The following is a 72089-nucleotide window of genomic DNA, read 5'->3' as shown; positions in this document are numbered from 1 at the left end:
AAGAAGCAAGAGAAACTTTTTAGCAAGGGGATCCATATGTCTCTTCTGTGCATATCTGATCATCCATATATGCAGAAATGCATGTTAGTGCAGTATTTGGGTTAAGAGGCTGGGTGGCAGCTTTGTACCTACACCCACAGGAGCAACCAAGCAAGAATTGTTTGTTGAAATCTGTCTGAAAAGAGAGAGGTTGAGGTTTGGAGAGTGTTTTTGCAGGGTTTCTGTTGTTGTTGTTTTGTTTGTTTTTTGGGTTGTTTTTTTTTTCCCCTGGAGTGGGAGGCTGTGCAATTTGGGTGTCTGAAAACCTGCCAAGTTAGAGAAAGCCGGCTGATGCTGTAGACTCACTCTGCCTCAAGAAGGCTGTAACCTAGCAATGTAAGTTAGAAACTTTACTTTTATAGACTTTTTGTCATTCTCTTCCTTAAGATTTTTTAAATAAGTCAGTGGAAAAAATTTTTTTGAACAGAATTACATTACAGTAACTTTAAGGTACAAAAAAGAATAGTACCTTGAACATTGTTATCAGCTTTATTTATGGAGCAGTGATAGTGTAAATCTGAATCACTAGCTAATGCACCCCAGAATACTGCCTTAGACTACAGTTCTACAATGCAGGGACACTACCACCATCATTGCAGAATCCTAGATTCAATGTTGCTTTTTTTATTATTATTACACTAGTTCACCTCATGTTAATTTGTACCATATTCACCTTCTGACAGGGCCACCATGTTAATGTATAATTCCCATATATGACACCTCTGGAAGGCAGAATTTCTGAGACATGAGTATTTTCAGAGGATAGTATTATTTTATTATTTAAGGAGCACATAAGTGTGTTTGACAGTGTCATATTTGTCTGAGTGAGGCTGTAAGTTCTTTGAGGCCAGCACCTGGTCTGTCATATGTGATTTACATCACTAGTTCTCAACTAGTTTCTAGACTACTGTACCCCTTATTTGTCATGCATACCCCCAAGTTTCACGTCACTTAAAAATTCACAAAATCAGACATAAAAATACAAAAGTGTCTGTTGGGATTTTGTGGTTCCCAATGAGTCAGATGCTGGGCAGAAATCAAGGGACTTTGATTCGATGTGATGCGATTCAATTCAATGTGATTTGATTCAATTCAACAAGGCTTTATTCAATATGTACAAAGAGAGACCCCTAGTACAAAAAATCAGGCAGAGTCCCTTCAGCAAGGAGTCCTTCCCCTTGCTATTTTATAGCATGTGGCACTTACATAACAAGTTACATAACATGAATCTCTAACCAGTAAGAGTTAAACTTTCCATATATGGATTTGTTTATCACATGCCCATAGTTCTCCATTCCACATGCTGAACTCCCCCTCCCGGCCTTCTCTAGAATGTACCTAGGGTGGTGAGCCACAGCATGCTTCCCTATGCATAAGCACCCTGCAAACCACATTTTATCCAAAATGAACATAAGCATACCCTTCATGTCACAGCACATGATTACTTTCTCATTTTTACCATATAATTATAAAATAAATCAACTGAAATATAAATATTGTAATTATATTTCAGTGTATAGAGCAGTATTAACAAGTCATTGTATGAAATTTTAGTTTGTACTGACTCCACTAGTGCATTTTATGTAGCCTGTTGTAAAACTAGGCAAATATCTAGATGAGTTGAAAGAACATAAGAACATAAAAACGGCCATACTGGGTCACATCAATGGTCCATCTAGCCCAGTATCCTGTCTACTGACAGTGGCCAATGCCAGGTGCCCCAGAGGGAGTGAACCTAACAGGTAATGATCAAGTGATCTCTTTCCTGCCATCCTTCCCCACCCTCTGACAAACAGAGGCTAGGGACACCATTCCTTACCCATCCTGGCTAATAGCCATTAATGGACTTAACCTTCATGAATTTATTCAGTTCTCTTTTAAACGCTGTTATAGTCCTAGCCTTCACAACCTCCTCAGGCAAGGAGTTCCACAGGTTGACTGTGCGCTGTGTGAAGAAGAACTTCCTTTTGTTTGTTTTAAACCTGCTGCCCATTAATTTCATTTGGTGACCCCTAGTTCTTGTATTATGGGAATAAGTAAATAACTTTTCCTTATCTACGTTCTCCACATCACTCATGATTTTATATACCTCTATCATATCCCCTCATAGTTTCCTCTTTCCAAAGCTGAAAAGTCCTAGCCTCTTTAATCTCTCCTCATATGGGACCCGTTCCAAACCCCTAATCACTTTAGTTGCCCTTCTCTGAACCTTTTCTAGTGCCAGTATATCTTTTTTGAGATGAGGAGACCACAACTGTACACAGTATTCAAAATGTGGGCGTACCATGGATTTATATAAGGCAATAATATATTCTTTATCCCCTTTTTAATGATTCCTAACATCCTGTTTGCTTTTTTGACCACCTCTGCACACTGTGTGGACCTTTTCAGAGAACTATCATGATGACTCCCAGAGCTTTTTCCTGATTTGTTGTAGCTAAATTAGCCCCCATCATATTGTATGTATAGTTGGGGTTATTTTTTCCAATGTGCATTACTTTACATTTATCCACATTAAATTTCATTTGCCATTTTGTTGCCCAATCACTTAGTTTTGTGAGAAGATCTTTTTGAAGTTCTTCACAGTCTGCTTTGGTCTTAACTATCTTGAGCAGTTTAGTATCATCTGTAAACTTTGTCACCTCACTTTTTACTCCAGATCATTTATGAATAAATTGAATAGGATTGGTCCTAGGACTGACCCTTGGGGAACACCACTAGTTACCCCTCTCCATTCGGAGAATTTACCATTTATTCCTACCCTTTGTTCCCTGTCTTTTAACCAGTTCTCAATCCATGAAAGGACCTTCCCTCTTATCCCATGACAACTTAATTTATGTAAGAGCGTTTGATGAGGGACCTTGTCAAAGGCTTTCTAGAAATTTAAGTACACTATGTCCACTGGATCCCCATTGTCCACATGTTTGTTGACCCCTTCAAAGAACTCTAATAGATTAGTAAGACACGATTTCCATTTACAGAAACCATGTTGACTTTTGCCCAACAATTTATGTTCTTCTATGTGTCTGACAATTTTATTCTTTACTATTGTTTCAACTAATTTGCCCGGTACTGACGTTAGACTTACTGGTCTGTAATTGCTGGGATCACCTCTAGAGCCCTTTTTAAATATTGGCGTTACATTAGCTATCTTCCAGTCACTGAGTACAGAAGCTGATTTAAAGGACAGGTTACAAACAGTTAATAATTCTGCAATTTCACATTTGAGTTATTTCAGAACTCTTAGGTGAATGCCATCTGGTCCCGGTGACTTGTTAATGTTGAGTTTATCAATTAATTCCAAAACCTCCTCTAATGACACTTCAATCTGTTACAGTTCCTCAGAGTTGTCACCTACAAAAGCCAGCTCTTGTTTGGGAATCTCCCTAACATCCTCAGCCGTGAAGACTGAAGCAAAGAATCCATTTAGTTTCTCCACAATGACTTCATCATCTTTAAGTGCTCCTTTTGTATCTCAATCATCCAGGGGCCCCACTGGTTGTTTAGCAGGCTTCCTGCTTTTGATGTACTTAAAAACATTTTGTTATTACCTTTTGAAGAATGCTAGCCATTCTTCAAACTCCCCTTTGGCTTTTCTTATTACATTTTTACACTTAATTTGGCAGTGTTTATGCTCCTTTCTATTTACCTCACTAAGATTTGACTTCCACTTTTTAAAAGATGCCTTTTTATCTCTCACTGCTTCTTTTACATGATTGTTAAGCCACAGTGGCTCTTTTTTAGTTCTTTTACTGTGTTTTTTAATTTGGAGTATACATATACCCCTTGGAAGACCTCTGCATATCCCCAGGGGGACATGTACCTCTGGTTGAGAACCACTGATCTACCTAACTGTGCAGTTGGGAGTTTATACAAAAATCAACCATCGTAATGTGAAGTGCCACTTTTGGGGTGCGCTAATTGGAGAGAAAATGGAAGAATAAAATAAGAGTAGAATCACTGAGGCTTAACTTTTCAGAAGACTGAGAAAGAAACCTGGTTCATTTTGATATTGCAACAAGAACAATTAATCTACTAAACCACCAGTTAATCTACACGGAAACAACAAGAACAATGCAACTAAGTGACATATTGTGCCAGTTTTGCAAATTATATTCAGACTAATAGCAGGGAGCAAATTCTTTTATTTTTCTTTCGAAAATGTACTGGTATGCCAAAGAACAGAGGATAAATGAATCAAAGATCAAAGACTATCTCAGGGATTATCAAGGGATGGAACTGTTTTAGTGTATTGTTTAATTTTTCAAGAGTGAAAAAGAATTATATCCAGTTCTTTTCCAAATCAATTCCACTGGCAAATCATTTTAGAAACTGCAAGATGAGAAATAAATAAAGCCCGTGTTCAACATTTTTGAAGCTGTTGTAACAGACCACATGTGAAGTCTTTTGTTATTCTCTTCCAATGGGCTAGGGAATTGCTAGGCCTGGGCGGGCTGTGGGGGTGTGGGAATTCTGAGTACTTACTTAAAAGAGGAATTTGTATGAAATATTTTGCCCTCTCAGCTACCCAAGATTCAACTCTCCAAGTTCATTGCACAGCTTTGTGATGTATATGACACCTGTGAAAAGATTAATTTGGGAAAGACAGTTTTCATCGAAGCTGCTAGTAACAGTATGATGTCCTCAGGGTAAATCATCCAGTGAGAGTTTGTTTTGAAAATGTAATGGGTCGAACTTGCTCTTTCATTGGTTATTTCATGACATGCTAACCTTCCAGATAGTTTGGGGATTACTGGCTCTGTGGAAAGATTTTCTGTAGTTCAGCTCTTAACAGTCTCAGTTGTTCTATCTAATTTGCCTCTAGACTTTTATTTAGCATTATCCAGATGCTATATGTTTATAATATTGAACTGTCCAGAAAACTGGAGTTTACTTAGGAAACTCTGTTTTATGGGCCTGCACTACAAAAGTTTCTGTTCCTGACCTTAAACAGAAGGTCACACAAGAGGTGTTTTTGCCTGAGCCACAGAAAATACACTAACTAGCATAGGTACTCATCATGTTCCAGCTATAGCAGTACAAAACAACTGCCTCTCATTTCCGCTCTTCTGATGCGACTGGGAAAAATCAGAGAAGCTGACAGGCTGGGCATGTTCTCCTCGAGGCATCTCCTGAATCTGATAAAAGTTATCAACTCTGTCCTTTTTGATTACCACTAGCTAAAGCTCATTTGAGAGCATTTATTTGTTTACTGGAATAGTGAGAGACCAGGTAAAAATATCATGATAAACACATTTCCTGGTATATTGGTCTTTTAAATCACTCACATCCTTCTGAAATGCAGGCTATCTACAGTAGTGTGTTACATTTTGTTTGCCAACTCATGAGACATAATGAGGGCTTTACAGTGTCCTTAGTCTCTTCTCCTCCTAAATGTGTTGTGTGTAAAGTGACCATATATCTGCTGATTCACTTGCCCTTTACATATATTTGCAAAACTTTGTGCAGATAGAAATCCCAGGGATCTGATCCTGTAGCTGTTAGTTATTTCTCTCAGGAAAGGACCAATGAACCCAAGGATGATGTATTTTTAAGATAAACATAATGATCTAGCTAGGCTAGTCATTTTGATAAATGTAGTGCTGTTTCTACTGATGGGGAAAGCAACTCCCTGTGCAAAAAGGATGGCAAGGATCGTTCAAGGGACTCATACCTCAGTGGGCAAAAAAAAAACAACTTTGTATCCATTTCCAAGGAAACATAGAGATCACCTGAAAGAGGTTCTAAGATGCTCCTGTTCCAGTGGCACTGAATGTGCTGCCACCACAGAACTCCCAGCCCTAGTTAGTATCACCATACACCATACTTGTATGTACCTAGTTTGCAGGGGTGAAAGTAAAATACAGCTCTTACCAGTACGGGTCTCACTCTGCCCCCCACCCCCAGAAGGGGTGGGGCCTCAGATGGGAGGGGCGGGGCCAGGGGTGGAAGTAAGTTACATTCCTTACCTGTACAGTCCAAACACAAGCAACCCATCTCTCCTACATACTTCATGGATCCCTCCCATTGCATGACATAGATATATAAAATAAAGCTACTATTACTACTACCAGTACTGTCTGTAATAAAACTTTACTATTGGAATAAGCCTGAAAAACTGAAAACTCACTGTCACATTTTTCTCCTTGTCCTTCCTCCTCCTCCTCCTCCAGCCAGGCTGCTTGACGCGGCTAGGCTCCGTGTTCCCCCGACTCCTGCACTCAGCAGGGGCTGCAGGGATTCCCCTCTAGCTTATAGCAGGGAGCTGGGGGACTGGCTGAGGGAGAAGCCTCCCCAGGTAGCCTGCTGCCTGCATAGGAACAGTTTAAACTTAGCTGGTCACCCTGTGGTCTGAACGGCGGGATTCGGGGCTATTTCTGACATCCTTGTTAATTTCACTCATGGTTGTTGTTGTTGGGGTGGAACGGTGAGACCAAGGCAGGGACAGAATACAATAGCCATTTGGCTGCAGAGCTTAAATCCAAAGCTAATAAAAGCCAGTGGAAGGGGAAAACTCACTGTCACATCGGTTTTTCTCCTCCCTCCTCCTCCAGCCAGGCAGCTGACTGGGCTCAGTGCTTCCCCAAAACCCTGCACTCAGCAGGGGCTGAAGCGGCTCCCCTCTAGCTTGTAGCAGGGAGCAGGGGGACTGGCTGAGGGAGAAGCCTTCCCAGGACACCTGCTGCCTGCATAAGAACAGTTTAAACTTTGCTATTCACCCCATGGCCTGAACTGCGGGATTTGGGGGTATTTCTGACATCCTTGTTAATTTCACTCACGGTTGTTGTGGAAAATATACAAGATACTTAGAGAAAGTTTTGTCAATTTCAGCCTCCACACTCTGCAGGACACTGTCACCGACAAAACAAAAAGAGACTTGAGCCCGTATGTCCTAAGGACATTTCAGGTGTTCAATTCAATATATAAAGAGGATGAAATTAAAACTACTATTTTTTTCAAAGGAGGCACAATAATTTCCCTGAATATTCAGTTTCCCCCTCCAGTCCCTCTGTGGTTTTGTTTATTGGGCTATTTGCTTTCGCTGTGAATCTTTAGTTGTTTTACCAAAATTGCTTTGCCCAAAATAAACCCTGATGAGCAGAACACATCTTCTCCCCATGTTCTCCATGTGTGTGTTGTTGTTGTTTTTTTTAACAGTAACATTTCAAAGAGGATCTGCAAGCAGTTTGGACATCATGACCATGATACTCTGCTGGGGAGAGAATGGGATAGATTTGAACTTGGAAATGGTTCCTGATTTTGATTATATTTTTTGTGTATTATATTATTGAAGATCACCTCATCCAGAGGGCAGAAAAGAACTGCCCCAGCTTTGGTCACCCTCCCCGCCCCCCCAACTGTGAGTGAAATTAACAAAGATGCCAGAAATAGCCCCTAATCCTGTGGTTCAGACAGCGGAGTGAATAGCTAAGTTTAAACGGTTCCTTCTCCCTCAGCCAGTCTCCCTGCTCCCTGCTACAAGCTAGAGGGGAGCCCCTGCAGCCCCTGCTGAGTGGGTGAGGGTCAGGGGAATGCAGAGCCTAGCCACTTCGGGCAGCCTGGCTGGAGGAGGAAAGGGAGAGAAACAACAAACAAATGTGACAGCGAGTTTTCCCTTTCCAAGCTTTTATTAGCTTTGAGTTTGAACTTTTTGTTATGCAGCCAAAGGGGTGAAAGTAAGCCAGTACTGAATGCGCCACTTATTTGCTGGTACACTGCTGCACCTTTTTTCACCAGTAGTCCGTACCAGCCCATATCAGCTTACTTTCACCTCTGCTAGTTTGTACCTAGTATGGTACAAACACACCACTCAAAGGTAACGAGAACACACTGACCTCTCTTAAAGATGAGATCAGGATGACAGCATGATGGATAGAGATGATTTGACAGAACCAACAAGTACAAGGTAATGGGTGGTAACAACTCATGTCAGAGGGCAGTAACTAGCCACGTCAGAGGAACCAGCTCAGTGAACAATGAAACTTTCCATTCCTCCCTAGGCCAGACAAAGACACTTGTTTGTACTGATGTATAAAATGAAGCCTGAAAGGGAGTGCCTTTGTCTGGCCATGGGAGGAATGGAAAGTCTCACCGTTCACTGAGCTGGTCCATTGTTATGGGCATACATGTATTAGTGGTCCGGTAGAGTCTGCGGGATACTAGTACCGTGATTCGTTGATACTAAACCTGGACGAGTGCCTTTTTACCTTAACAGATCTTGTGGTCATTGGGCAGTTCGCTCAAGGTCTGCTGTGCCAGCTACCTACGCAGAGCTGGGACAGCATACAGAGAGAACACATGCAGCCGAACATCTATCAACACATGGTAGCTGCCAAACAAACTGCCATTGATTCCAGTGGAAATTAGGCCTTAACCTACTCAGTGAAGTGGGTTGAAAATATTTTGATGGAACTCCCTTGTGTTAAAGTTTAATAAAAGTTGCGGCCTGCGGCTTAATTACATGCAGGTGTCTGTCCTAATTTTGACACTGTGTCCACATCAATGGATAACTGTATTGTTGGGCACTGAGCAAAAGAGGAACAGTGACACTGAGGATGGGTAATCAACAGATACAGTGACTCTGATACAGAGACTGGAAACTTGTTAAGATTGCTTGGTTCGTCCTGACATCATAATGATAACACAGATGAAAGCTCAAGTTGTCATCCCAAGAAGTGAGCAATTCACTTATATTTTGATGTACCATGCACAGAAGGTCAATCTTTGCTAAGGGCTCAATAACATCTTTTAGAGACCAAACATTGTGCCTCAAAGATACTATATGCTGAGTGCATATTGGTGTTATTTTTATATGAATGTCTTAATTACTGGAGTAGCACAACTGAAACTGTCAAGTATTTCTTAAAAGATGCCCAGACAGCAAACCCACTCATTCTTTTCTGTCAAATGGCAGCAGATGGCTGACTTTCCTTCAAGTGTCTTCTGGGGCCATCTTATCCTTTATCATAATTGATCAAATGTTGCTGCCCTGCTTCAGTGAAAGGAGCTTAGGGTAGCAGTGTATTTGGTTTGGTGTAATTCTTATGATTCCATTTTCTGTATACTGTACCTTTGGTTCTCTGTAAAAAAGACTTATTCCTTTTTTAAATTTAAAAATATTAGTACAAAATGAACAATAAAACCTTATTGAATCCTTTTCCCCTAGCTCTGTCAAATCTTCCTCATCTTGATATTTTAAGCATTTGTTTAGACCCCTATTTGAAGTAGCCTACATATTACTATTTATCATAAAAGGGCAAATATTATTGTCCTGCTGCAGTGAAAGGCAGGTTTGGTTTGGTGTATATAGCTATGTAATTCTTATGATTCCCATGATAGATATTGCAATCACGTACAGTATGTTTGAGGACTATTGTATTAACTTTATGAAAGTTATATATATTGTGCTAGGCTAGAGGTTGTATTTGGCTTCATGGAGTATGGTTACCGCAGCTCTTCCAGAAACTAAAATCATTGAAGTGGGAGATGTGGGTAATGACTGTAGTCCCTCAGAATGTAAACAGTTCCAGAGAAGTTCCAGCTCCAGGGGTGGTTTGCATATAGTGGTTAAGGCTGGGTTCAAGAAATGCAGGAGACACTGGGGTATAAAGGGCCAGTTTGAACTGACAGAAGCCTTCTTTCTGATTGAACGAATGAACATGACTGTGTTGCTGCATACTATGGTGGAGAGATATCTTGTGCTGCCTCACGTTTTGTCTTTCTTGTTTTGTTATTTCTTTAATATGGGTCTGAAAATTATTGGGACTGAGATTATAGATTTGAGCTTTGATTATGGAAAAACACTTTTAAAAAAGAATTGTAGCAGTAAGTATTGGATGAGGGGGAAAACAACCTAAAAAACCCACTATAGAGCAAAACTGAAGAAGCAATGAAAATGTCCTCTGGTTAAAAAGGAGGGGGAAGAGAGGAGAGAAAATGGCTATATATCCAAATATAGAGGTATTCCAGTTTCATATATTAAATAACCATATATTAATGGACCATATACTCACAGAACTGAAATTTGTTGTTATGTACATGTTATTTAAGATCAGTGGCACGAAAAGACCAGTTTTCCTAACAGTGATCAGAAAAGTGATATTTGCCGTGATAAACATCATGGACAAAATCTTGGTCTCATTGAAGTCACTGGGAGTTTTGCCATTTACTTCAAAGTTATCAGGATTTCACCCCTTATATTTTCCACCAGCATTAGATGAGATAAGTGTATAAGGGGGGAAATTAAGAACCAGAAAAGGAGACAATATTTCTAAATTTCTAGACAGTTTTTTCAAAGCACTGTACTAATCATTGTTTTCATAACCTATTGTGAGATGGTTTTGTGGTGGGAATTAGAAACAGGAAGGTGGAAGATGGTGAAGACTGTTCAGGCAAAGGAAGAATCTGGCAATATAGTTTTCGGCGTCAATCCTGCAACTAAAGTCAATGATCCTTCTTCCTGGGGCAGGGTTCCATCTGCATGGAGTTAGTGGAAGGATCATAGAATCATAGACTATCAGGGCTGGAAGGGACCTCAAGAGTCATCTAGTCCAATACCCTGCTCAAAGCAGAACCAATCCCCAACAAAATCATCCCAGCCAGGGCTTTGTCAAGACGGACCTTAAAAACCTCTAAGGAAGGAGATTCCACCACCTCCCTAGTTAACCCATTCCAGTGCTTCACCACCCTCCTAGTGAAAAAGTTTTTCCTAATATCCAATCTAAACCTCCCACACTGTAGCTTGAGACCAATACTCCTTGTTCTGTCATCTGATACCACTGAGAACAGTCTAGATCCATCCTCTTTGGAACCCCCTTTCAGCTAGTTGAAAGGAGCTATCAAATCCTCCCTCATTCTTCTCTTCTGCAGACTAAACACTCCCAGTTTCCTCAGTTTCTCCTCATAAGTCATGTGCTTCAGCTCCCTAATAATTTTTGTTGCCCTCCGCTGGACTCTTTCCAATTTTTCCACATCCTTCTTGTAGTGTGGGGCCCAAAACTGGACACAGTACTCCAGATGAGGCCTCACCAATGTTGAATAGAGGGGAATGATCATGTCCCTCTATCTGCTGGCAATGCCCTTACTTATACAGCCCAAAATGCCATTAGCCTTCTTGGCAACAAGGGCACACTGTTGACTCATATCCAGCTTCTCATCCACTGTAACCCCTAGGTCCTTTTCTGCAGAACTGTGCCTAGCCATTCAGTCCCTAGTGGGTAGCAGTACATGGGATTCTTCCATCCTAAGTTCAGGATTCTGCATTTGTCCTTGTTGAATCTCATCAGATTTCTTTCGGCCCAGTCCTCTAATTTGTCTAGGTCCCTCCCTAGGACCCTCTAGGTCCCTATCCCTAACCTCCAGCATATCTACCACTCCTCCCAGTTTAGTGACATCTGCAAACTTGCTGAGGTGCAGTCCATGCCATCTTCCAGATCATTGATGAAGATATTGAACAAAACCGGTCCCAGGACTGACCCTTGGGGAACTCTGCTTGACACCAGCTGCCAACTAGACATAGAGCCATTGATCGCTACCCACTGAGCCCGACGATTTGGCCAGCTTTCTGTCCACCTTATAATCTATTGATTCATCCCATACTTCTTTAGCTTGCCGGCGGGAATACTGTGGGACACCATATCAAAAGCTTTATTAAAGTCAAGGAATAACACATCCACTTCTTTCCTCTCATCCACAGAGCCAGTTATCGCCTCATAGAAGGCAATTAGGTTAGTCAGGCATGACTTGCCCTTGGTAAATCAATGCTGACTGTTCCTGATCACTTTTCTCTTCTCTGAGTGCTTCAGAATTGATTCCTTGGGGACCTGATCCATGATTTTTCAAGGGAATGAGGTAAGGCTGACTCTCCTGTAGTTCCCTGGAGGATCATGACCTTTCTCCTATATGTTCAAAATGATTCAGGATGCTTCAATCTTCAGGAAACCAATGTGAGATATCCTTAAAGAGGATTTTCAGAAAGTGCTGAGCAGCCATCTTCTGAAAGCAGGCACCTTCAACATATGTTAGGTTGGGCACCCAAACACTGAGGCATTCAAAAGCATTAACCAGTTCTGAAAATATAGGTCTTCTAAGGTAAGTCCACAAACAGCATCTTTGCCAACCTGCCAGATGTGAGAATTGAGACCTAGTTCCCAGGTGATGGTGAGTAGAGGATACACAAAAGCAGGTTTCAGGAAGGCATATTATTGTTAGAAAATTAAAGAGATAGAATTTCCCTGCACCACTCCCACCCATCTCCCAAAAGAGGGGAAAAGTTGTAATTGATAAATAAAAGGAATTATTTAGTGAAAAATTCCCTCATATTATCAGTCTAGTTGGTTGTAAAGACTTAGAAGAAGATTAATTGTTATATTCACATTTTAATTTTTAACATAATTAAATTTTATGTTATTTTCATTGTAATTGAAAAGGTGTAACAGGAGTGATTGATGCAGTTAGAAATGTGAAAGTAATGAGGTACCTAAAATAGTGAACCCAGGGGTAATTAAAGGAAAAGTAATCTCCTACAGACTAGCATGAAGTATTTGCTAATCAGATGACAATGCTGAGTGTGTCATTTGAAGAAGTAATTTTTTTTATTGCAGACATTCTGCAGTTTTGGGCCATATTGGGTCATGTTTGTTGCAATAAATTAAATTGGGAAGTGTCATTTTAGGGTCTATTCACTTATAACAAAACACAGTCTGACGTTATAACATTGCATAAATTCAAAGGATTGTATTTAATTTTATTGTATATATAGATACTTATATTTAATAGGAAGTACCAAAGTACCCACAGTTGCCATAGAGTATAGCCATTGCATGGGGCATAATATTTGAAAAAAATATTTTATCTAGTTGCTAGTCAAATCACTTTCACCTACTTTGGAGATTACTATTCACCTGAGTAGTGTAGTCAGCAGTGTGACATGTGACCAGGGATTTCTTTGTTTGTTTAGCTTTCTTTCCTACTTGGACTGTTCAGTCAGTGGAAGAGTGGTTGAATCTGGTCCTGCGATAGGGAAGAGTCACTGGGGACTTATCTTCTCTAGAAAATTACATGGGTCTGGTAAGAATTACTCATAGTCATCTGACAAGATATTGAACTGCAAAGTCATGACTGGCATCCTGGCTCCTCAAGATTGTGTTCTGATCCCATGTAATTTCCTGGTGAACACAAGCCCTGGATATCTGTGCAGTGAAGAGATAACTCTGGAAGAGTTGTAGAAAGAGGGAGTCTATAAGCCCTTAACCCAAAGAACAAGACCCTCAACCTAATGCCCTTGTCCTAACGGTCAAGGTCCAGGATTTTGTTTGTATTTTCACTGTCTGCATGCAACACCAAAAATCAATGAATTTGGCTCACAGTGTTCTTTGGAATACACATTGCTACAGCCAAATACATCGTACCAGCCAAATTTTGTCCACAAATACATGCACACTGCTCTGGACACTTCAAACAAGGTTGCTCTCAGGTCATAATACAACACTCAGTTCACAACATATTCTTTACTTCACAAGGAACTGAACTGAGACAATGAAACACATTCCACTTGGGACCTTTTATACCATTCTAATATGAATATTTTTTATATCTGAATTCTTCAAGGCTTAAATGAGTTGATTCATCTAAAGCTTGAAGAGTATGTTTGCCAAGTGCTCCTCTACAGTACTTCACATTAAAGTTCTCTTTAATTTGCTCATGACAGGCTGCTGAAGGATATGTTAAATTATTATTTTTTCCTTTCAGTTGTGTTAGTAGTGATTTCATATACTTCCAGTCATATCAGTTTTTATTGAGCATGCAAGAGAATTGCGGGAAACCAAGCAAGCTGTATAATTGGTGGGCATTGCTAGATATGAGAAAAATCTTATCAGTTGAGTAGTTCACCAGTTAGATTAATGTTAAGAAGTTAAATGAAATTTCACTATTTGTATACTATGTGTGGATTCTTAATTTTGTTTTAAGCAAAACCATTTTCACACAGTAATTCAATTTGTTTGACATTAATCAGAACCTGCAAAAGCAAATAACTAAAATAGTGCTCATTAATAGTAAGTAATGTGGATTTTCTCCATAAATGTTTCAGCAGAGAAATCAATCCATAATACTATTACTTGAGCATGAAATAGAAAGCGTCTATTCTCCACTTTCTGAGTGCATGTAAATTGATATTATATTAATGGTATCTACATGTATGCAATAAGGGGAGAACAGATTGCAAACTCCAGCTGTGATCTCCTCAGATCTCACAAACTAAGTAGGGTCAGGCCAGATCTGTATCTACCTAGAATACAAAAGTGGAAGTGACAAGATGCTGCAAGAACAAGTGTTACTGGTTCAGAAGCTGAAATTCTTGCCTGTGAGCAAATTCTGAACCGGTTTCCCAGAAGAGTGATATGGGTCACTGTGCTGCTGGGAATGCCATATTCTGGCTAAGAGGTAAAAACAAAGTCTTGCCTATACTCATTAAAGATCTCTGTGACCCTAGGCAACCCTGTATAGATACTCTACTCACTACTGCCATAATATTTGTACAAAATATGCCTTGTGAGGTATCATATGAATGCTAATAACACAGTGATTATTAATATCTTTGTAAAATGCATGTGCTAACATTATATTTGAAGTTATGAATTCGCTCAGTATACTTTTACTAGAACATGTTCAAGACCAGACATATAGCCTAGGTAACGGTAGTAACGTGTCTGTCCTAGGCAAAGCAATGTAGGTTTACCTCAGTTTACATAGCTTTGTTTGTGGCTAATATCAAGCTAAACTAGGGTGACCAGACATCCTGTTTTTAAAGGGACATTCCCATATTTAAGCCCTCCTGCAAGTGTCCTGACTTTTTCTTAAAAATGAGCAAATTGTCCCATATTTTCTGTCTCTCCCCCATCAGTATTGGCAGGTCCTGCTGCTGGCTGGATTCCTGCTCACCAGCTGCCTGCCCACCAGCAGTGAGTGGCGGGGTCCAGTGACCGACAGTGAAGGTGGATGTGCAGGGCTGGTGGCGGGGCAAAGATGCAGCAGGCGGGGCTGGCCACTCCCCCTGCTGGTCTGTCAGGGCATCCCCTACTGCATGCCAGCTCTCGGCCAGCACTGGACGCGACCTGCAGGGGCTGGTGAGTGCGGGTAGGTGCGAGGCAGTGGCCAGTTACATGTTGCCTCTGCTGCCCACCCATCAGCTCTTTATATGATCTCCCTCTCAGAGTCCTCTCTCTGCTTTGCCCCTTTATTTCCCCACCACCATCCCCTTCTCCTCCATATCTCCCCACCCACCCCCAGCATCCTGCTCCCAGTACGGTGCAGAGAACCAGCCCCTGATTGAAGTGCTCAGCTCATCAACAGCCTGGCCAGCAGGCTCCTTCCTTCCTTCCTTCCCCCACTGCCTCTGGCTGGGCTAGTGTCCTGGGAAGGCCCAAGACCCTATGGCCCGGGGCCAAGGAGGAGCCAAGCCCTGCATGTGCCAACCCCCGCTGCCCCCCCCCCGCCCCCGCACAGCGCTGGAACGGGGAAACCTCTTCGCCATTCAGCTAAGCTCTGGAGTGGCGGGGGGTGGGGGGAAGTGATTTCCAGCCTGTTCATGCCCCGACCCTACAGGCTCCATGGCAGCCCCCTGGGCAGTGGTTAGCACCCTCTTCACCCGCTCCATCCCCTAGGCATACTCCCCTGCTGAGCCACCTCTCGGGCTGGGTTTGCTGAAGCCCCTGCAGTCAGGTTCCATGGGCCCTGGTGCACAATGCATCCTTAGGGCTTAACCCCTTCTTGCCCACACTATAGCCAGGGGACAGGAGATGACTGGGTTATGTCGGTGACCAGCAGCAGCCTGGAGGTGTTTGCTGCCTTTCAACACTGCGCGGGCAGGAAGAGACAAGGTGCTTCCAGCCACAGGGGAGCTGAGGGGTGGGGTGAGAAGAGATGAGTTCTGCAAAGACATGGGCCAAGTCATCCCTTCCCCTCTCCTGCCCCGCAGCTGGAAGCAGCTCTCATCCCGTCCCTCCCACACAATGCTGAAAGGCTGCTGCTGGCCATGTTCTGGTGTGAACCCTGGCAAAAATCTAGGGAGGGGGGCATGTGCCTCTGCATGATACCCCGCACCATGTGTTGCCTCGGGAAGATGAGGTGCAGGTACTAGGAGAGGCAGGTCTGTCCCGAGGGCCCAGCCAAGCAAGGAGGGCAAAGAGCACCAGGCAGGGAGGGGAGAGTTGGACGATCACCTCCCCTGTGTGAGAGAGTTGTATGGGAGTGTGTGTGTCTCACCCCTCCCCGTGTGAACCCTAAAGCCTTAAAGATAAGAAGGTAAATAAAAATAATCCAACTATGCAGGATTTTTTTTAACAGGGGCTCAGTCAACTTGATGTTAATTTGAATGTTTGTACTGCATAGTTTTGACTGATTGCCATTGAACTTGCTTGAATATGAGTAATTTTACCAGGTGTCCCATATTCAGCAAAGGGAAATATGGTCACCCTAAGTTAAAACAGCAGGGGTTATCCTGAGCCTGAACCCAAGATACAGAGAATTAACATGGTTCCTGCACTCTAAAGAGACACATGAGACTATATCCCTAGGAGATCTTCCTTGCTTGTAGGACAAAGACATCCTTTTGGAAATATAATGAACACAGAGAGAGAGAGTCCATCTTTTTCCTTCTCCTTGAGACAAATAAATCAAGTGATTTGATCTCTGTGATAAATGCCTGGCCTGGCCAGCCAGTAAAAAGCTTGAAAGGAGGCTGAGGGTAAAAGAAACCATCTTGACTAAGGCTGTATCTTGATAGATAAAGTTTTAGATTTTTAAATGCATGTTTTCACTTTTATTTGCTTGTAAGAATCTCTGCTTTTCTCTTTTTCACGTGGTATCACTTAATCTATGCTATTTTGTTAATAAATGTGCTTAACTCATTATAAGTCGCACTATGTTAGAAGGGAAGGGTGTATTTACCCCAGTTAAATTAATAAGCTGTGATGTACTGACTCTTTAACGGAGCAGTGAATGCAAAGTGGTGCATTCTGTGAATGCAAAGTGGTAGGGGCTTGTGCATTGCAGAGAAAAATTTCTGAGGAACTCAGGACCTGCAGGTCACTGATTGTTATTTGCTAGGGCAGGTTTGGCCAGGAAACTTGAGGGGTTTGCTGGTGAGGACAACAGACTGGTGTAGCAGGGAGCTGATACACAGTCTAATCTAATCACCAGCAAAACTAACTTTTGCTGAGGCAGAGAGGTAACACAGTGGCTCACAGCTCTGGGTATCCCCAGCAGTGTGTTATAATCCCACAGCACTTTCCACAAAAGTAGTTTTTAACTCTGGCATCCATGTCAATTTCTCACTTGGGTAATCCCGATAGCTGGGCCAAGAGTTCATTTGCTTTTTGAGAACAGTCATGCAAGCAAACCTTTGCCAATACATCAGTTCAGAAAAAGCAAATAAAATGCTCAAAAATATCTGTTTAAAAGTCACCCATATGGGTGAATAGCTAGTTGCTATTTCCCAGCTTTTCATTTACATCTCCTCATAGTTACACCGGGATATTATTTTCTTTGCTACCTTCCCTAAAGTGCTGTGTAATGTTGCTCCACACTATTTCACACCAGATGGTTCTGTATTTCACTGGTAGATAGTGATTATCCTTTTGTTAAGGGCCCTATTGCATGCACAATGGGAAGTAACAAGGAGAATAAACAAGAATATTTCCCCACCTTTATGCACCTGCATAGTACTGGACACAATGGGCACTTGCTTCCTCAAAGTAATAGTTCAATCCCCCCTATGCATGAAGGTAATTTAACTCAAGCCTCCTTTCAAAAGGTGTAGAATTTATTAGGCATCTCCTGAACTCCCAGTTTCATTGAGCTTGCTTCAGCCACAGTGACTCCAGAAGCTCCTTCCAGGGCAATGCACCTCCACACTGCCCCCTGCTGAGGTCTATGGTTTAAAGTCATAATTTCTCCCTGAGCTTGTAAATTAATTGGATTCTTTTTGGACAAGAGGCACTACATAGAAGTTATGATTATTAACTATCTCTCCATGAGTGAAGGCAACTCCTATTCGAATGTCATGGGTGGCTCGTGAGGAACATATACTCCCCTTAGAATCTGAAAATCCAGTTAAAAAAATGAGTTGCCGTAAGGAAGGTCAGGCTATTCCAATGGATGGATTACCCACTGTAAAGCAAAGAATGTATTTTGTCATTTATTTAATTTTACTCTCTCTGATCATCTTTATCCAGAGGAAGGCTAGTGGAATCCTCTGTATCTTTATAAAGTTAGTCAGGTGTACCCATAACTCTAGATGACTAGGGCTAGATTTACAAAGGGGACTTAGTCATTGAAATCATGGTAGTTAGGCACCTATCTACATCTTTAGGCACCTAAATACCTTTGTAAAGCTGGCCCTTCACTTAGCAGCTTCCCCCTTGTGTCTACATTTCCACAATTATTAAGGATTGTGTGGGTTAATTTGTAAATGCTGTAAAGTGTTTTGAAAATGTATACACTGTATTCTTTGGTGAACTACAGCAGCAATGGTTTCAATGGGACTGCATGCAAATTTGGCGAAATTCATTTACAATTCTTATTCTTCTACCCTGGGCCTTCCATTTTTCTCTCTACTCCAACCTCCAACCTCCAAATGTTCTATTTTGTGCTGACTATATATCCAGCCAAGGAAGGCAGATTACAACACCCTCCAGAGTTCATGAATCTAACTCTTCTACCATCCGGAGGAATAACTATACAGAAACAATGTACTAGCTTGCTTACTCCATGGGTTGAAAATCCTGGCTTTGTAGTTCCCGTAGTTTCTATCTGCCTGGCAGCAAGGGATTGATCCTGACTCTCTTACCGGTAATTGCACAGTAAAATGCTAACATTGGGTTGCTAAGAAAGGCCTGTTAATTTAATTTTGGATAATGCTTTTGCTACTCCTGCTGTGTCAGCTCTGTCAGCTGAAAGTCATGCTTCTTATCAGTCCCAGGAGTAGTGGCAAGGAAAAGCCAAATAATTAACTCAAGTTTGAGAGAAAATATTATATAGGAGCAAAGGGAAGAGGAAAAGAAAAGCAAGAATGGAAAAAAATGAGGAAGGGAAATATGCAAACAGAAGGGAAAGAAGTAAAGAAAGGAACAGCCCAGCATTGAACAGTTATGTTGCTACATCCACATGCTAGACACAAGTAAGAATAAAAGAGTGTGCAACAAAATGGAAAATAGTACATTTACATGTCTGAAATATTAGTTTAACCCCCAAAAATAGAGGATTGCCTTTGCAGTGAAAAGTGCACTAGTGAAGCCTTGAATTTCACTGAATTACCATTGTTTGGAAATAATAATCTAAGCTCCCTTCCTCTCTCATCCCATCTCAAGATAAATTAGTCATTCTAGATTGAATTGTCTGATAAAACAGAATTCTTACACAAAGCAGATGTTTTCTTAAGTTCTTTTTAGTCACTGAGCAGAAAAATAAATAAATCAGATTTCTTGGGTCACTGTGTGAAACAATGTAATCAAGATAATGAACAGGAACTGCTATAAGTCTAAGAATCAAGATATTCTGTAATAAACCCACTATCCAGTCTCTGTGACTTTCAAAGAGAACAAACAGCACTGCTGCACTTTAGATTCAGATTTGAAGAGGAGACTGAATATGGAGTTTTTCCAAGGGATCAGAACTTTTTGTTAATTAAATAGACATATAAAATTAAGTTCCATCATTTTACATTATAATACTTAAGATATTAAGCCTCTTGATCCTCTAAATTATAGCTTACCCCGATCCTTTATTTATTCCCCCTCCAAATCCATGCCCTGCTCTATCTTCTTCCACATGGTTTACATTTATCTGCATTGTTTGTTGTACAAAGGGAAGAAAATGATATACATCTGAATAGGTTGTGCAGACAATGTCAGGTAATGGAAAAGGGACCAGATTTTTAAAAGAGGTCACATCCAATTTAGGTGCCTAATACATGACATTTTTTTGTAAGTGCTCAGCAGCCAGCATGCTGAGTTCTTTTGGAAATCTGACTGTTTATTTTTGTCCCAGCTTCAGTTAGCAAACACCTGTCAGTCTGAATTACTAGCAAACTAGTGATACTGAGACAAGTTGTATTGAATTTACCACATCTCACATTCTCTAAGGTCACAGTGTTACTTAGTTAGACTTGTTTGTACCACTTCATGCCCATGACATAACATGACATATTAAAGATTGGGATGTCATGACATAAAGCACTGAAAATGTGGGGGAAAAAAGCTTTATATTTATTTCATTGTCTTTTTGCCTATGTACAGGAAAATTAAGGTTGCAAAGCAGTTAATTATTTGAAAAAAAAATAGTCTAAGATAACCAGTAATAAGCATTTAAAAATGCAAGATAGATCAGGTGAAATGGAAAAAATGTTTATCTTTTAGTTGTGCATTTAAAGATAGATCAGGCACAATCTACACAAAGTGAACTGGTTAAAGCAATCCCAAACAATCTGCTGCAAGGAGCTTATTCTAACTGCTGTAAAGGTTGAAGTGGATTGTTCTGTAGCCTTACAGGGCATGAGCAGGTTAATTGCTTTAACCTGTCACTCATTTAAAGCATTCTAAAGGATTAGGATGGTTTAAAAAGAATTTTATTCTACTTGTGGCATTTCAGTGGAGGGAGGATGGCATGGAAGCCATATCAAGTCAAATGCAAGATGGAGGGTTGACAAAGAAAATGAACTACATATAACAGATGTTAGTCAGATCATATAATGCAGTACTGGCAGACACTCTGATACTATAGTGATGAGCAAAGTACAAGAGCCTGTATAGAACAGAACAGAATATAGTAGAATAGAATGTTTTTATTGAGATCAGTGAAATCCTTCAGCCAAAGAGCTTAAAACAAAGGCTTTGCAAACAGAGTAAGTCTTGAGAAAAGACCTTACAAGTAGAGTGATGTAAAATACTACCACTAATAGTAAATTTGAAAAAACAACAACAACAATAAAAATTCAAGGCACTGAAGCTATTTGTTAATTCAGGGTGAATACAACTAATAGCTTCAGCTGAAAAAAATGGGAAAAGATAAGTCTAAATGTTCCATTTTTATCATTTTAAAACTAAAACTTTTTATTTTGAAATGGTTTTATCATCTCAGAATTTAGCGGGGTTTTTTTGTTTTGTTTTGGGGTTTTTTTTGTTTTGTTTTTTTAGTGAAAACCATCAGAAAGAGAAACAAAACCTGAAGAAAAAATTGTTTCAGGACACATGAAATGTTTTGGATGACTTGAAACAAACAGTTTTTGGTTTTGGTGAGAAAACCTGAAAAAAAATGATTTCTGTTCAATTTGAATTCTCCTATCCTTCTAAGGACATTTTTTCTTTGGCTCCTAAACCTAAAAAATCAATTATTCACTCAGCTTTTCTTACAAGCTCCACTGATGAGCTCTGTCTTGCAAACTCTGCTAGCCAGATGGTACCAGATTTTTCTTTTCCTTTTTAAAATCTTTTTCCTTTCCTTTTTTTTCTCAAAGGACCAAGAAATTAACTTATAAAAATGCTTTAATCAACTAGGTATTAATATTTCACCATTTAATTCACAACATTTCAGGAAATGCAAAAGTTAAAATTCAAACAGCAATTGTTAAGTGGGTCAATTCATACATATCAGCTCAAGTGATTAGCTGGTGTAAATCAGCATTGCCCTACTGAAGTCATTTGCTGTGCTGCTGCCAACATTGTAAAACACTGTAGTGTTAAGCTGGGTGTTCACTTTTTTGCTTTAATAAAAATAAATAAAATCTGGAAAAGTTCACAGTATGTTGGCTTCACCAACTACTTCAAACAATGCAGTATTATGCTCTTAAATTGTCAGGTGGAATTCATCAGTTCTAATGCAGGTCTAAACCTGAAATTGTCTCTTGATTCATTGACAGAACAATTTTGGGTAAAAAAATTCAAACCAAATGTTACAAGAATTAGACATTGCAATAGTGACCAATCTATTTTGAGGTTGTCCACAGACTCCAGAATTAGAGATATTTTTGAGAAAGAATGTGGGTATGCAAAAACTATTTGATCTACAATGCATTGGCAGAATTGAAACTATATTTCTACTTTGGGCAAAAAAAAAGGGTTTGATCTGCTGAAGTGCTGATGCCCACAACTTTCAGACATTCACAGAATCAGGTCCACAGATTATATGAAGAATGTTTTCATAAAGTTGTATAGGATATGTCATAATCATGCTTGAACTTCTTCTGAAGTCCTATTTGTAGACCAAGCATAGCTCATGCAACAGAATGTAAAAGGAAAGTAGTGGGTAAAGAGGGTAAAAGGAAGTAGTGGAGCAGTAAAAGTCACAGTGACACACTTTGTATTAGAATAATGAAAAGAGCTGTATGTTATTCTCACATGGATAGCTTGGTACTTTTGCAAACAGACCAGGCGTTAGCTTGCTTTGAGAACGGTGCCAATCTACATTTATATCTGTGAGGATAATAAATGTGTGATAAAAAGTCTATAAAAAATTGACATTCATTGTACACTGCTCTGGCAAAAGATTTGTTCTCTGCCTCAACTGACAACTCACCAGGTTGCATAGAGAAGACAACCTCAGTGATGCTGCAAACAATCAAGGTCCTTGCTTAATTTAGATGGGTTTTCACTACCTTAATTTCTAAAAAATAAACCTGGACAAGTTCCAAGCATATTGATTGGCCACTCTAACTAATCCTGAAGGAGAACACTGCACAGGAAGGTAATAAGGAGAATTAGTGCTACTCTCTCACGTACATTTTGAGTGTGTTGTCTCTGGGGAAAACCTTCTAACCCTCTGCTGCTGAAGAAGAATGAACAAATATCTATTTTTTCTGATATCTTTTAGCAGGTGAAAACAAAATCTAATACCAAGTGGCTGATACCTACAGCTGTGCACTTGCCAATCAGTCTACAATATAATGCTATCTTCTTTACTTAGGATGGACTTGGGTATATAGCTATTAATGAAAATGTCTCTCTTTATAGATGTCATTTTATCTTTCCCCTTGAGGCTCCCTTTTTAAAATAATTTAATTTTAGTTGTGCTGAAATATGAAGTTTGTAAGACAATGTTTGGTTTAGCCTAGTCAGATAAGAATGGACTTGGTTATTTTATTTTAATGTTTAGGCCAAGTTACTTGCCAAAAACAGGAAATGGTTAGGTACCCAGAGCTATCAAGAGGTATCAAGAATCTGTTTAATCTCCTCAGCATGGCACTTAATTTATAATTTAATAAAGGACTGAGCACAAGAGAACATGACCTCTAATAAGAACATACACATTTTAAAGAAAGGAGAAACAAATTAAAAAAATAAAAATCACACATATTAAACAGTGGAGCTGAGTAAATGCTGCAAAATGGTTTTCTGCAAATATTAGCTCAAATTTTTAAATGCATTTGCTTCAAGCATGCTCAGAACCCTTTTATGCTAGTTTTCCATTAATAGTCTGGCAATTCTATGCTGGCAGGAATGTTCACTTAAACAGCAAACTTTAAACCAACATTGGAAGATATTAGTGGAGAGCAAATCGGAAATTCATAAATGTGAGTATTTGCACTAAAAAACTATATCTAAGAGTTCAGTTCACCATCTCTGAAGACTCACAAGGGGCCATGCTCCAGTCAGGAAGCCCCATTTAGTGATGGCAAGTTTTCAATGCTGACCAGCATGGGGAACCTGGGACAAGTCTCCCATCAGGGCTGTGTGCATGTAGGTGCACTAATCAGCTTCAGGCACCCTTTCCTTCAGCTACATGGCCTTATGGAGTCAGCCGAAATGATCAAATAGCAATAGAAAAGAACCACAGAAAGAGTCACTTTCTTTTAACATTGAACAAAGAAATTCATAGAATGAAGAAAATGATATATATTTTTTTAAATCCTCTGTCTCTGTCTCTCTCTGTCTCTCTCCCCCAGCTTCCCTCCTGCTTGGCTTCCTGATACACATTTAAAGAAACGATATACACGCCCTCACAAAAATGCAAATGCTTAAGCCAGCTAGAACCCAGAATACAGTGAAAATACACTACATCCATGAAGATCATTATTAAACTGCAATTAATGTGTTAAACAACTTCTTTCTTTATAATAAAACAAAATCCCAAATGTCTGCACCATATCACAGGAATTTCAATTAACTGGGAATTCCACTCTACATGAAAACCCACTCAGCATAGTAGTACCCACTTAAAGTTAGAATTAGATTTGCTTATGGAGAAGTGAAATTTCTGAATTGTTTAAGTATATTTCAATGGAATATTTCTTTGCTTATAGTGGAGCTTGTTATCCCATTTATAGAGACATGTCATTCCTATATAAGTGGCTTCTATTATGCTCCTCCCCTTATGATTCAGAAATGATCACCTAAAAAATTAGTAACCAATATTACATTTCAAGAAGATTATCATTTTCCCTTCCTTTTCTGCTTTTATTGGAGCAGAGGAAAAAAGAGAGATTGCCACTACCTTATGGCAGGGAAGAGTAAGAAAAAATGTCTGGCTCTCAGTTTTGGTGCAGATGCCTTCACATAAGGGAGTGAAGACATGGGGCCAGAATCAGATCTCTGTGCTCAGTGAAGTTACTCTTACTTCACAGTGGTGTAACTGAGATTTAAATCTAGCCTGTATACTTCAAGAAGGCTATCGCTCTCTCACATATATAAACACCTGCTGATGCATCCTGTAACTGCAAGTGGTTAGAAGGCCTTCCCACCACATACAGAGAAAGAGGAAGGAATATTTTGCCAGTTTGGTTCCTTCTTGTTACTGTGGAGAAAACAAATTACAAAAAGAAAGTTTCACCATTTTGTTTTTTGTGTCTGCTAACAAATGTGAAGAGTAAGTACAGATCTGAGGGTAATTGAGAGGAATACTATATAGCAAGTTAAATTATTAGCATGTTTGTGACTTCTTCATCCTTGCACATTACCTTTGATTGTCTTTCATTCTCACATACTGTAGCTGTTTTATTGGCAGTTCTGGAACATTTTATAAATTTATTCAATGCTGCTGCATAATACATCTTTTAGTTTTTCTTGAGGCAAAAGCCTGCATGCAGTCAATGGGGGTTTTTTGGACCCAGAATGGCAAGATCAGGCAATAAATAAAGCAACAAATAAACTGTAAAGTCTTTTGCAATGTGCTCAGCTTATCCAAGCTTTTTTGTTCTCCCTTTTAATGAAAAACTAGATGATTTGCATATTGCAGGACCTTCAACTCCAGAAAGTAAACATAACCATTTTAGACAAAGAAAAGGATTATTCTCTATGAAAATATGCACTTCTTATGACAACCTCCTGAGACCAAGCCAAAACTCTGGATCCAAACATCCTGAATGTTAGAGGAATTGGGATTTTGATGCAGATCCAGATCTGAATTTTTCTGCATGAGACAATTTATTCTTTAAATTAAATTTTAATGTGAGAGACAGAAGACCATGTCCTAGGAAAGGCAGTTGGCCTAGCAGAGAGGGCACTGGACAGGGATTCAGGAAACCTGGACTCTGCCAGTGCTTTACTGGGTAACCTTGGGCAAGTCTCTTCCTCACCCCCTCTCATCCCCCCCCCCCCCCCGTGTAATGTTTTGATCTCTTTTGTAAAGCACTTTGTGATCTATGGATGAAAAATGCTAGGTGTTAGATGATATGATATGGATGATCACAGCTAGGTGATATTATTATTATTATTATTATTATTAAGTTTTGTTACAGGACATTCTGTTACTTTTGGTGAGAATGGAACTCTCTATGGAACTTTTGACTAGTACAAGTATATCTAATTATAAGATTACTTAGCACAGAACTGTTCATATAAAATATTATGAACTGTGTACATAAAAAAGCACACTCCTGAAAAAATGAATTTCCTTAAACCAGAAACAAACGAAAGAAAATTAAAACAACCTAAAACTATCATACCCTGCAAATGCTAAAAGAGATTATATTTGTGCAATAAAATCACCAGTAGTCTTAAAGTCCTGGTCTCATCCATGGGAGGGAAGGGTACCCTGGGATATCTCAATTAATGTATTGTGACGTCTAAAAGTAGACAACTAAACGCAAATACACATTACCAGTGAGCATGAAAAGATATGAGGCACTGACTGGACTGAGTAAGATACGGTGACATAAATTACAGAAAGATTATTTATTTGTTTGTAAGGAAAAATGGAGAACTCTCACAGCCTCCTGTCACTAAGCTGTTGCTTCTAGCTGTTCTGTAGTTTCTGATTTTTGTTTTGTTTTATTTTTCCCCCTTCAAGCTACTCTTCATTAGTTTGCATAGTGTATGAGAAATGATAAAAACAAGAAGGGACTAGTCTAATCTTCAGTTTACTTTTCCTCCATACTTTCTTCCTCCATCCAAGAAACATTCAGGTTGTGCTTGGTTCTGAAGTGCATGGTTTGAAGACCAGAACTGTGTCCTGGATTCAACTGAAAAGTATGTGAAAAGGATTTCATTTTATACTCACAAAAGCAAGGACATTCACTGCTATCAGAGCAAACATTCCATAACTAGGCACAAAAGGGAACAGTTGGATAATGTTCATTACTACCACAAACTGGAGTTTTAATCATTCAGTGTTAATAGCACGATATGAGAGATTCTAACCCTAAGACTACCTGATATAAATTAGTAGTGTTACACTGACTTCAATGGAGCCAGGGCTGGCTCCAGGGACCAGCGCAGCAAGCAGGTGCCTGGGGGCGGCCAACAGAAAGGGGTGGCACGTCCTGCTCTTCAGCAGCAATTCAGTGGTGGGGCACTCAGCCTTTCTTGGAAGGAAGGACCTACCGCCGAATTGCCTCCAAAGAATGAAGTGGCGGCACTAAACGCCGGAGATGGCCCTGAATGGAGCTATGCTGATTGACATCATCTGAGAATCTGGCCCTAATCTAGCAACTGAATGCTTAGCACAGAAGGCTCTCTTCTTCTTACATCAGCAGGGAGTACCATTGTGTGGACCCTTATGTGCAGAGACTGTTCTGAGAATGCCTCCTGTAGTTCCATAGGGTAAGTGTGGGGGAAGGTTGATGATCTGGCCAGAGTTTCACCCTCAAATTCTTAAGGGAATGCCTTGGCATTTACTTCAAATAGAGCATTTAATTCCACCCCCTCTCCTCACTACTCCCCCCTCAAGGTTATCATGGTTTTGGCTGATATAATTTAGGACACAGGATGGCTATGGTGGAAAGTCCACTCAGAAAGAGGATGTAGCACCCACAGTCTCATTACTGCTGAGGACTGCCAATGCAGCCTCAAAAGTGAATAAGATTCTGTGGGGCACGGTCAATGTATCATTTGGTTTTATGTGAATGATGTGAATTTCACTCTCAAAGTGTACATTTTGAAAAGTAAGAAGATTTTTCTTTTTGTATGTGGGTTCAGCTTCAGTTGCCACAGTTTCAAGATCAACAGAGTGAAATTGTCTTTGATGCTTTTTTTTAAATTTGGAGGCTTTAGGAACACATGAAGTCAAAGGATAATGACCATAGACACAATCACAAGTACAAAGTGTTATCTGCACTATCAGTTTTATTAATGCAATAAATCAAGTTACAATTATCTATGCGTATAGAAATCCTATAAAAACCTATGCAGTAATCATAACTGTAGTCATGCTCACGTCCTCAATGATATTCTAGAGTTTGATGGACTGCTCAATAGATGATCATCACTAGACGGATAGTTACTGCTGGTATTTCCTGTGGGGTTGACCCTTGGGTTTTCCTACTTTTACTCAACCTGGGAGCCCCCTTTTATATTGTAATCCTCACTACATCTAACACGTTAGAATGCATGAAAGTATCAACCCTCTTTTCCTTATCTCTACTTCCACACTCCATGAAATTTGGGGTGCCCTGTTTTTCAGAGATTGTTCTTAGTTCCTCTTATTCTCATTAGAATTTATGCATGACCAGGGCCGGCTCCAGGCACCAGCATTCCAAGCTGGTGCTTGGGGCGGCAATTTGCAAGGGTCAGCAGTCCCTGTTGTTTTGCCCCCAAGCAGCGCACTGAATTGCCACCGCAGACAATTAGGGCGGCAGGCACGTTTCCACGGTGGCAGCAATTCAGCAGCAGCTTCTATGTTTAGCTGTCCGCGGCAGTGAAAACTGTAGAGCCGGTCCTGTGCATGACACGTATCCTTTAGTCAAACAGACATTCTAAGATATTACAAGCAGTTGTCTTGTGGTTTTGGACAATACATTGCGGTTTATGCAATCCATTTTTCCGTAAACTTCCTGGCATAGGATTATTCCTAGGTCACCCACTCATGTCAAGCATTCTTAAAACTATGTCCTAGTCTGGCTAAGTTAAAATCTTACAGGTCTCAGCCTAAAGGCCTTGTGTTTCAACCATGCTTTACTAATACCTAATACATACTCATTACTCCTAAATACTTATCAGTCCTATACTTCTCTAATCCTACAATACAAATCTATTTAGGCATACATTTATTAGATGTGAAATATATGATAAATAGATGAAAAATGAACTACTTGGCTACATAATTCTGTGCATTGCAGCTGCAGATCCTTTAGACACATGCAAATTCAGGCATACTATAAAAAGATGGCTTGGCTTCAGTAAGAAATAGGGATTTTCCCTGAACGAGCCTGTTGATTTCAGTGGGATTGCAAAAGTATTACCTAGGGTAGCATTTGGCACCTCTAGTTCAGGGGATACACCGCTGAATTTGCTATCTATTTAGCTTTACAAACACGCTCAACCTTTGGTTGCAATACAATAGCTAGACTTGCCCAAATGCAGTGATTAATCTAACCTCAGTAAAGGACCCGTGGCTTCAAAACTTCATTGGGTTTCCATTTGTGAATCTACAGGAAGAATCCCTTATGCTTAAGCTTTGTCCTATATTTTTCTCTTTACTCTTTTATGTCTTTTGGTTTGCCATTTCTTCTTCTTTTGTCTTTCTATTTTGGTTAGCTCTTAGCATTGAGCTCTAATGAATTCTCCGGCAGAAGAAAACCACTTTTCAGACTTTCCAAAATAGGATGAACAGAAACTAAAGAAACATGGCAAAGGTTTCCAATTGCCTGTGCCTATTTGATGTTGCTATTGGTCTTGGCCAACTGTGTTTCTTTTATCTGCTTATATAGTATTCACCAGCAGAGATGGGGACAGGGACATTTGGTATGTATTGGGGGGGTGGGGATAGCAATTAGATAAATGTTTTCTATCTAGCAAAGGGGAGAGACTCTTGCAATCTTAAAGTTTATTCCCATTAATAAAAAAACCAGTACCTTTTAATAATTTGGTTCCTTTCAGAGAAAGGCCAATTTTTACATCTTTTCTTACAAGACGAATATATACAAGGGGGATATCTAGTGGAGAATCAAAGGGAATGACATGATCTTCTGAATTAATTAACTAATTTAATGGTGTTGTCATATATTGTAATTGTTGGACAACTGTTATGAAGACAATACAATCTAATTTTGCAGTCTATGTAGCACAGCATTAGTACCACTGTTTATTGGCAGCATGTTGGCTGAATACCAATATTAGCAAGGAACAAACTTCAGTTCTACTAAACCTCTTCTGGACTTCCAGTATAACAATTTTCTGTTATCAGGATATATTTTAAATTGGAATAAACACTATTTTGTAATTAAAAGGGATAATAGCTGTTTCTCTATGGGATGTGATTACAGTGATAGTATCCTAATGATTATTTGGATTTTAAGCTTCATAGGACAAGGACTTTTTGCCTATAAAAATATAGAGCTTGATGAATGACAGTGATCAGTTGTTCTCCACATCCCCCGTAAGTAGGACAAGAAGTAATTGTCTTCCTTTGAAACAAGGGAGATTTAGGATAGATATTAAGAAAAAGAATTTTAAGGATAGTTAAATACTGGAATAGGTTACCAAGGGAGGTTGTGAAATCTCTGTCACTGAAGGTTCATAAGAACGGGTTAGACCAACACCTCTCAGGGATGGTCTAGGTATACTTGGTCCTACCTCAGTACCAGTGGATGGGCTAAAGAGGACTGTACATAGTATTGAATCACAAATATAATTGTATTTTTCCCTTTTCTCAAAGAAATATAAATCTAATGTCAAAATATTGAGGTGACTAATTTAGGCTCCAATTCTGCAAAGTATTTAAGCATAACCTTGACTTTAAACATGTGCTTAAGTCTAAATCAACAGGATTTAAGCACATGCTTAAGTTCTTTACTTCATCAGGTCACGATATAGGCATCATCATTCATGGAAGTATCCTCATATCCAGCAAAAGGTTTAATATATGTATACCACATTATAATTCAATATATATATTATATACATTTCAGGTATGTGTGACAGTACACCTCATATTTTAATAGTAATATTATGATATGAGAATGGCATAATTATAATGTATTTTATGCAAGATGGGTTATGTAAGATATCATCGAAAAGGTTATGATTTACTGAATACAATTATCCTACTTGTGTGCGTGTATCATTTTTGTATCTGAAGTTAGGAATATTGACTGTGAATTTGTATTTCATGTAGTTATTCCTGTGCAACGTGCACTAGGCTAAAGGTTCTCAGGCTAAATGACTGACTGGGAAGGGCCCATTCAAGTCAATGGCCCATTGGGGAGAACAATAGGTATTAGAACAGTGGTTCTCAAACTATTGTCCTGGTGACCCCTTTCAAATAGCAAGCCTCTGAGTGCAACCCACACCTTATAAATTAAAAACACTTTTAATATATTTTACACCATTATAAATGCTGGATGCAAATCAGGGTTTGGGGTGGAGGCTGACAGTTTGTGACTCCACCATGTAATAACTTTGTGACCCCCCTGAGGGGTCCTGACCCCCAGTTTGAGAACACCTGTCTTAAAAGAAGCTAATCTCCCACTGGGGAGCCTTCCTGCAGTGCCTTTCTGAGGATACTGCAAACAGCCTCTGAGTCACGGCTGCTATGACACTACAGAGGCATGTGACCAGATCACCTGGTCCTGGACTCCATCTTGGAATTCCAGTGTTTTTCCATTGAAAGGCGTGGGAACAAAGCTTGGAGACAAAGGGTTCCCGCCATATGGAAAAGCTATTTAAGGCAGGGGACCAACATCATCGTGGTTCTTCACTGACTCCCCGCCCAGAGGAGATGCTTGGAAATAGCTGAGGAACAAGGACTGACCTGGGGGGAAGTTCTGGACCCAGGCTAGAGGGATTTCTAACGTGTGAAAGGAATACCTGGGTTTTTTAAGCTGCAAGCAAGTGCAGTTGGCCCTTTATGAATCTCTGCAGCTGGCTTAAATCATCATTTAGGGTGAGAATTTGCTACTCATATCCAATCTCTTTAGTATATTAAGCTTAGATTGTGGTTTTGTTTATTTGCTAGATAACCTGCTTTGATCTGTTTGCTATCCCTTATAATTGTGTAATATCTATTCACAAACCAGTGTGTGGGAGTTATAACTTGGGGCAAACAGCTGTCGTATATTTCCTCTCCACATTGAGGGAGGGGATGAATTTCATGAGCTTACGCTGTACAGATCTCTGTGCAGTGAAAGATGGTATAATTTTGGATTTACCCTCCAGAGTGAGGGTGTGCTCTTGAGCTTCTGGGCAGTTCTTTATCTGTAGCCTCCCCATGCAGATATGATCACAGCAGCCTGTAAGTATTGCAGCTGGTTGTGCCCCTGCCTGTGTGTATGATGATGAAAGAGCAAGCTTGGAGAGCTTTGCAACTTGTCACAGCAGCATAGTGTGAGAGGGAGTCCAGGCTGGTGGGTCAGGGGGGTCAGTGGTACCCCAGTTCCAGGTGCCACCCCGGGGGAACCCGTCACAGTATGATCCTGGGTTTAGTGTTCTCTGACAAGGAGTGGAGCACAATGGGTTGGTGGTGGAAAATCAAAGATGCCATTCTAAGGGGGCCTTAGCAGAATGAAGGTTATGGCAGGGAAGGATCAAACACTCAGAGCAAAGGGTGTGTGAATTTTGTTGTACACTAGACAGACATATTAAAACTCTAGTCACTATGAATGTAGAGAGTCCATACTCAGACTGCCACCTTAAGAACTGAAACAAAATCATTAACCTGTTTTGGTTAGTTTTCTGTAAAAACATGATAGCCAAAGGTCTAGTTCTGCTTTCCCTGTGCACCCAAAACTTGCAGTGACTTGGAAAAGAGAGACCACAAAGTTGTTGTTTTTTTTAAAATCAGACTTTCAGAAAAAGAAATAATTAGGTTTCCAAGCCCTAGCAGCATCTTTTAAAACAAAAAGTTTCAATTTTAATATATCTGCTTCCTATACTATTCTACTTTTTAAAGAACAGCACAATCATTCTGTTTTTATCAGAACAATTTCTTCCTCTTTGCAACTACTAAATTATAGTGACTTACTTCTTTCTTGTAGGCTTATTGCTCTTTTCAAGGTTTTTTCTTGTAATTTTTTGTTAAATATGAGCTATATTTCTCTTTCAAGTGTCATTTCTTTCACTGGAACAACAGTTTACCAAAACAAAGCAAAAGAGAAAAATTACATATGCCAGTTTCTTTTTGTGATGCACATTTCCTAAGAATGTAGCAAATTGTGATTATTACTCATATTAATTAAGGATCTACTTTAATTACACCTCCTGCCCATGTAATAAAGCCTTCCAAAGAAATCATTACTGTATATATAAGAAAATATTTTTTTTAAATGGAAGCAATACAATATACAGCTATATACAGGCATATCATGATGTATTTACATAACTTCTCATTGTTGTTAAAGATACATACAGTAAATATCCATGGTAGAGATTCATTTAGAGTTTGTATACATCACATATAGACCTTTTATGTGAATAAGGCCTCTGGTTAGTAATGCAAAATTGTGGTGCTTCTAAATATACGTTTCATACTAAGAACTTATGAGTCTGTGTTTCAGCTCTGGGAAGAAAAAAAAATAAAAAACTGTTGTTTCCATTTGCTTTTTGACTGAACATTAATGAGGCTATGGAAGTGTATACCACAGTATTCAACTCTAATATCTGTCTCCAATGGTAACTCTACAAATCATTCCTGCTGATGTAAAATTATATTGGCTGCCAGATCCCAGGGTTGAAACCATATCATAGGTACTAATCACTGCCATCCTTATATTAGTGGGATATGTATTCTGACCTGATCTAAAGATTTACATTACAAAGTATAAGAAATGAATTTGTATAAATATATGCAAATAACATAGCATCAAATTGTGTCTTTCATTTGATAGGCTAGCCCCTCTCCCCTTCCAATGTGGAGCAATCGCTACCAAACAGGGCAAAGGAGACTGGAGTTATGGCTCCAATCAGTTTCTTACTCACTAGCCTGAACTCTAGTGCTGGATTCATTTTTCATGGCAATCTCTCATCAGGGTCTCTGCGTCTTCTCCCCATCAACCTTATATGGAGATGAGTTTAACCAAACATTTTCTTGTTGATTTCCTATAAATCAGATAATCTTGCACATATACAAATCCAGCTTCTTAATTACTATTATTCTTCTTACCTTAATCCCTAAATACTGTAATTTGAGTATTAGTGGAATGCCTGTTAGTGGAAGCGGATAACTGGAATTTTAGTGCTTCTTCCATAGGGAAAAACATCTCTCTCTTTCTCGCTCTCTCTCATATGTACATGGAGAGACAAAAGCAGGAAAGAAAGAAAGATGGAATGATTATAAAACCTCTTTTTAAAAAAAATCACACATTTTTATATAATAAGACTGAAAAAAATTCATTGTTCAAAAGAAGTAATGATTGTCACTAAATATCTTGGAACAATGAAAACCAAAATGCTTAGAATACTACCGAATATACAAATTGCTCCCATGGCAACCAACAGGTTCAAAAATGCTTGAATTTCCTATAGATAGTTTTACTACATTTTGAGCATATAGATTTAATACATTTTATTTTATATATTGGTATTTTATGCAAAAATTATTGACTCTTACTGAAGGTGACTTATGGCACAGTCTAACATGCAGTTTTACTTGGATGAATATTATGCAGATTTTTAATGCTATAAATCCTGCAATATTATCTACTGTAAAAAATATTTTTACACCCGTACTCTTATAGCTGAGCTAAGGGGCCATCAACCTAATTTATCACCAAAAGTATCTCTGAGCACATGGTATTGCCATTCATTTATTGAAACCACTGCAAAACAGTAATTATCTAGTGATTTTTAAACTCCTCCAAGCTGCCTATCACATTCTATTCACATTAGTGCCAAATGGGTTACAAGTCCATAGTGATGGAGTTGCAATTAATAGGGCACAGCATGTTTTGGCAAGCAGGCTATTTAACACTCATACAAAACTTAGTTAATATTAATTAAAATTACTCAAATACATTTCCTGTGTATGCATATCTCTAACAGATAGAAATCACCAGTGAAAGCAATTTAAACATAAATCCAACTTCATATACTTTACTACATAAACTCGATAATTCCCAAACATATTCAGGTTCCCAACGGTCACAGCAAACTCCCTTTTGCTTCCAAGATATAAACAGCCACATTGTGCCCATCAAGCTCAAAAAGATCTCATTCAAATGCACTGCCTTAGCTTGAACCACAGAATTTTATGGTAATAATAAAACATTAAAGGTTTTGATGGGAAAAAGTATGAGGCAGGCTTTCCAAGACTGAAACATATAGGTATTAATATATGTGCTGGCTTGTGTGTGAGGACCCAGGGAACTGCTGTGCTGTTTAAGAGCAGCATACCTTGGAAAACAGCAGTCCCCTTCGCACAATGAACCACAGGTGGTCCATCAGGAGGAAAGTTCAGAGAAGCACTAGTGTTCCATTGCTTTCTCTTTCTACGCTAAAATATGAAAAGTAGCCTGTATGTGAAATGTTATAAGAGAGTATATGTGTATAGATATTTGGTGATTGTGATTGTTTAGCTAGAGGGATAACAAAAAAGAGATTGCAAAGAAAAATTGCAAAAAAGTATTTTTTAATCTTTCCTCTGCCAAAGATAGCATATATTTCACCCAAAATTATAATTAAAATACAAATGTCCTATAAAGAGTTAGTATTAAATATGGAGCTGTAATTCCCTTATTATAGTGTGAAATAAGGACTAGTACAAAATTTTTCTGTTAAAATTGTTTTTCAGCAGAAAATAATGTTTTTGACTAAACAAAATTTAATGTGAAAAGTGTCTTTCTTCTGTGGCCAAAGCTTGTTGTTTGTTTTTATTTTTTGCGCCAAAGTCAAAATTTTCTGTGGAAAGTTTCAGCCAGCTCTAAGTAAGGATAAAGCCCTGGGGCTAGAGATGTGTCTTTTGCTTCTCCCATGAAATTTTATTCAGATTTAGCTGCATTATAAACTGTTAGAAATCGCCATCATCCTTCTCTTACTTGCATTCATCAGGAATTGGCGGAGGTAAGTCTGCCTGTAAAGCCTGAATGCTGTCTCACTATGAATATGTATAGTCTTTAATTATATCATCACCCACTTCTCTTTTTCCCATGGGACCCCCAGTATTCTAGTATTCCCTGTCATTCAAGTGCTTGACTTTGCAACCCAAATAACATTATTTTTAATGTAGGTTTGTTGAATGTAAATATATTTCAAATTCATTTACATATTACATTTATTTTATAATTCAAAGTTTGATGGTTTGGGTATTTTTTTAAACCAGGCCTGATATATATTTCACTCCCTTCCCAACCCCCAGTAGCAGCTGGTATAGGTGGGATGAAAAAGACCGTAGGAATGGTAGGTAAGGATGGGAATCATGTTGTTAGTATAGCTGTGACTACTCTAATAAAATGATGCAATCTTAATTTGGGTGAGACTATGCTTTTATCTTAATTTTCTAACCATATTTATTGAGAGCTAGTTGTTTCCAGGAGCCTGAGCAAACTCAGTCTGAGATGAGTGATTGCACAAGAATGAAAACGCTGCGCCTTGCCTTTAGTCAGACCAGCTCCTAACTGGTTTTTACACATTACAGAAACAGAGAATAGAGCATCATGGAAAGCAGGAGGTTCATATTCATCAGTCTTGCCTCAGACAGTCCCACAAAACTCAGCTGCACAGCTGGGGAGGTTTTTGAAGTTTGGGTGGGATTTTCTGAGCAAATTGACCTTTTCTCTGATTGAGTTGGCCAGAATCTTTAACTTAGTTTCTGATTCCTGACTGACTTGAAAAGTTTTGGAATAATTTTGCTTTGATTGCAGCCTTAACTTCAACACACATATACACAGTAGCACAGATAAAATGGCCTTGCACTTTCCATAGCTGACACACATCTGTAAGTGGAAGATGGTCATATTTTTCACTACAGTAAATTTAATGAGGACCAAATTAAAACAAAGACTTTAAAAAGTAATATTACTTATTGATAAAATTGTGGATGTAAATCACCACCTAGTTATAACAAAATCTGCTGTGCTGAATACACTGACTCTCCTGACTTTGCAGTATCATAGAGTGTACTTAATAAAACTTACATTGGGATATCAGCAAATTATAAAAATAACTGATCTCCTAAATTTAACCCTCCCCCCATCCACACACAAAATTAACTCGGAAAAATACTTTTTTTTCCCTCTAAGGGAAGCAAGTAGCTGCAGATATATTCAATGTAAAAGAGATTTTAAAAGCACATCAGGAATGGGAATCTGAATAGTATGTATACAGTCACTTAAAAGTATATCTTGTAGAAAATTAGAATACCAGCTGTTTGGAAAAAAATAAAAATATTGACATTTAACTATTAAGATAATAGGAATAAGAATCTGAGAGGGCAGCATATAAATCATATAGATCACCTGAGCATAGAGATTGAGAAAAGTGAGTACAGTTGAACCCTGTTATGTCGCCGGCCTAGGGGTTTGCCAAAAAGCGTCGAGATAACCGATGATCGAGATAAGGCGAAGCGGGGACCGGGTAAGCGGGGCCGGGCGGGCGGGCGGCGAAGCGGGGACCGGGTATGCGGGGCCGGGCGGGCGGGAAGCGGGGCCGGGCGGGCGGGCGGGGACCGGCGAAGCGGGGCGAGCGGCGGGCGGGCGGCGGGCCGGGAGGCGGGCGGCTGGGGTCGCGGGAGCGGGCGGCTGGGGACACGGTGGGTCGGGGGGCGGGAGCCGGGGCCAGGGCCGGCGGCTGGGGCGCAGGGCTGGGCGGCCGGTGAGCAGGCAGCTGGGGACGCGGGAGCTGGGCGGCTGGGGCTGGGGAGCCGGGGTCGGGGCGCGGGGCAGGCGGCCGGGGCGGGGGGCGGGAGCCGGGCGGCCGGGGACGCGGGGCCAGGGCAGGAGTCGCGCGGCTGGGGACGCGGGGCCAGGGCAGGAGTCGCGTGGCCGGGGAGGGATGCGGCAGGAGCCGGGCAGGGCCGCCGCCGGAGTTAGTAGTTTACCGGTAAGTGGCAAATTCGGCGCTCTTCTGTGCTCGAGATATTAGGGTTTGGCGAGATTAAAGAATCGACATAACCGATGAGAAACCGATAAGACAAAGAGGGAGTTTGGCGGTTCCACTTCTAAAACGTCGACTTAATACGATTGGCAAGTTAACCGAGGTCGAGATAAATGGGTTCGACTGTATTTATTTTTTTCAGAGGAAACAAAGTAAAAGAAAAATGTTAACCTTTCTAATCAGGGCAATAATATTACCTAGCAAAATCATAAACAGAGGCTACTCAATTCATGGTCCTCAAGAAATGCTATTTACACATTATAGTCTATAAAAGGATGGGCTGGTTCATAAAGCTGAAAGAACTGTCCTCTTCCATAGTAACAGATTCTAACATTCAGCAATTAAACAAAGTCCTTCCCATGGCTTTTGCATTCTCTATTCAAATCTTTCTAAACTGTGCTGGTTTCAATATATTATAATATATTGCACCAAATGAATTCCTTTTGGCTTTGTCTTGCTGCAATTAAATCAATGAAAGTTACCCATGTCATGTGTCAGAAGAATATTAGGAAAAAGTCCAGAGGAGAGCACCAAAAATGATTAAAGGTCAAGAAAATATGACCAGCGAGGAAAGACTGAAAAAAATTGTTACGTTTAGTCTGGAAAAGAGAAGACAGAGAGGACATAATAATAGTGTTCAGGTATGTAAAAAGTTGTTACAAAGAGGAGGAAGATAAATTGTTCTCCTTTTCTACTGAGGATAAGACAAGAAGTAATGGGCTCAAATTGTAGCAGGGGAGATGCTGCAGGTTAGGTTAGACATTAGGAAAAACTTCCTTACTGTAAGGGTAGTTATGTACTGCAATAAATTACATAGGGTGGGTTTGGAGATTTCTAAGAACAGGTTAAATGAATATCTGTCTAGATAATATTTAGTCCTGCCTCAGTGCAGGGGACTGGACTAGATGACCTATCGAGTTCCCTTCCTTTCTACATTTCTATGAAACCTATTTAACACACCATAATCGGCACAGGGATTTTTATGTGTATTTAGATGGAAGAGTCCCAAATGGGCACTATTAGGTGTCAGTGCACAGCTGTAACATCAAAAAGGCCCAGCAATTCAACCAAAAAGTGGCTGTGGACAATAAGTGTCTACAATGTGTGGCAAATTGCCAGTACTGTTATGCTGGGCCTCACACTTTCTCTTCTTTGGGGAAGGTTCAGGGCGCCATTGCTTGCCTCTGAACTGGTATCTTTAATTACCCCACTAGTGTCCTCCAGGAGTGGAGTGGAGAGGGAGGGACCTGGGCCCACCCTCTTCTCCAGGTCCCAACCCAGGGGCCCTGAGGTTAGTGGTGAACCACTTGAACTGGTGGTTCCTTCCCCTGGGCTACTTCCCTCTCCTGCCCTTCAGCTTGTGGAGGGGCTTCTTGCCTTCCTTCTACACAAGCCAGGTGCCCTTACCTAGGGTTTTTGGACTTCTCAGCCCACCGCAGCACTCTTCCAAACTTTCCTTTTGTCTCTCTTCAAAACTGTTCTCTACTTCAACTCCTTCAAACCACTCTCTGCTCCAACCAAACCTTCCTGCTCCAACCCCACACTGTCTGACTGAAGCAGGGGGGCTTATATCATGTGACTGACTGCTGGTGCTCTAATTGGCTTCAGGTGCTCTAATTGGCTTCAGGTGCTCTAGTTAATCTATAGCAAACCTTCCTCCCCTTGCAGGGAATAAGGCTCCCTGCTAACACTCTCCTGCTGCCCTCTGGCCATGCTGTATCAATAAATAATAAATAATGCAGCAAGCCTTGGACAGAGGCAGGCTCTGCATCGCCTGTCCACCAAATATACTCTAGAACAGAAAGAAAATGAGTCTTTATTTTCAGTTTAATAGTAACAGGACATAAGTAAAAAACAGTCCTTATTCTAGAGAGATTGAAACCAAAAGGCTGGAGAAATGTCAAGGCAAATTCAGAGATCCAGGGGTGGTTGTTTGGTTTATATATATATATATATGAGAAAGAAAGCATTTGACTAAGGATTTAACAAATTAGAAAGGGTTCAGAAAAGAACTACAGGAATGCTTCAAAGTCCAGAGAACATGCCATACAGTGAGAGACTAAAGAAGCTCAGTCTATTTATTTAATCCAAGGGATGGCTCTTTAATTCAGCACTCAAAGACATAATAAAATGCAACGGCTGGAAATCAAAGCAATACAATTGAGACTAGAATTAAGGTGCAATTGTTTTAACTGTAAGGGAATATGATGGGGTGTCTACCCCACACTGGCACATAAGGGGAAATAGAACACTAGGGAGGCTGTGCAGGAGGCAGACAATTAGAGAGGGGCTGCGAGGAGCAGCCAATCAGGGCCGGGAGGCCCATATAATAAGGGCTGCACAGTAGAGCAGCTTCAGTTGCTCCCTGGTGCTCAGGGAGAGAGGACTGGCTACCTTGCAGGAGGAAGAATACTTGCACCTTTGAAAGAGCACTGCTGGGCAGGATCAGGGGAGTGAGAACAAGAGAGCTCCTGGCTGACTGCTAAGACTGGCATGCTGAGGCCAGGAGATAAGGGTAGAAACAGTGCTGGGGCTTCAGGGTTGTGGCCCAGAGAAGTAGACTGAGATGTTGGAGGGGATGCAGCACGTGGCTGCTATTTACAAGGGCCGGGACCCAGAATAATGGGTGGGCCTTTGTCATCCCCACCACCACTCAACACTGAAGAAGTGGCTGGACCATCGGACTGTGATACTGTCTTCCGGAAATGGGGACCACAGAGTGCAGCACAGCAGGAAGGCTGTGTTCCGAAGAGGACTCTGCCATCCTTGGAGTGACATGGGTCCAAGAACAGATGTGACAACAGATGAGACTCCACCGCATATCAGCATAGTGACCTCTGGAGCCGATCTGCAAGAGAATCAGCAGGAGGTGCTAGCATGGTAAATGGCCTCCGTCAAAGAGAAATTAACTATTGACATAATTTAATCTGGGATGTGGTCGATTATCAGTCCCTTGGAGTATAACTACATTGCAATAATTAAATAAATAAAGCCCATGATAGAAAGTTTTAGATGCCAGGTCAGCTGACTCAGGCTTATGGTCACTCACATTACCGGGATAAAAGTACCAGTGTAGATGTTCTTACTTGGGCTGGAGCCTGGGCTCTGAAACCCACCAACAGGACAGGGATTTCCATTACTTTTTAAAAAATGACAAGGAAATGAATATAATCACTATTATGAAGTAACATTCATCTCACCATAATTAAGACTGTAACCAGAATTTAATTATAATTGTAATTTTCAGCCCTCCTCCAACCTAGGTATTGTCAGCTGTTAGAATGTTACTATTAGAATGTAGTAGAATTTTTTTTTCTGTAGATTTAATATAATTGCAAGAAATAGTTTTGAAGTTACAACTGGTTTAGAATTAAATCCTCTCCATGTTATATACTATTGTATTTTTGTTTGTCCCCTCCCAGATAGAAACACAAGCCTCTGTCCATGGTCCCCATCTTTATATTGATAACTGACAGATCTACTCAAGATCTGTCTCCTGTGCAAACTAAAACTTTGTTATTTCTCTTTGCTATTTCCTCATGGATATCTAGCCATCAGCTCAAGCTCAATGAGGCTAGAGGATATGCTGTAGTTCATAAGAAATTATTTTGGGGAAGTTCTTTGGCTTGTGTTATACAGATGGTCAAACTAGATGATCACAATGGCACCTTTTGGCCTTGGAATCTAGGAATCTATGAAAACAGAGATTTTAATCCCCCCCCAGGCCTTCCCACCAACCACTTTTTTCAGTCACTGTGAACAATATGGCTATTTTGTCCATTTCTCAGGTCCATAACCTGAGAGTTATCTTTGACTCGAATCTCTCTCTATGGCCTAAACAAAAAGGAGTACCTTAGAGACTAACACATTTATTTGAGCATAAGCTTTTGTGGGCTAAAACCCACTTCATCAGATGCATGGAGTGGAAAATACAGGTGCAGGTATAAATACATGAAAGATGGGAGTTGCCTTACCAAGTGTGAGGCCAGTCTAATGGGACAATTCAATTAACAGTAGGATACACTACAAAAGTTAGTTTTCCTCCCTTGATATCCTACTGTTAATTGAATTGGATTGTCTCAATCCCGCTTAGCTCCCAGGTTCCATATTAAAGGAGCTAGCTTGAGCCGCCACTCATATCACCAAAGCCACACTGCTATTTTTAGGCACTAGCTCAGGTAGAGCTAACACATGTACGTCTAGCTAAGCTTGGAATTATACCACTCAACTGCTGTGTAGACATAGCCTAACTGCTTTTTAAGCTCTGTTGCACTTTGTATAATCTGAAAATTAAAATACTAGTATTTTGACTATTCACACAACTGTTTTTTATAGAATACTGATATGTGGCTAAAACATATCTCCCTACAGTACATCTTCTATGATGTTAACAATACAATAACTGAAAACTTGTATTAATCATGCTTCAACAACTGGTTATAACATCTGTTATTGGACAAATGCTGAGCAACTGAATTACATGAAAGAAAGAAAGAAAGAAAGGTAAGTAAACAATAATAATGCAACAACCAGGGGAAAAGAGATTAATTATCCTCTTCATCTATGATTGAGTTATATATTGTATTTTATCTCTACAAATAACTTTTTGCCATTAAACTAACCCTTAAAGTGAAACTTCCTTTCATTTGTTAGTATTCATAATAGAATTCATACCACAAAGAATAAAGAATATATGATCCTGAGACAAGTCAATGTTCCAGTATCATATTTAGCCATCTAAGCCCCAACTCCAAAAATCATTTAAGCATGTGCTTAAAAGCATGTCCATTGAATTTGGACTTAAACACAAGCCTATACTTAAGTACATGGTTATGAATAGGGATGGCCTGCTGAATTAGAGCCATGCTTATTTCCCCCTGAAAATGAGTAAAAATGGACATCACAGTTTACTCATCTAGATACATACACTGTTCATCTCTGCATAAGGAAATGAAAATAAAAGACTGCTCTCCCTATTTCTCTTGGTTTGTTATATAAACAGTTGTCTGATTTATAAAAACTAACTACCAGTCCAGCTGTGTCTCCTATATGTTAAGAATTCTCTTTCTCTGACTGCTTTTCTTAGTCCCACTTTGGCAGTTTCTTGTTCACTATTAATAGGACAGTGGATTTAGTATTTTATTAAATTGAAGTACTAGGTTTTGAATGTAAGTAAAATCTGGGCTCAACATCACAGTAATTTAATTGTTCATTCAGCACCTTGTGGCAAACTTTAAAGGTCGCCGGCATTCTCTATCGTACATTTCAAGTGCTGTTGTCTCCTGGAATATTCTCCATTTTCATTTATAATCCTGTAATGTTATGATGATACATCTGTTTCACTATAATTGTGTCTGTTTTCCAGACTACTTCATCTGTTATTGCAATTTGTATCATGGCATAATCCCCATTTTCCTATGTATTATCCATACAAATAGCAAGATACAGAACCTGTCCCATAGATCACACAGTTTCAGAAAATGTTTCCTTTCTATCTTTCTGGGAAATGTTCTGCTCCCAAAAAATACCACAAATTCCTCTTAATCCAGGATAGGAAGACAGTGGCCAGCAGAGATAAGAGAAGCAGGAGAAAGTTCAAATTGACACCAACATGGAAACTAAGGCAGATACCTCTCAAGATCCAGCACCCCCAAGGGAATGGAGACATGTACAGGACATACATGTGGATGGCAGCTCGGCCAACCTGTATGAAAGTTATTATTACTTGCAAAGAGTTTTCCAATTGTTTAGGGTACAGAGATGATCCTTGTAGGAGATTCAATGCTCAGAAGAGTCAAAAGAACATTCTGCAAGGGACGGACAGACAACAGAATGGTGTGCTGCTTTCCCAGAGCCAAAACACAAGATGTCACTCTAAGATTGGATAAGCTTCTGAACTCAACAGACAAGGATCAACTTGTGATGGTTCATATCAGCACAAATGACACTGCATCATGGGACATGTTACAGATAGTAGATTACTTCAGTGCACATGGAATTGTACTGAAGAAGAACATCCAAGCCATCTTCTCTGAAATTCTTCCTGGCCCCATGAGAAAAGGAAGGCACAAGATTCTGGAAGTGAATTGCTGGCCAGGTTAGTGGGGTAGAGTGGAAGGTTTTTGTTTTGTGGAACATTGGTCCACCTTCAATGGGGAGAGAGGACTTTATCATTTGAATGATCTCCATCTCAGTAGAAGGGGAACCAATCCCCTCAGGAACAAGCTGGCTAGAGTAGTTAGGAGTGTGTTAAACTAATAGGAAAAGGGGAAGGTAAAAAGAGGGAAGATATGAGCACTCAGCACAAAAATCAAGATTTTGAGAACAAAATTAATCAAGGAATCAAAGGACATAAAGAGAAAAAGTTCTTTAATTGCCTATATGCCAATGGTAGGAGATTTCAAAATAAACAAGAAGAATTAGAATTACTCATTCATGAGAATAAACTTGATCTAGTTGGTATTACTCAAATCTGGTGGGATGATTCACACAATTAGAATGTTAAAATCTATGGTTTTAACCTATTTAGGAAGGATCAAGCGGGCAAAAGGGGAGTGGCAGTGGCACTCTGTGTCAAAAATGGCATTATATATTTCCAAGTCACTGATAACTTGGAAGAAAATTATTATGAATGCCTAATTATCATGTTAGGACATACCAATGTCCTAACAGATAAAGCACAAAATGATACAAGATAGGTCTTCTACAGACCACCAAATCACACTAGGCAACAGTATGACCAGATCCTTATGCACCTATCTATAATGAGTAGCAAAGAAAAAAAAAAGCATGATCATGGGAAACTTTAATTTGAATCACATATATTGGAGATCTCATGTTGCCAGTACTAAAACATCCTTGGGATTTCTAAACAGATGACAATTTCCTAAGTCAAAAAGTTAAGCAAACAGCATAGGAGAAATATATATTAAACCTTGTCGTAACAGAAAAAGAAGAACTGATCAAAGAAATAAAAAATAATGTAGCTTAGGTACAAGTGATAATGACTATATATATATATATATATATATATATATATATATATATATATATATATATATATTGCTAGTCAGAATTTTAGTCTTCATATATATATGGTGCTTTAATTGGGCCAATTTCATAATGCTGAAAACAATTATGAGACAAATCCGCTGAGAAGAAGAATTTAATCAGAAAAATGTGAATAGTAATAATTGTGGATCTTTAAGAACTCCTTACTAGATTCCCCAAAAGCCACAATCGCACAATGGAGAAAGTTGACAGTAATGAATATAAATCAGAAGTTAGAAAATTGATATGGGAAATCAAGGGACACAAGGAGAAATCTATGGCCAGTACAGTTAAGGACAATAAGAAGGAGGGTTTTTTAAAATATATTAGGAACAAAAATATCCTGACTATGATATTGATCCAGTACTTGAAGGAAATAGTAGAATTATCAATAACTCAGAATACATATTTCTGTTCTGTAGATGGGGGGAAAACGGAGGATATAGATTCATCATATAATGATAACACTCTTTCCATTCCACTACTATCTCTAGAGCATATTAAGAAGAAGCTACCAAAGTCAGACATTTTTAAATCATAGGTCAAATTAACTTGCATGCAAGAGTTTTAAAAGAGCTGGCTGAGGACCTTGCTGGACCATTAATGTTGATTTTCAATAAATATTAGAGCACTGGAGAAGTTCCAGAAGACTGTAAGAAAGCTACTGTCTTGCCAATTTTTAAATAGGGTAAATGGGATGACCTGGGAAACTATAGGCCTGTCAGCCTGACTTTGATCCTGGAAAAGATAATGGGGTAGCTGATACAGGACTCAATTAACAAAGAACTAAATGATATTTATGTACTTTATGCAAAGCACCACAGGTTTATGGAAAATAGTTCTTTTGAAACTAACGTGATACCTTCTTTGATGAGATTATAAGTGCGTGATAAAGGTAATTGTGTTGGATAATATACTCAGACTTCTATAAGGCATTTGACCTGGTACCATATGACATTTTGATTTAAAAAACTAGAATGATATAACATTAACATACCACACTTTAAATGGATTAAAAGATGCCTATTTGATAGGTCACAAAATGTAACTGTAAATGAGGAACTGTCATCAAGTGGGTTGGTTTCCAGTGGGGTCTTACAGGAATGCTATCTAACATTTTTTTCTCAATGACCTGGAAGATACCTCCACTGATAAATATTTCAGATGGCATTAAAACTGGGTGAGCGGTAAATATGAAGAGGATAGGTAACTCATTCAGAGCAATCTTGAGTGCTGGTAAATAGGTGCAAAGCAAACTATGTGTGTTTTTAATACAGCTAAGTATAAATGTATACATCTAGGAACAAAAAAAATGTAGGCCACACTTACAGGATGGGGGATTCTATATTGGGAAGCAGTAACTCTGAAAAAGATTTGGGGGTTGTAGTGGATAAGCAGCTGAATATGAACTCCCATTGTGATACTGTGGCCAAAAGAGCTAATGCAAACTGAGATGCACAAATGGGAATTTTGAGTACGAAGTGCAGAGGTTATTTTCCTTCTATATTTGGCACTGGTTCCACTACTGTTGGAATACTGTGTCAAGGTCTGATACCCTCAATTCAAGAAGGGTGCTGATAAATTGGAGAGGGTTCAAAAGAGAGCCACAAGAATGATTAAAGGGTTAGAAACATGCCTTATAGTGGTAGACTCAAGAAGCTCAATCTATTTAGCTTACCAAAGAGAAAATTAAGGGATGACTTGATTACTGTCCGTAAGCACCTATTTGGGAAAAATATTTAAGAATGGGCTCCTCAATCTAGCAAAGTAAGGTATAAAACTATCCAATGGCTGGAAGTTGAAGCTAGACAAATTCAGACTGGAAATAAGGCATACATTTTTATTGGTTAGACTAATTAACCATTGGAACAAGTTTCCAATGGTGGTTGTGGATTCTCCATCACTGACAATTTTAAAATTGGGCGTTTTTCTAAAATATATGATCTAGGAATTGGGGAGTTGGGGAAGCCCTATGGCTTGTGTTGTACAGGAGTGCAGACTAGATGATCATAATGGTCCCTTCTGGCCATACATAAGAATCTATGGATTAATAGTAAAAGCATGTATTGCAAAAATTTAATTGTCTCACCTTCAGGTACTGTTTTTCCAGGTTTCCTTTTCCCAATAATGGGTCAAATTAATACAAATGGAATGTCCTTTTTAAAGGACTTAAGAAAGAAAATATTATACCTAAAAAGTAATATTTCAAAATAATCCATTCACTGTGGTTGCTGAGAAGATGCATATTACTTGTAGGCTAGGAATTATTTCCTCAAAGTTCAGTAACAAAAGTATAACAAGTGCAATGAAAGGTGTATAATCAAATGATTAATAAAATAACCTGATTTTCTGTTTTTTAATTTTAAAAAAAAGATTAAAAAAAAACCTGTTTGCCTTACTTGCTCTACTTAACAATACATAGGGTTAGTTATAGGAAAATGCAAATGTTCTAACATTAATTCAGCACACTGCCCCAAAAACAATGTGAGAAATTGTTAAATGGAGTGAAAAATGAAAGATATTTAAAAATTAAGTTTTTATTCTGGGCTTATGCGAATAAGAATATCACTAACTAAAATCGTAATAGAAATGTGGTCTTTTCTTACTTCATATTCCGATGCATAATCTTCAAAACTATTTTTTGAATATTTATTGTTTTATTTTCAGAGCACTGAACTACTCAAATTAAAGAGGGACAAATCTTGAATAATAACAAAGGGATGCTATAAAACAATAAGTTTCTGGAGTTTCATTTTAAGTCAGTAGATCATAAACTGAAATCTAGGTTTTTGTTGAGAAAACAAAGCTTATCTTTGGGGTATCTTTATTATTAATGGTAATAAAATAACCCCTAAGTGTTTTCCTTGATTAGAATTAAAGCATGCACCAGGACAAAAGCTTTTAGGTACCTGAGGAAGGCGCCAGTTTCTGCCCTTTCTCCCAGCTTGAAGCCTGGACTCACTGAGCACCTTCGAGAGAGGGGCACAGAAAATGGTGAAGCAAGCCAACAGAGGCAACTGGCCTCCACATGTGAGGGTGAGATCTTAATGCACAGTCCCCTTCACCAACAGATCAAGGGGAAGGAGTGAGGGAGAAGAATCCCACCCCTAAAATCGAAAAGAATTACATCAATGATAAGTAACATTTCTAAAAAATTCAAAACATTTGTTTATCTTCACCTACAACATCAACTATTGTAATACATCAAGGAAAAATACCTGTGTTTTTTTGTAACAGAATTAGAAAGTAACTCCTATGCAAACAGACTAATATAAGCTCACATATCCCAGCACTGATATAAACAAACAGCTGGGCTTATGGGATTTCATATTTTATCTAAACCAGACAATATAAACTTTATCAAACTCATTCCTTGTCTTCTAGTTCATGTCATATCATTAAATGGGTTTGCTGCTTTCAGCAAGGCAGTACTATACATAGTAAGGGATTCATTTTCAAAAGAAAATAACAAAGCTTCAGACCACATCTGTTCTCAGTTACACTGGTGTAAATCCAGCAAAGGATCTGTACTGACTTCTATAATATGTAATCCTTTTCTTCAATTTTTGAAGTTGATTTTCTACAGCTCTGAATGTGTAACTCACAAGTTTATTTAGAGAATTAACACATCTTGCACTGTCGATGTAAAAATGACTCATGGAGTGTCCTAGTATTTTTAAAGAAAAAGCCAGGATCTGTTTAGCTTGTGTCCCCTCCATTATGAAGATAAAATATATTTTTTTTAAATCAACTTTACCTTCTCCCTAAAGTTACCTGTAAATTCTTATTAAATGTTAGTATATCTGATACCTTTACATCACTAAAGATTCTCTTTGTTTTTTATGACAGTAAAATTGTCTGCATGTGTATACTAAGCCCCCACTTCCTCAAAAGCTGCGAAGCCAAAACTAGATTTTAAGTTGCTCACTGTCATTAATAATCCTCTCATTTCTTTGTTTAGATATTTTGTGTCATCGTTTTAAGGAGTAAGTGAGAGATGCTGCCCGACAGGTAAAGAGTGGACCTTTACGCAGGGCATAAATATTTTATTTCTATGAGAGAACAACCAGAAAGAATATTAAGAAGTAGGATTTTTCTTTAAATTTAATAGTGTGAATTCTTTTCAGAGCCACTTAATTGAGGCAAATGAGACAAGTAGAAAACTCTTAGAAAGTAATCATCTCTGTGAGTTTGTTAATATCTTACAGGAAACATTGAGTGACAGCTAAACTGCTATTTTTTTTATCCTTGGGCTGTTCTGTCACTTCTGTCTCTTATTACCCACCTACATCCCATCTCATTTTCCAATCTCTCTGGCATCTGTCTTGCTGTGACTTGACTCTAAAAATGTGCATGAAGTATTTAAATCACACAGGAGGTCTGTATCATTAACAGTCATCGAATCTTTAGTCATAATGCTAGTTTAGTTTTGTGATTGTTCCTGTGACCCCTAGGCTTATATTGCCAGTGAGATAACAACTCACTTTAATATTTATCATATTACCTTTTTGTATTTTTAATTTTTTTTAATGGTTTTTTTTCCCTTTGTAATTTTGAAGGTTTCTCAAACATTCTTTGTTGATGGTAAAATGTGGCAGCATTGAGATTTCCTGTGAATATAATATTCTCTCCTTCAAGCCACCAAGTGCTTTGTAATTCTTTAGATAACTAGAGATATGAACTATACCAGTAGCACCTTTTAGTGGAGTAATGCTTAGCACAGCATTCCTTGTCTTGCTACAGTGAAGTACACAACACAGTTATATAAAGTGAGTCCAGCCACAGAATGTCAGGACCTCAAACTTACTTATCCGGCCAAGTTCTCTCCAATGTAAACATGGGACTCTAACTGAAGTCATATGCAATCTCTCCAACATCAGGTTCCAGACAACATGAAATTCTGATTAATAAGAGTGCAGAGAAACTATGACACACTCGGATTCTAAATGGGATGCAATATAATTTTTGCTCAGATAATATTGAGGCTGAATAATCAACAACTGCAATATATGTGAGTTAATTGTTGGTATATATTCATATGCTACTCTCCACTGAGTTAGATACATTGATTTGTTTTACAAACCTCTTCCTAGATGCTACTTCTGATCTTTAGTTGGGCCTGTTAAAATCCCATATATGTTTGATTGTCTGTCTATTTGGCAACATCTTCAGAGGCTGCTGAGTGTTCTGGAGTTCAGGTACCAGCATTCATTTACTTACAGGGATTTTCCTAGGAAAATATTTGGCCATATTTGCTCACTGATGCTCCATACCATAGAGGAGCAAATTGTTAGCAGCAAAAATTAACTAAACAAAGGATCTGCAAGAAAATGAGTTAGTTGGCTGTTGTGTTTTTAAATAGAAATATTTTCATTAATGCGTGCAAGTAGGTTATCTTATTTTAGTGAAGAGCACTGAAAAATATAAAAATGTCCAATATCTTCCCGGAAATCCCATAGAGATCAGTATTTCCATGGCAGACATTTTTGTAAAATTTAGATATCTCACAAGGGAATTTTCTGAGTTTCTTTATTTTTTACTAATATATTACATGGAAATAAGTACTGTCTTATGCACTTAGTATACTACTTCTGAAATAAGTGAAAAAACAATCCAGGACTATCAGACTAATATACTTTTCTGCTTATGTGTATTTAGGGAAAAATCAATTTAGCTTTTGAATTGTTTTACAAAATGTGTATGCAATATTTAAATATTGCATACTTTGTTATACCAGTCCATTTCAACATGTTGTTAAAAATAGGACTGATAAAATTATCAAACCAAATCATATAAAATTCCCTGCTTTTGTTTACTTAATTACTTTTTCTTTTATTCATATTTCCCTCCATATTTTTCTGTCTCGTTCCAAACAGGCTTTTGATTTACTTGATGTTTTCTGCTGTTCAGACTTGCTAAAGTGCTCTTGTCAACAGTTCAGTGGTTGAGTGAAGCAGAGTGCTAGTTAATAGTGTGAAAGCCTGGTGTGCTGTCAGAAAAGGGCAGGCCATTAACTTGTGAAATTCTGCTTTCAGTGTTCTACAGCTCTAGTGCTGGCAGAACAAATCTCACTGATGACTTACTATTAAAGTTACAAATGGCATATGAATTTATGACACTTTGTAATTAAGCACCATACTACACTTCCGTGTGCAGCAGTACTGCTGTGGGGTATGGTGGAAGATGCTTCATCACTACAAGAGAAAAGAAAACTCTGGAGACCAGATCCTTTTCACCAGAAGTCTGAGGACTGCAATTCTGCCAAATATGACCCACAAAAGATCAACCAATGCTGACTGCAACAACTCTGCTAATTGCTGCAATTCCATTAACAATGAGGATAGATTACCTTGTGGATAAAAGGTAATAGCAGACAACCTCAGTGCTGACAAGACAAGGAGCTGTTGATACCTCATAACCCCGAATCCCAGTGGAGAACTCTGCAATGACAAAAGGATTATGTTGAATGGTAAATATTATGCAATGACAGGGTAATTACATACTAGTTTTCTGTCTTGTAAATGACAGTGATATCATTACAACTAAAGAACTGTAAGTTACAAGGAATTTTCTGAGTGTTATTTAATGACTACAAAAGAAACATTTATGGCATATGTAATTTGTGTCATTGCCTGGCATGAACTATGTAACCCTGTAACTACTGAGTAGTTGTTATTTGATGTGAGCAAACAGGCCCTTTAAACTGATCTGCCCTTCAGGTGCATAGCAAATAAAGTACTACCATTGCATGCTACAACTACAGCCACATATAATGCAAAACAATCCCCCCATCTTTCCCCTTTACAGAAGTGGTATTTCTCCATAGTCACATCAGCTCTTATGCCTAAATGAAATCAGCTAACTGATGATGGGTCCGCTGAGCAGCAGCCAGGATAAGGAAAATCTAATTGTGCAATAGCTTGCCTCTACTATGTGATCTTACTGTCATTACCCTTCTCCTCCTTCCCACACAAATTGCCTTCCATTTTTTTTTTACACCCATTTATACCTTGTTTCAAATTACATGGTACATTTTTCAGGACAAGGACTGGGTCTTCCTATGCACTGATACAGTATGTAGTACAATGGGACACTGATCTTTCCTGGGTCTTTGGGTGCTATTGGAATACAAATAATAAGGCATAGTAAGAATAATAATGATGCTTCTGAACTATTGGATAATTATACTCCACAGCCAACCCATACAGAGATAAATTCTGCAGTGCATGATACTGAGGCAATTCCACTTATCTCACTGGACCAGCACAAGAGTAACAGAGCAGAACTTGATACCAGTACAGAGTAACTGTGAGGGAATATTGCCAAGAACAATATTTTGATCATGTGACAAATATTTCATCTTTAATCAAAACAAAATCTCTAAACTTAAATTGAAAGAAAAATACATGTAACTGCAGGCCTGTCAATAAAGCACAATGGGTACAGCAGTCATGAAAATACATATATTCTCGTACAGTGTATTGATAAATATAATGATGTACATAAAGAAAAATACCAAGGTGAAATAATTATATTTTGTTTATGTTTTAAACAAGTTTTCATCACTATAAAATGCTGTTACTTGATTTCAGTATCAGGTTACTGACCATAACTTCAGGCAGTGGCTGATGTTAATCCAGTATTTATACTTTATAGAAAAGAGAAAATGAATGGGTTTTATGCTTCTTTTAAAGTAATATGGTATAGCTAAGTTATATCTACTATTCATTTAGACTATGGTAGTGCCTCGCAGTCCCAGTCAGAGATTGAGGCTCCATTGTGATAGCTGCTGTACAAATGAACAACAGACACTGCCCTTAAAAGCAAAAATCTAGGATTATGGCCACATGCAAGAGGCAGTGGATAAACAGACAAATTGGGGCAGGGTGGAGGACAAAGTATAAAGATTGGTGTATTTGCATAAGTTTCATGTCTCTGTGGTCATGATAGTCATGGGTGGCCACCAGCTTAGATTGTTCTATTTGATAGAAAATGAAAGACTTATTCACTTGTTATTATTAGTGCTGCTTTCAGGAGGGACTATGCCACATTATGAGAATGTCCCCTGACTCCTCCCCTTTTCCTCTGGAGATGTTGAGCTTCCAAGTAATGCTTGCAGAGAATCTGACAGATGCTATGCAATAGGGGTGAAGCCTCTGCATACCTGTGTTTTCCTTCCACCCAGCCCTGTGCTAGCTCTTCCTGGGTTTCTTGCACACTGCCTGGCAGAGAGGAATATATGCACTAAAAATTCTTCAGATAGTATGTACATACCAACATTTGAAAATGTTGGCCACACATTAACTCAAATAATTATTAGGAAATAGATGTGTTTTGCTTCATTAACTAAATCTTAAGCAATAAGATTTCATAGACTTAGTGACTCCAATTTTTTATAGTCATTAGAATGTTACCACGGCATGAACCAGGAGGAAGTAGTCATCAGCTAAATTCCATTTGAATTCACCACAATATACCATCAAGTATCTGAAAGCTGAGTGATTCCTCATTTCTTATGCAACAAAAAAGGTGGAAAGCTGTAGAATTAGGGCTTGTCTTCACTACCAGGGTAAGTTGACCTAAGTTATGACACTCCAGCTACGTGAATAACTTAGGTTAACTTTCCCCAGTGTCTTCACTGTGCTGCGATCGACTTACTTTACTCTTCTCAGAGAGGTGGAGTACCAGTGTTGACGGGAGAGCGCTCTGCCGCTGATTTAGCAGGTCTTTACTACATCTGTTAAATCAACACCCCTGCATCAATTGCAGCAGTGTCAGTCTCCCTGGCAGTGAAGACAAGCACTTAGTCTGACAAAAAGCAAATAGGCCAAATCAAAAACTGTTAGTCAGCATAGCTCCATTGACTTGACTGATTTACACCAGCTGGGAATCTAGACCCTAGAGTTTATTCAGTCTTTACTCCAACTGAAGCTAATATGTGTTTGACTGAGGATCTAAGGATTTGTCTATGGATTAAATAAGAATTTAGGAAGAACTGAGTATTTACGGCCTGTTCCAAGGCCCATTTAATTCATTGAGTTCTGGATCAAACACTTAGCTAATAATGAAGAAAATATATTTAGGTAGATATAAAAGGGTGTGAATGTGAATGCAACATGTTTACAAAGCAAATAATTTAGGGCATAGTCCTGTTCCCATGTCAAATCTCCAATTGAATTCAGTGGTGGAGGATCAAGGCTTTATCCAGGTTCAAAGTGTGGCTACTAATTTTCTGCCTTGTGAAAACATCAGAGATTTTGCATATGACACTGCTGACAGTGAACTTTTAAAAATATGAGCCAAATAGTTACATCACTTACTCCTATTAACATGTCCTTCAATTTATATTAAATAGCCACAAAAAAGTATTTTGTATTTTGGTTTGCTGAAAAGGTGAATATTAAAAAGGAGTTTAGGCCTAAAACATTAGCCATTTTAGCATTTTTGTAATATGATGAGAGATCAATATTTTTAAGTCTACTGCTCTGTTGCCAAGAAGTCAGAAAATAATTCACAAAAAATAGTGTTTATAAAGCACCTATTGTGAATAGTAAAGTGTAGACCAGCAAAGGGTGTTTAAATACTATACAAATGATATATACCTATGTTAGTTTGTGCCAGTTTATTTATAAATATATGATAGGGTGGTTACTTATTATTTGTCAAATAGAACAAAACAAAATTGATAGGAAGGGAGTTTTATTTTCTAGAGTCTAGGAAGGTATTGCTAACAATAAAACAAACACCATACAGAAATTACAGTATCTTTAAAAGTACATGACAGAGACCTGTTAAGATATTAGGAGGTAATGGATATACACTACCCTTGAGGATTGATGAGAAAAGAGATTGTTACTGTAGTTGTGAACAAGCATCCAAATCACAAAGTGATAGCCAGAAGGTCATTCCTTAGACTCATTGCTCCATTCCATGGAGAATACAGATTCCAGTAGAAGATTCTTTCATACTTAAGCACTGATCTGATACATCAAATGATGCATGATGGTAAGCAAGTTATATGTACCACAGCCATCCATTTTTCCTAAAGGGAGCCTCAATTTGGCCTTTCATCGTAGGCTTTTTCAATCAAAGGGTCATTTTAAAATAAGGGTGAGAAGAGAGTAGGGCAACAACTAGTAATAAAAATGACTATTTGGAAGAGAGTATGTTTAGAGAGGGTATGGTGGAATGGAGTGAATAATACCTTGGTTTTTTGGCTTCTTGTAGACTTATCATCCCATGACATAAATTCCTCTTATTTTTTCCCTTGTTGCCTTTATCCTGCTACCATATTTTCTCCTATTTTTAAAAACTCAATAGGAGATTTCTTGGCACCATGATTAGGAAAGATTTTTATAGTAAAATCCAAATTCCAGCAAAACTCAGCTTGTGCTGTTACAAATTAAAAGACATTTGCCAAACTGTAGATGAAATTGAGTGTGTTTCCAGTGGACCTGTGTTGAATTTTAGTTTTTGGCTGAAATCACATTAAATGTGGTTATTTGACATGGTTTCAAACCAGATCAAATCCTAAACCAGGAAAAATATACAGATTCTGACTTTCAGCTCATTTAAATCAAACAACTGAAGCAAAACACAGGAACTGAAATATTTCCTACTGTACATCAAATCTATCAAGTTTCACACAGAACTAGTAAAGTTATATTCAGTGACCCGGTTGAATGTTTGCTAGTTATTTCAGCCCACCACTCCTCTGAGGGAGGAATTTTGCAATAGCATGATTAATTCCCTCATTTCATTCCATTTTTGCATTGCTTTTTATTTACAAGTTTCAGCTGGGATCAGGAACAGAATTACTAGCACTGCCAAACCCAACCATTAAAAAATCATTAATTATTCCCCCTCAAAATGATGAGATTTTTAACAATGATATATGTCAGGTTCTTTTTATTTGCCCTCTTGTTTTTGAGTTTTTAGCATTTAAGTTTCCAAGATTTTATTCTCAACCATGAGGGCTAGAAACTCACCAAAAAAAAAAAAAAAGAAAGCTGAGATTCTCATATTTAACATGACCTCAGACGCTGGAGCTTTAATAAAAAGGACAGATATTGTGAGACTCCTGATAAAATTGCAAAGGTTTGAAACAATGAATGATCTGAGAGCCTACTATTCTCTAGAGCAAATAAATAAATCATGTGCAGAAAGATATAATCTGCAAAATCTGAATTTGTCTTAACTACCTCTGACTCACTTGGTGCCCCTCAGGATGTAAGCCAGCACTCAGAATGAGGTCTCTCCTGCCATCTGTTGATAAATTGGAGTAAAAGACCTCATGAGCAGGCTTTATTTCCATAGACACACCTACTTTGCCACAGTGATCAATTTTGACTATATTGGGTTAAAATTCACATAAGTCTGGAATACCAGAATGACGAAATTTTCTTATCCTTTCTGTAAGAATCTAGGTATAGTCAAAATGCTTTATTTACACATATTATACAGAAGAAAAAATAAATCTATGCTAAAAGGACATTGTCAAGGTTCTAAACTCAGGCACTCAAAAGTTAGGAAATGACACAATTAAGGTCGACTGTGCAACCTTAATTCAGCCCCTTCCTGTGTATGCATCATGACAGTGCTTCTCAAAATCGGTCCGCTGCTTGTTCAGGGAAACTCCCTGGCAGTCCGGGCCTGTTTGTTTACCTGCCACGTCCATAGGTTTGGCCAATCGCGGTTCCCACTGGCCGTGGTTCACTGCGGGAAGTGGCGTGGTCCGAGGGATGTGCTGGCCGCCCTTCCTGCAGCCCCCATTGGCCTGGAGCGGCGAACCGCGGCCAGTGGGAGCTGCGATTGGCCGAACCTGCGGACGCAGCAGGTAAACAAACAGGCCCGGACTGCCCGGGGGGTTCCCTGAACAAGCGGCGGACCGGCTTTGGGAAGCACTGCATTATGATACAGACTTTAAATATGTTATCATGTACTGATTTTTCCACAGGACTCCAGCCTCATTCAGTGCTCACTAAAGAAGCAGCAATTCAATGTTTTGTTTTCTCTTCATTGTTCAATATGTGGTCTCAGGCCTTATTTACTGCACACTATTTAAATCCTGCTTTGAACAGAGAATTATTAATTTCCTCACAGGCTTTTCTATGGCCCTCATCATTAGAGCATCAAATATTAATTAATTTACTTTCATAACACCCTGTGAAGTGAGGTGGTAGGTTTATCCCTATTTTACAGATGGGTTGCTGAGGCACAGAGAGATTAAGGAAAAAATGTTTCTCTTAATTTTGGGTGTTGAGATGAGCGGGACCTGATACTAGTCAGAGTACTTAGCACTGTATATCATTTTCTATGTTCAAAGTACAACTTCCATTAAGTTCAGTTGCAGCTGCGTGTGTCAGCACTTCTTGAAATCAGATTCCAGGATATCCAGAAAATGAGAAACACACAATTAGTGACCACCAGTGAAATGTGTAAGTGGCTTGACTAGCATCACAAGTGGCAGACACAGGGATAGAATCTAATTTTTCATCATGAGATCCTCCTTCCTTTTCTTCCAGTCCCCTGCCTCATTCACTACTGGGGGAGGGATAGCTCAGTGATTTGAGCATTGGCCTGCTAAACCCAGGGTTGTGAGTCCAAGCCTTGAGGGGGCCACTTAGGGATCTGGGGCAAAAATCTGTACATGGTCCTGCTATTGAAGGCAGGGGGCTGGACTTGATGACCTTTCAAGGTCCTTTCCAGGTCTAGGAGATTGGTGTATCTCCACTTATTATTATTTACTGACCTTCCAACTTCTGCAGCAAATAAGGCAGGGATCCTACAGACAAGAGTCTCTTTTACTACTAGCTATAGATTTTTGTAAAAGTGAGATGGAGCAATTTAAAATAACTGTTTAAATTAAAATTTGTGGACATGTTACATTTCAAACACAATGTGAGAAATAGATTTTCATTCAACTTACAAATAATAGTCAAAAGGTGCCAAATGCCCCTTTTGAACACTGACAGAATTTAAAATATTCCAAACCCTGGCAACACACAAAGTTTCATGTAAAAACTTGAAATTTAAAGTCAAAATCACATTTAAAGTTTAGTTTATTTTCTAATTCCTATCAACTGTGTGTGTGTCAAATGGAAGTGGGACTGGTATATTGAAAATTATCTCAAATATTATGCAAGTATTTTTCATGATGTAAAGCTATTATTTTGGGCAAGTGTGTGCATATCAGCTTCATTATGTCAAAGATAGGCAGGGAAGTTCATGGTGTCTGAAATCTAGTGGTTGAAGAAAAGAATATTAATGCAATTGGCCTGATGAAATATTCACTTCTTTTTTTGTATTAGCCACTACCTAGATGTAAACCACAGTGATTAAATAGTCACTATAGTCAGAAAAATGACTATAAAATTAGCCCTTTCTTACTCAATGAATCTACTCTGAGTGTATTCTGAATTACAGCCCGCTTATAAGAGGTGGTCAAATACAACTGATCAACCTACAGCTTGGGGAAAATACCTGATTCCCTATATACACATGTATAATGAAAACAATATATATTAAAGATTCAAACTGCTTAAGCTATTTTAATATAACTTGTGTAAATGTAAAAGCAACAAAGAATCCTGTGGCACCTTATAGACTAACAGACGTTCTGCAGCATGAGCTTTCGTGGGTGAATACCCACTTCTTCAGATGCAAGTCTTGCATCTGAAGAAGTGGGTATTCACCCACGAAAGCTCATGCTGCAGAACGTCTGTTAGTCTATAAGGTGCCACAGGATTCTTTGTTGCTTTTACAGATCCAGACTAACACGGCTACCCCTCTGATACTTGTGTAAATGCAATTTCTTTTTTACAGTACTTTAGGGATCTCCTCAGTGGTTACCTTACATGGAGCCCTAGACAACTGGCAGACAGAGGGGGAGGCTAATGTGTATTCAAGTCATTTAAATCATCATCAGACCCACCATATTATCTTAGCACTGGAGGTGATTGGGATGTGAATCCACCTCTTATGATTACCTATAGTGCTATTGCCCTAGCAACCTGCTCTGGTATTTTCATTTCAAGTACTCTTTAAATGCATTGCATCATCAATCAGTTATGGTAAGAGATGGAGCTTCAATTGGAAAATAACAGGAGAATGGACCCAGTTAGATGAAACTGAAGTTAAATGACCTGTGTGGTTGATATATATGATGAATTTTCATGTTATTATCATTTCAGAGAGACATGTTTGTCCCTCAGAAATGGCTGAAGGTGGTAGAAGCAGCTCTGCATTTGAGTGGCACTGGGCATTATTAATATTTGTTATTTGTATTATCATAGCACCTAGGGGCCCCAGTCATGAACCAGGGTCTCATTGTGCTTGGTGATGTACAAATACAGAACAAAAAGACAATCTCTGCCCCAAAGACCTTACAATGTAAGTCATCCTGAGGAGGGCTGTGCAATCTTTTGTTTTGTTTACAAGGAGTTGTAGCTGCTAGCTGACTGATTGATAAAACATGGGAAAGATAAGTTATTTTGCCCCCAGATATTGCCAACTCTTCTTGTAATGCTAAAGAGTACTCGGTATTTTTTTTTCCTAATTATCCCATATTGCAAAAATCTATTGCCATTCCAATATGAGCTAACCATAATACATGAAGGCCAGAATTTTCAGAAGGCTCAAGCTACACACCTCATGCCAGATTTTCAAAATTGCTCAGTTCCCATTTAGCCACCAAAATAAATGGGCTGTTTTTGAGATGAGCTGAACACACTGGATATAGACTTCTGAGTATTTATCGCTGGTGTTGCAAGGGCTAGGGCAGTGTGCTGAGCAGTTTTGAAAATGTGGCCCTTATTTAGGTATTTAAATGGAAATGAGCCAGTTGTAAAATCTGGTCCAATTCTAAAATCTGGCTTTTCTGTAGGAGTTTTGTCTCAGCAGACATAGGTGGTGAGGTATTACCGTGAGCACTTGCTGAAGGGCAGATTATCATACTTCTGCTCACATCGAATAGTATCTTACACCACAAGTAGTCTTGGTGAATATCACTTATGGAATAAGGTATTAGTCATTTTGAATAAGAGCTCACAGTACTTTGAAGATGTAAAACACAGTTCAAACTTTAATGTTCAGCTTTCCTTTGTGAGAAAAGTACATTTTCACCCAATGTTTTAAATGGGACACCTTCAAGCTACATAATTGTAAAGGGAAAAATAGAGTATGCGAATCTTTCTGGAAATGTGCCTAACAGCGCTGCATGGAAAATGTATGACTGGAAATCATAGAAATGTAGGGCTAGAAGAAACCTTGAGAGGTTATCAAGTCCAATTCCCTGCACTGAGACAGGACCAAGTATACCTATTCCATCCCCAACAGCTGTTTGTCTAACTTATTCTTAAAAACTTTCAATGATAGGGACTGCACACCCTCCCTTGGAAGCCTATTCCAGTGCTTAACTTTCCTTATAGTTAGAAAGGTTTTCTAATATCTGACCTAAATCTCCTTTGTTGAAGATTTAAGCTGATTACTTCTTGTCTTACCTTCAGTGGACATGGAGAAAAATCGATCACCATCCTTTTTATAATAGTCCTTAACATATTTGAAGATTATCAAAAAATGATTATAATCCAAATGCACCAAGAGCCTGATCCAAATCCCATTTATATCTATTGGAGTCTCTTCATTTATTTCAATGGACATTAAACCAGATCTCTATTTTTTTTATATAGATTGTCACTAATTCAGTGTTCCAAAGTCCTGATCGGGAGTGTGAAGAAGTTCTTTCCAGGGTAATGTAATGACGCTGTCCATCTCTGTGGCACTCTGTCTTCTCAGGATAATTATGTAGTCTCTTCCTTCACAAAGGACTCTGGTGTAGATTCAAGCTGTAGCCTACTACCACCACCTGTTTTGTGTAATGTTTATCGTATTTTTAACACTGATATATTTGTGAGAATGTAAATAATTCATAAGGATTCCAAAAAGTGGAAATGCTGCAGGCTATTTTGTTTCATTGTGCAGTTTCTGTTGGTGGATATGTGTTGGTAACCTAGGAAACCACTGAAGATGGAATTTGTAAGCTGAAAGTTCATAACTATATCAAACATTAAGAAGATTTCACTTCTAAAAAGTTTGTTAGGAAATTGTATGTTGATAGTTTGTTTTATTGATGTAGGAAAAATAATTCTACTTGCTGTGCATAGGATTATTTAAGTGATAGAATGTTGGGGAGCTATGCTGTATTTATATTTATACTGACAACTTTGAAAAAAAAACCTTTTCTGGAAAAGATTTTGTTAAAGAAAATTCTACATAAATCTAGGGTCTGATAGTCTCTTTAATTACACCAACTTTATATTGGTGAAACTCCACCAAAACTAATGGACCTGAACTCGTGCATTTGCTAATAGAGTATCTATCTGATGTCACTATTCTCTAAATGGTAGCACAGAAGACAACAAGATAAGAGGTTCTAAAAGCAGAAATCATGTTTAAAGCAAGGCTAAACTAATATACAAATGGCAGTAAACATATGAAATAAGTTATTGAGGTGATGAGGAAAATAAGAATGTAGATAGACTCAAGTTAGTCCTAGATGTTGTTCACCAGAAAAGGAGGAGATGAAAATGTATGTTGTAAAGGCTAAGCCTATAACAGGAGAGGAAAGTGATCAGGAACAGTCAGCATGGATTCACCCAGGGCAAGTCATGCCTGACCAACCTAATTGCCTTCTATGACGAGATAACGGGCTCTGTGGATGAGGGCAAAGCAGTGGACGTGTTATTCCTTGACTTTAGCAAAGCTTTTGATATGGTCTCCCACAGTATTCTTGCCGGCAAGTTAAAGAAGTATGGGCTGGATGAATGGAGTATAAGGTGGATAGAAAGCTGGCTAGATCATCAGGCTCAACAGGTAGTGATCAATGGCTCCATGTGTAGTTGGCAACCGGTATCAAGCAGAGTGCCCCAAGGGTCGGTCCTGGGGCCGGTTTTGTTTAATATCTTCATTAATGATCTGGAGGATGGCATGGACTGCACCCTCAGCAAGTTTGCAGATAACACTAAACAGGGAGGAGTGGTAGATACGCTGGAGGGTAGGGATAGGATACAGAGGGACCTAGACAAATTAGAGGATTGGGCCAAAAGAAATCTGATGAAGTTCAACAAGGACAAGTGCAGATTCCTGCACTTAGGATGGAAGAATCCCATGCACTGCTACAGACTAGGGACTGAATGGCTAGGCAGCAGTTCTGCAGAAAAGGACCTAGGGGTTACAGTGGACAAGAAGCTGGATATGAGTCAACACTGTGCCTTTGTTGCCAAGAAGGCTAACAGCATTTTGGGCTGTATAAGTAGGGGCATTGCCAGCAGATTGAGGGACGTGATCATTCCCCTCTATTTGACATTGGTGAGGCCTCATTTGGAGTACTGTGTCCAGTTTTGGGCCCCACACTACAAGAAGGATGTGGAAAAATTGGATAGAGTCCAGAAGAGGGCAACAAAAATGATTAGGGGTCTGGAGCACATGACTTATGAGGAGAGGCTGAGGGAACTGGGATTGTTTAGTCTGCAGAAGAGAAGAATGAGGGGGGATTTGATAGCTGCTTTCAACTACCTGAAAGGGAGTTCCAAAAAGGATAGAGCTAGGCAGATGACAGAACAAGGAGTAATGGTCTCAAGTTGCAAAGGGCGAGGTGTAGGTTGGATATTAGGAAAAAAAATTTCACTAGGAAGGTGGTGAAGCCCTGGAATTTTACCTAGGTAGGTGGTGGAATCTCTTTCCTTAGAGGTTTTTAAGGTAAGTCTTGACAAAGCCCTGGCTGGGATGATTTAATTGGGGATTGGTCCTGCTTTGAGCAGGGGGTTGGACTGGATGACCTCCTGAGGTCCCTTCCATCCGAAGAAGTGGGCATTCACCCACGAAAGCTCAGGCTGCAAAACGTCAGTTAGTCTATAAGGTGCCACAGGATTCTTTGCTGCTTTTACAGATCCAGACTAACACGGCTACCCCTCTGATACTTAATTCTGTGAAGTTATACAATAAAAGTCACTTGCTCTCTCAGGCTATGTCTATACATTTATGTAAGCCTAGGGTTAGTGAGACTTGAATCAGCCGACCCATGTCAGCAAACCCTGGGCTTGAACATCTACATTTCATTTTAACCCTAGGTTAAAGATTTTCTAACCCATGCTTGTACCTAGGGCTCTCGCATCCAGACTGTGGGACACTGACCTGAGTCAAAGTAACCATATCCCAGAGTGCCAGAAGGCCTCCACAATGTTGACACTCTAGCCTAAGGAACATGGTGCACAGTGGAAAAACTCTACTGTCTACATTCATGGACAGGCTGGTACACTATTCTCACCAAATGGCATGGACATGAATGGTATTATGTACTTGGTGGTGGGGGGCCCAAGGGGGGAGACTGACTCATTTTTGGCAGGGAGCAGTGCTTGGGTAGGGGGGGGGGGTCTTGATTACCATACAATGTAAGTCAGAATGACATGATGGAAAATAAATTTGTGGTTGGGAGGAAAGGGGTTGCACAATGACTTTGTGAAATGACTTGATCATATCGGTCTCTACTGAAAACCCTGGAGGCCCTCTGATAGTGGGTTTGGATAAACATTACATCACTTGCCCTGCAGGAGGAACACCCTGAGTGGGACACACACACACGGCATCATAGTCACCATCCCTGTCTAACGTCTCCTAATCCCAGCCAGGGCCGGCTCTACAGTTTTCGCCGCCCCAAGCAGCGCGCCGAATTGCCTCCACGGACAATGGGGGCAGTCCGTGTGCCCTTAGGGCAGCAAGCGCGTTTCCGTGGTGGCGGCAATTCGGCGGCAGCTTCTATGTTTAGCTGAAGCCGCTGCGGACAGCTAAACATAGAAGCTGCTGCCGAATTGCCGCCACCGCGGAAACGTGCCTGCCGCCCTCAGGGCACACGGACTGCCCCCGCTGTCCATGGTGGCAATTCGGCGTGCTGCTTGGGGGCAAAACAACAGGGACTGCCGCCCCTTGCAGATTGCCACCCCAAGCACCAGCTTGCAATGCTGGTGGCTGGAGCCAGCCCTGATCCCGGCCCAGCTGAACTGATGCAGAAACAGCTCCCAGTGTTCAACCACAGGTGCTTTCTTACGCCCACTTTACTAACAAGTCTCGAAAAGCAGCAACGTCTAGCTAATAATCTTCAATTCTTAGGCATCCCCCAGGGATCCCAGAAGTAGTGCTTCTTTCCCCACTCCATTCCTCCCAGGGTGCATGGCCCCTGGCCGCATGACCCACCTGGGGGATCACTGCTGTCCTCCCAAACATCCCATCCTTTAAATCACACATACATCCTAGCCTGGCTGCTGCCAGCTGCAGAGCACTGAAATTCATCCTCAGGGCTTGGTGTGCAGTGTGCTCCAGCATCCTCTTGGGATCCCTTATATCTGCCCCTGCTGTCCACTGGGAGGCTGAGGGGAAGTTTTGGTGCTGGCTCCCATTTACCAGGGCCGGCTCTAGGCACCAGCGTTCCAAGCATGTGCTTGGGGCGTCCCTTTTCAAGAGGCGGCACTCCGATCTTTTTCTTGTTTTCCTTCGGCAGCGGCACTCCGGCTTTTTTTCCTTTGGCGGTGGCACTCCAGGTTTTTTTGTTTTTTGTTTTGCTTTGGGTAGCAAAAACCTGGATCCGGCCTTTCACATGCAGCCCCAGGGAGGGCAAGGGAAGCCCGGAGCAAGGGCCAGAGAGCCAAGAGGAACTAAGAGCTGTTTTGCAGGGAGGTGGAGTGGGAGAGCCCCCAGCTCAGCCCAGCCTGGGGAGGAATGACACCATTGGCTGGGAGCTGCACCCTGCCTGTCAACTTTGCTCCTGGGGCCTCATCAGTGCAGAGCAAAGTGCAACAGTCACTTCCTATGTCTTACATACCACACTCCAGAAATATATCAGTCTTTTTTTCAACTGCATCACATTGCTGGCTTATTGTTAATTTGTGATATTATCCCCTATATCCCACAGATCCTGTTCTGCACAAGAACTGCCTAACAAGTTAGTCCCCATTTTGTATTTCTATATTTGATTTTTCCCTTCCTTAATGTAATACTTGCATTTGTCTTCATTGAATTTCATCCTGTTGATTTCACATCAGTTCTCCAATTTATGAAGATCATTTGGAATTCTAATCTTGTCCTTCAAAATGCTTGCAACCCCTCCCAGCTAGATGTCAGCTACAGACTTTATAAACATACTCTCTGTTCTATTATCAAAGTCATTAATAAAAATATTGACCAATACCAGACCCAAGGCATACCCCACAGGACTCTAATAGATAAGACCTCCCAGCTGGACAGGGAACCATTGATAACTATTCTTTGAAAATATTCTTTCAACCAGTTGTGTGCTCATCTTACAGTTATTTCATCTAGACCACCTTTCCCTAGTTTGCTTATGAGAATGTAATATGAGACTATGTCAAAAGCCTAACTAAAAATCAAGATATAGCATATCTACTGCTTCCCCCACCTGTTAGGCCAGTAACTCTGTCAAAGAAAGAAATTAGGTTATTTTGGCATGATATATTCTAAACAAATCTATGTTGGCAATTATTTATAACCCTGTTATCTTCTATATGCTTACCATTGGTTTGTTTAATAATTTGTTCCAGTATCTTTCCAGGTATCAAAGTTAGGCTGACTGGTCTCTAATTCCACAGCTCCTCTTTGTTCCCTTTCTAAAGAGAGGTACTGTGTTTTCCCTTCTCTAGTCCTCAGGCACCTTACACATCCTCCTTGACTTCTCAAAAATAATTGCTAATGGTGTCAAGACTGCTTCAGCAACTTCTTTAAGTAACCTAGGATGAATTTCATCAGGCCCTGCTGACTTGTATTACTGTAGCACCCATATACCTCAATGAAGGATCAGGGCCCCATTGCGATAGGCACTGTACACATGCAAGTGAAATATTAAGACAAACCTCCTAATATACTTTCCTGTCTACTAGCATAGTCTCCCTCACTGCCTATATCATAAATTCACTCATCTCCATTCACTTCTTTCCACCACATACACAATGAAAGAGCCTGGGGACGTTGGCACCTCCTGAAGGCTGTTAGATCCTGGGTCTAGGCAACTGAGATAAGCAAGTTCCAGAGATCAAGACTCCTTGTGTAGAATATTTTGCAGCCTGCATCTTCCTGGCTCAACCGCCAGCCTTGGTGCATGAAACTTTCCTCAAATCACAGGAAAAAAGAGAGATAGAAGTGGTCATTCCAGTAGAAGAATGCAATCTGTTTATGACTAGTGTTACTATAGACTAGATTGTTACTCATAAATGTAATTACTGCTGAGAGTTATTTATTATGTCTCATGTTTAAAAAAGCTGAAGGGTTTTCCTGAGGAAAGAAACATTCATCAACATCATCTCTTCCTCTGTCTTGGGTCCATGATTATATCAACAGTATTTTGACTTCTAAGAACCCTCTGGCAAAGTTAATGTTGTAAGACTAAACATTTCATTTTGCAAGGAAACATTTAACTAACCAAGAAAATGCATTCTGTTGTAATAATTTATAGTAACAGTGGAGAATCAGGACAAAGTCAGCTGTTAGAAATAAGATGCATTAGCTAAGTGGATTTGTTTCCCATAGGTACAAAAGATAAATAAGGCTTGTTTAGTTGGGTTTTCTAACTAGTTACAGCTGTAGGGTATCTTTATATTTTATGACCAATGCTTTTACAGAGTAAAACAGAAACAAATAGAAAACATTCTTCTAGTGGAGGAAGGTGGGGCTGAGTATGTGGGTGATATACAAACTTATAATAAATGGCAGTCCCTGACCTATATATTGTGCAGTCTCTTGCTTCATTGTGTTGCTAGATGTTCACACACTGCCATCATGCAACTTGAAGTACTGTGCCTGTTTTTAACATGAGAGGTGTCAGAAATTTGATGATAAATTCAAAATCGTCTTATGCACACACACACACACACAGATATATAGAGAGAAACAAGGAACTGGCAGATAGGATTCCTAGGGAACAAAGAGTATTCTCCATGCTCACCTATGTAAGCAGCTGACATGAGCCTTGCCATTCAGGGACTATACTGATTGTTAATTCGGTATCTTCCTGTGTAGTGACCTTCACAGTAGTAGCATTCTTTAGTCAGAAGGGCCACCATTACTGCCTGATCTTTAGAAGTGGGCTAACTTATATCCTTAGCCCTGCTCATGGAACCCAAATATGTTCCTTCCATAATATAGTTGTCTTCAGTCAACCAAAGTTAAAATCATATGCTAATAACATGTACACTTAAAATAATACTCTTATCTTAAACACCATTTTTTAAATTGGCGATACTTGAAAGACAAAGGGAGAGCTGGAAGCAGGAGGCAGTGGCTGGTCTGGTGGAAAAATGGTCTTCTGATTGAACCACTGGATGGAGACTCAGGAGAGCTATATTGTACTCTCCACTATGCCACGGCTTTCCTATATGACTTTGAGTATTTATCTAGGTGTCATTTGTACAATGGCTATAATACTTCCATACATGGCTCTGTAGCAGTGAATATCTTTCATGGTTCATCTCTCTTGCAAGGTCACCTTTCAAGTTCAGTTCCCTTCCAGGGTAATAAAAAGTCCAGCTAAATAATCCAACAAAACATCCAAACAAACAGTTTTTCTGCTTGCCTTCAGGACTGGTTTTTAGTCACTTCTGGTCTACTTTTAAGGCCTTCCCAGCTCCTTTATAGAGAGCTACTCTCAGGCTTTTTCCCCTGAGGTCTGTCTCATGGATACTATTCAGCTGAGTTCCCTGTTGTCTGCCACTATTCTCACAAGCCTGCAGAGTTCTTTGCTTCTTTAGCCAAGCACTGTCATACTATCACCTGACTCCGTTAGTCCCATTTCCTCAGTTGGAGAGGAAGATAATTATGGCATACAAAGGCTAATTGAACAGGACTGGCTGGCACAAGATTGCCATGCCTTTAAAGGAAGAGTCTGTATTGTTACACAGAATCTTATGAGAAAATCCTATTTATATAAAGAGATCCAGACTCTTTGCTCTTGTAAACCAGCACAGCTCCACTGAAGTCAATAGGAATTAAGCATGTGCTTAAAGCTAAGTATGTTCTATTGGGCTGTCATGAACAGGGATAGATTGCGAGCCCTGACATGGTGTAGTTGAAGTGGGGAGAAATCGGATTTGTATAAATGGGATTTGGATATGAGTTCTTCCCCAGGGCAGTCCATAGTCACACCATCCCTAGATAGCAGCAGCGTGTAATTGAAGAAGCTAGCACATTGTCTCTATTACATATATTAGGGCTAAAATCCTCATTTTCACAAATAGTATTTAAATTAAATACTTCTCTTTTTTCAGGGAGGGGAGGCTTGGAGCATGGAGTTTAAGCTATCCTCTTATGCTGGATACCCCCCTCTTCCAGGGCACGTCTGAAGCACATTTGTGTGGAAGCAATAAGAGGCCTACACTGCTACTGATGCACTGAACCTGTCAAATAAAGGGCTTCATACTCCAGATCTGTCAATGCAGCTACTTTCAAGAACACTACAATTTAGGAAACAAGTAATTATTATAAGCACCTTTTGTGCACCAAGTAAAAGCCAAAGAATCTATGCCAAGAGGGTCTTATATTGTGGGGACTTGCGATATAGTATGTCTTTGTGTTTGGGACCCCTTCAATGGGGGTATCCTTCAGTCAGGGCAGCCATTTCACCCTATTATTAAAACACTATTGTTCCAGCCTTGCAAATGAAAAGAGAAGACTGTTTATGTAAGTGGTATAATATTTCTCTTTTTCCAGCCATTATCTTCGTAATAATCCCCATCTCTGTTGGGAACCTGGATCACAAGTTGCTTCCTAACACACAGACATTTCAACTAAGCCATCAGGCCAGCTAAACTTACAACAGTTAGGTTATATTTTAAAACTAACCATTTGTGACAGCTTTAATTTATATAGTTTGTTTTAAAGAGAAAGGGCAATTTTAATTCTGCCCTTTATTAAAGGGAAACTTTATATACAGCAAATTCATTCCTAAACCACGTTTATACATAAATCTCTTTACTGACAAATGTCTATGTTAAACATCAATATCAAATGCCACGTTTCTTTCCATGACCTCCAGCCACACACCATTCCACTGTCAAAGACTCCTGCTCAATGCCAGATCCGGAGACAGAGTGGTCACCTCCAAGCGACCCTGATCGGGTGGACTGGAGGTCCTTCTCTGAGCAGTGCTGGCTGATATGCCTCAACATAGACCTTACCAATCTAGATGAGTCCCTTGTTCAGGAACTTGGGAACTGTCAGTGTTCAGCGGAGCGGCATCAGTAATCTAGTGATCTGCACCTCATGGTGCTCGATCAGTACCAGGATGTAGAGCGGGACCGGGAGCTGGAGCAGGCTGGTCATTGGGAGGAACTCCCCGACTGTGGGGATCTGAATCTTGGTAATTGGCATCGGTGGGTCGGTGACCAGTGGCCACATGCAGATGATGGTTCGAGCAACTGGTGCTGAGGCCTTGGAGACACCAAATGCGGTCTCAGTGCTCTTGCCAGGGGGCACATGACTCAGCAGGTCTGCACCAGGTTACTTGCAAACCATGCCTCAAATACCGCTGTCAGTGCCCAGTGTCTGGAGACCAGAAAGGGCTTTGTTGCACCTGCCTCCTGGCTTCCATGGCGTAGCAGCTCCAAGCGGGTGAGTGCTGGCGGGACATCCCCCATGATAGGGAGTGTTGCAGCTGAGGTGGGGACGCACAGTAAGGTCCTAAGGCAGGTTTACCCCTGGACTGGGATATAGCTGGAGCCGGCATGGGCAGCACCAGTAGCATGAGGATCTCCAATGCTGCCTGCAGGGCCTCGGGTATGAACAGGACATCTAGATCACAGAGGCCCTTATCACTGTCCAGGGTGGCAGGCATAGTATGGGATGGGCTGCACCGCTCAACTTGAGCTGGGGCCTGACACCCTGACGGAAGTGTTCAGCCACCTAGCACGGGTCTTGGCTCCCCTCCAGCCCTGTCCTTTCCCTTACGGGAAGTGGGAGATCTTTCCCTTGTGGTCCTCTTCAGCTTCTTGGATGGGGAGGGGGATCAGTGCTGGCTTGAAGACGGCGCTGGCAGGGTGCTCAGCACCGACACTACAGTGCTTGGGGCCGAATCAAACCTCTGGTCAGGTGCCAGGGCTAGCGCCGACTCCATTAGGAGTGCCCTGAGACAGATGTGTCTCTCCTTTTTAGTTCTGGGTTTAAAGGATTTACAAATGCAACACTTGTCACTTATGTGTCCTTCGCCTAGACACCTCAAACAACTAGCATGAGGGTCGCTGGTGGTTATAGGCTGCTTACAATGATCACATGACTTAAAGCCTGGGGACTGGGGTATGCCCAGTCCCTAGGCTGAGTCCCATCAGGGACCAACTAAACTGTCACTAAGGGAACTATTAACTACTAATTTTTTTACAACTATTTTACAGGAAAATGTTCGGAAGGAACACTGAACGAAACACAATACTAGTCGAAGCAGCAGATGTTCCAGCACCATCAATCCAGCCAGATTGGCCAAGGGTGAGCTGGCAGTGCCCTTATACAGTGGCATGTGCACGCCACTCCAGGGGGTACCAGAGCTGGTCTCCTACAGATACCATTGAGGGAAAAACTTCCAGCACTGGTGAATATGGTGAGCATGCACACCAAATATGGAATGGACATGAGCAAGCACTTGAAGAAGAATGTGTGATTTGTAAGACACAGGAACTGAAGTGGGTTTGGATATTAGTGTTGCCTTAGCTGGTGCTTTCCTGGACTTTCAGTGGTATTTACAGTCTTCTATTCATCTGCAATGGAAGGCTGCAATATTATATTTATGCCTCTGTGCCATGCTGTGTGAGGCTATAACTCATCTACCAAGCAATGGGGTGGGTCCTTTACTCGCTGTCTTCCTCTTCAGCAGCCTTCAAGCCGCCTCACGCTCTCCTCCCTCCATACCAAGGCTCCAGACTCTGCTACTCTCCCTTAAAACTTTGTCTTTGAAATCAAGTTACAAATGAGCCAGTAAATTCAATAAATCATTCCCCAACCCAGCAAAAATAAACCAGCTTCCCTCACCCATTCAAACCCAACTCAACTATTACCCAGAAAATATCAGAGGAACTAGATAGCTCTTGTTGTGTGTCCCAGACTTCAAGCATCTCACCCTCTGGTGGACCAAATGTGGGGAGGTAATTATTTTTGATCAAAGTTCACAAGTAATATTTTAATTTAAAGAATTAGTCAATAGAATCTTTTTTAAAATAATCTACAAATGAAAAAAACAACAACCTAATGCATTTGCTATTAACAGCAGACCTTGGAGAGAGTTCATTTAATGCCAAAAGTTAATGACAATCTTGTTCTAAGAAATTGCTGTGGGAGTGATGCCTTAAAACTAGCTTTGTAATCAGTCGGAACACATTTAAAGAGGATTTTATTTGCAAGCTTTAGTCATCAATCTTGCCTTAAATCTATAATCTCTGGTGAGTTGGTCACTTCGTCAGCAAAGAAGAGTAATTTCTACACCAGCTATTCACCCTTTGCCAAAGCGATGTAAACTGATTGATCTGTCCCAGTTTACACCCTCAGGACAAAGTTGGTCTATTGGCCTCTATAATCCTGAATGACAGCATGGATTACATCATGCACAGCATCTAAATTCACTGGTATTTGCATTCTGGTGACTATGTTTTCAAACTTTTTACTAAATAATTGTTATCCCTACCTACTGTAGGCATAGCACTTTACAGTCAAACAGGCAATGGACATGGCACCTGTCCTGAGGAGTTTACAGTCTAAAGGTCCACTCCTGTCTATGATACTGCTAATGGCTCTAAATTCACTATAACTTCAATAAGAACTGATGAGAATGCTGTGTGGAGCAGGGAGGAAGGGAGGGAGAGATAGGGCCTGTATACAGGAAGGGTAAGAGTTATGTTTAGCCATTCATCGTGTGATTAGAAAATGCCTTCCTGGATACTCCTAGATTTTTAATAATTGATTTTATTTATTCAAATATTTTATAAATATTGAAAGCATTTCTTAATTATGCAATGGAATAAATCTACACAAAGTTATTACTTTTTATCATACGACAGCAATAGCTTGAACATTTTTTGTTAGATTTGGAGTTTTTAGTCCTGTTCTAATGCAAGAGCTTCTGGCTGGCCTCATTAAAAACCTAAATTTAGCAGGAATCAATAAGTTATTGGTGGTATAAGGATCAGTTCTTTTCCTGTTCTTTATTGATAAAAATGTGGAAAGATCAGGGTAATGTGCAGTAGAATGGCTTTTCATTGATAGTTCAGCAACAGCTTTTAGCAAGTAAGCATATTCCTATACAGCCTGATCCCAATGCAACTCAAGTCAATAAGACTCTTTCTGCTGATTTTAATGGACTGTGGATCAGGCCCATCAGCATTAAGGGCCAGAGTTTTACAAGATACTTAGGCACCTAAAGATGAACATAGTCACTGAGTGGGATTTTCAAAAACATATAGGTATCTAACTCCCATTTCCACTAGGCATATATATGCATCTTTATGTGCTGAAATA

At 39.7% G+C, this 72089-nt stretch overlaps 1 long non-coding RNA gene across 1 annotated transcript; it reads left to right on the top strand.

The window, feature by feature from the left end:
* Window positions 1–15131: 15131 nt before the first annotated feature.
* Window positions 15132–60393, top strand: LOC120406942. The gene is made up of 3 exons (XR_005599675.1): window positions 15132–15164; window positions 48499–48548; window positions 60227–60393. It is a non-coding gene; the product is annotated as an uncharacterized LOC120406942 (long non-coding RNA).
* Window positions 60394–72089: the final 11696 nt, after the last annotated feature.

This window comes from Mauremys reevesii, linkage group 5 (genome assembly GCF_016161935.1).
Source record: "Mauremys reevesii isolate NIE-2019 linkage group 5, ASM1616193v1, whole genome shotgun sequence".
Lineage (NCBI taxonomy): Eukaryota > Metazoa > Chordata > Testudines > Geoemydidae > Mauremys > Mauremys reevesii.
The sequence above is the reverse complement of the archived record's forward strand: the minus strand, read 5'-3'. Positions and strand labels throughout refer to the sequence as shown.